Below are 60948 nucleotides of genomic sequence, written 5' to 3' on the forward strand. Positions count from 1 at the left end.
TACTACTAAGCAATAAAAGATAGATTAAACAAATAATTCACATCAAATCATAATAATAATAATAATATATTTTCCCCTTTTTTTTCTACGAAAGCACAAAAAATGTGTCCTATGAATATTGATGAGGTGTCACGGTCCTAGGACTTGTTCTTCGCTCTCATTTTCTCCCAAACAAAGCCGAAGAAACGCAACAACTACCACCAAAACGCACAGATAGCAATACAAGCACACTCTTTCTCTCTTCTTTCTTTCTCTCTGGTTTGGGACTTTTCACAAACACCTTTGGTCCCTTCCCTTTCACTCCCCATTCTTCTCTTTCTTTAATATACAAAAATCCCCTACCCTCTTTCTCACTCCATTCCTTTCTTCAACCCTCGTATTCTTCGCCACTCTTCAATCCCCAATCTTTTATTCTCTCTCTCTCTCTCTCTCTGTTCTGTTTTACAAAGAGGCTCGTTTTCAATGATGAGTTTCACCATGGATTCCGTTTCGGTCTTAAACCTTAAACTCGCCACTACTCATGTCTCCGTTCCGTTCCACAAGCTTCCCCATTGCTTAAGCTTCGACCCTTTGCTCAGAACTCGCGCTTGCAGAGTCTCACTCGCTGTTCCTCAACACGTTGGAGCTGGATTTCTTACCCTGAATGGACGGACCGTTCGGGGCCCTTTAACTGTTGTTTTCGCAGCTCCTCATGAGGAATCGGTGAGTTGACAAAAGAACGAGCTTTATTAGTTTTGTGAAAGTGGGGTGTTGTAGCTCAAATGCCATTGGTCAATGCGTATTTCAAATATGCAGTTTAGAATTTATTGTTGTTGTTGTTCTTGTTATGTTGCAATTACATTGCAGAATTTGAGGGAAATCGAAGTTTGCATAGAACTCCATAGATAGCAATGTTGCAGCTGCTGTTGCGGTTGCAAATAGCAATTTGAATTCTGCATATGGAAGTTAGTTGCAGCATTTTTTTCAACAAATTTTATCTATGAAGGCTTTTAATTATAACCTATTTCGAATTTAAAATAAGCTAAACTAAAAGGTACACTTAGTTTCCAAATTGTTGAATTTAGCGTGAGTATTCTATGTGCTAATATGGATTGAGAAATGTGTAGGAGCATCGCAAGATTGAAGTGGAGGAGGAAGATGGTGAGTTACCCAAGGTTGGTTCTGAGGAATCACAGGAAGCATGGAAGCAGGCTGTGGATACCTTCAAAGAACAAGCCTTGAAATTTCAAGGAATTTCACAAGAGGCATATGAACTGTATTCTAAGAAGGCGATTGTCGTTCTGAAAGATACTGCAGAACAGCTGAAGATACAGGCTGATAAGGCAAGGCATGACTTGAGTGTGGCAGCGAAGGAAATCACTGAGGAAGGCAAAGAGTATATCTCCACTGCCACTGAGAATTCGCCCGAGGTGAAGGAGATTGTGGAAACATTTACCTCCCCAAGTGATGATCTCAGCAGAATATCTGGAGTTAGAGATTTCTACCTTGGTGTACCTTATGGTATGTAATATATTGTGTGGTGGAATTTAAATGGTAAAATAATTTTTTCTGGAATTTTATGATTGTTCTGGAGAGTCTACTTCCTAAGACTAAGATAATGTTGAACCTATGATAAGAGGCATTTGAATGTTAGATGATGATCCCTTTTTCCCTGTTGTATATGTTGTTCTCGTAGCCAGTGGAGTCTTTAGGTAAGGGACATGCAAAAATAGGACAACGATCCTGATTGTCTAGGTAGTATGTGGCTAACTTGAGAAGAGTTGATCTGGTGGTATAGAGTATTATAGATTGAGGAGGAGAGATGAGTTGGTCATCCTCCACTTGTAGAGTTATTTGCACCTGATGAAGATTAGGATTGATACATGATAGAGATTATTAGCCTTTGTAGGACTTGCATGGTGATGAGGATTGGTATTGATGAGAATTATCCACTTGTACAGTGACTCATTTGGGTACGTCATTAAATGCTTTTAGATAAATGTCTTATGCGAAACAGGCATCGTGTCATTACATGGTTTGAAAGAGATGTCCAAAGTGAAATTGCATATTGCAATGATATGACTCCTATTATGCTGCCTGACAAGATTTTATTGCACTATTTTCCCTTCCCATTTTCCTAGTTTAATATTTTTATTATTTTCGCAATCTTTGCAGGTTTATTACTGTCTCTTGGTGGCTTCCTTAACTTTATGTTCACCGGAAGCCTTGCAGCCATAAGGTTTGGGGTGATTCTAGGTGGTGTGCTCTTGGCTTTTAGCATTTCAAGTCTTAGAGCATATAAAAGAGGACAGCTTTCTCCTCTAGCTTTGAAAGGCCAAGCAGGTAAAATTTTATGCATTATATAGAACGAAAATGCTGCATAAAAAACAATTGCAAAACTAAGTGGGCTATAAAAATATGAGTGTTAGATATTCATCCTTGTTATGTTTTGATAAGGAGGATATACAATTTTCATCAACAATCATAGGACATACCTTTTGAAGTTAAGCTATGATGTTTCAATCCATAATGTTTATGACAGTGTCATCCTTTTTATAATTTGTTCCCCATAAAAGAAGTTCTTTCTCAATTATGTGTGATGAGTTGTTCTCGATTTTGCTTCTTATTCTAAATTACCTGTTGGACTTGCAGCAATCGCAGTTATATTGTTTCTCAGAGAGATACGCACAATAGGCAGAGTAAGACATTCGATATTTTAAATATTCAATTTATCAGCACCATTATAACTTTTATACATCTTAATAACTTAAAGAAAGTTCTTACAGTATTTGTTCCTCTCTTTCTTTTCTTTAGGGATCAACGTTTTTCACTGCCTTGATCAGGTTAGTAAAACTTTAATGTTTAATTTACATGTGAACATACTTAGCTTCTTTATGGAGTTATTGATATGATAGCTTTTGCTGTTTTCCAATCCTTGCCTTTCCCATTGTGGTTTTTAACCATGAAATGGTTTCTAGGAGAAACATAAGCAGTGGTGAATTAATAAACAGAACTTTATTAATGCTACAAATGATGATATTATACATAAGCGGTGCTGGATCTGAACGATCATAGAACACACACACACACTGATAGAAAATAGGTTAACCTCTAGATATTCACTTCTCTGAGACTTAGAAAGTTGTGAGCAGTGATAGTTTGACATTACTGAATATGTAAATTTTGACTTTATACATGACTTCTAAACCTTTTTCCATCTTCCAAAATACATCATATTTTGTGTGACAATGATGTTTAACATCTGCATTTATGCAGTGGTGTGGCAGCAGCATTTTTCGTCTATAGGTGGATTCTGGATGGTAAGCAACAAAAGGACTCCAACTTGGGAAGTGAAGCAGAAAGCTAGATCCGTGATAAGGTTAGCCTATTAAAAGATCATATATATTACTAAGTTGCATAAATTTAATATCTGCAATTCTATATGGGGCATGGTCAGAAATCGGAAACTTTTTGTATGATTATTTATTTTGTGTTTGATAGTGATTTACAGCTACAGGCTGGATGATCAGATTCACTGCTGCTAATTGCTATGGGTTCATGCATGGAAATTGAGCTTGGAGAAATCTAGATGTAGTTTCAGGTTTACTTGCTTTTGTAACTGTGGTGATGTTTCAGGGAAATCAAATTTAGTAATATTTCACGTTGTCGTATACAACCTCTCCTCTGTGAGGTGGAATATCATGAAGCTACTGTTATTTTTTGGTATTTAATCCCTTGTAAGTTGTAACCTTGCATATATGGTAGCATGGGGAGAGCAACCTTGGTCTGCTAGGTTACAGTTTTTTCTACAATACAAGTCTGAGGGAATATACCTTTCATCTCACTGTTTAAAAAATTATGTTGTTTAGAGCTTTGTCTTCCAAACAGATAATAATTATAATGATCATGATTGATTTCTTTTAACAAAATATGCAAAGATTGTATAAATGCCAATAATTTGATGCAATGTTATTGTAGCCTACTACCCTAGCTGAGCATATACTTTATAAATTATCTTTTGAATTAAATCCAATTATTCAAACCCTAAGGCATAGCCTTCGGAATGATTCAGATCTTTGGCTGAAATTCCCTTGTTAAACGACGATGTATCCTTTGAATTGTATCGTTACCAAAAATAAGAACCATTTTTTCTTAGCAAACTTGATATGATTCAGAGTTTTACAAAAACTTGATTTTGATGAATGAAACATTTTTCAAAAAAATTAATGCATTTGAACTACATATGATATAAATATGTCCTTATACTGGTAACCTTTGAATAGACTAGTTTTATCAAAATGGCCTATATTAACTCATAAAGACAAGTTTAATTTGTTACTCAACAAAAATAGACCTGCAAATTTTACTTAAATTACATTTACTACTATGTTATTAGTAAAAATACTCGCATAAAGGAGACAAAAGAAGGGATGCCCATGAGAATGACATTAAGATACTAACTACACTAGAAAGAGAAGAATGCATAATGTCAACCATTTAGTATTCAAAATTTACAATACTCATAACAAAAAGCGGACACTATCCACTTAGAGAGAGAAAGGGAGAGAGGTTTTAAATACAAGGGGAAAATGACCAGAAAGGATGATCATACTAAACTCCCTGAGCATGCTACTAAGAGCCTCAAATATAGCATGAGCTTAATCATCTTCCTTAGTAAACAGCTCTAGTGTTTTCCAACGATTCATTTTAATCAACTCCATAAATGGAGGACACCAAGATGTTCTAGATATCATGATGGAGTTGACTGGGGACCTCAGGTTGATTGTCCAAGGGCATGTATTGAGCCATGATTTGCCTTATCTCAGAATCCATATATCTCTGCACAAAATCATAATATAATACAAAATCAAATCAAATTCAACCAACATTTTTAATATATTAGGCATCTTTGGTTATAACAAGACTCTTTTAGAAGACAATAGTAGGTAGAGCCACTTCAACTAAGGTTCTTAATTACTCCCCCTGATCTAATATATCTTAATGTGTTGATAAAACTCAGTTTCATTCTAAATAACTGTCAATTTTTTATATCTACTTCTACTGTTATAATGTGGATATGAGATATTTGGGGCATAATTTTTTTTTCCTTAAGATATTAATTATAAGACTTGGAACGCAAAACCTCTTAGATGTAATCTAAAATACTTATAATCTTGACTAACCTTATATTTATTATTAAATAATAAATACACTATTAATAGGCACAGACGTGACTATTAATACACTAGTCAAGATAACATTAATTAGTTTTTTTTTTTTTTTCGTAGCAACCTCAATTTATTCGTGATCATGTTTCTGAAAACCAGACCAAACAGGCTAGTTCAACCGAGAACCGGTCACCTCAACAGTTCGGTTTAGGCAAAAAAAAAAAACGGCTGCAAAAAATGAGTCAAAAAACAAGTAAAGGTGGTCAAAAGCCGGTGAATCAGTTGAATCGATGAGGGTTTTTATATGAAAACATCGGTTAAATTTTCTTTTTAATCAAATTTTTTTGGAATATATATATATATATATATATATATATATATATAAATGTAGTATTCTATTATATCTGGATTGAACCGCAGTTGAACCTTTAAACATTTAAACCTCTAACTTTCAAAACCTTGTTCGTGATTTAAATGATCATCTGTTTTTGACAGTTATATCAAAATGGAGAAAGTAGTCTGCTGTCTCGATCTGGCATTAACACCATTTTGAAAGGACTAAAGATCAAGCCTGCAAGAACCATACCTGGATTCTAATCTTGTAAAATGCATATCCAGCAATACCAGCAACAGCCGCAACGAGGATGATCATTCCGATAAAGTTCCCGCCCGACATTGAAGCAGTGTACTTACCTGCATTGATAGATAAGAAAATAATGAAAAATAATTCATTGAAAAACAAAATAATGAATAATAAATAAATTATTCTTGAATGCAAGTTTGGATCTGATCAATTTCTTCCTAGAGAAAAACTTGACACTTCCCAAATAGAAAAAGAAATTCTCAAAAGTAGATTGAAATAATAAAGAAATCTTACCCATGCAAACATCATTCTCTTGTGAGTAGAACAAACCGCTACCGCATTTACACTCATAACTTCCCCAAGTGTTCTTGCATTTGCATTGTGGGCATTGGCACTTCAATTTTTCTTCACACTCATCAATATCTGCAACATAATCAACAACACAAAAAGATACAACATGCCTTATCAGAATTTGACTAGACTAGTAACTCCTACAAAAATGCGTAGTTATTAACCGGATGCTAGAATAATTCACTGAATTTACAACAGCAAGTACCTTCACATTTGTTGATACCGTCGCCTTCGAACCCAGGTGGACACTTGCAACCTTTCGTGTGGTCATCCTGCATGATCAATCCCGAAAACCGATGACAGTTAATATCTCTAGCATATTGGCCTTTTGGGACTGCTCCTAACCAAGAACATGCACAAAAAGCTGCACATGATAACTTACAATGCAAGCTGAGTAAACCTTGCCCTCTTGGGTTCCCTTCCAGCAACCTCCATTGTTGATTGTGCACCTCAAGGCTCCTGAAGCTGTTAAAGAAGTTTGAAGTCAAGGATGGAAAAGAAATTAGGTAGCATGACAGTTAACAACTATTACTACTAAAGCCTTGTTCTAATTGGAGGAGTCAAAGAACCCAATCAAGATTCAACCACCATCTCTAAGAATTGTATTAGCCCATTGACCCCCAATAAAAGATTATGCGGAGTCTTTATAACATGGATCAAAGTAACAAGATGATGATTGCTTTTTATTTAAAGACTAAAACAATGAAAAGCTCATTAATCTTTGGAAACGCATTTATTTTCCGTTTGTATTCTTTTTGGTGACAATGGATTTTGAAATGCACCAAATGGAGCAATTTATCTACATTCAGAAACCAACTTACCTTCACAGTGTGTATATCCATCACCAACAAATTTCACATTTTGTACAATAGGGCATTCACATACTCTTCCTCGGAAAGTGTCCTGTAAGATATGCAGATATAGTTAGGCAATAACGACTCCATATTAAGCAATAACGTAAAAAACGATAAGTAACAATGTGCCTGACAAGGTTCAGTTAACCAAATACCCGGCATGCAGTAATGTTAGCAGATTTGTCTTGCCAGCAACCACCATTATTTTCCAAACATTCATTTGTTTCCATGTCTGCGAAGAATAATCAATAACATTTTTCATGGATGATTTTAATGTGCAAATTTAAATAAACAGAGAAATTACAAAGGAACGAAAGAAAAGACCTTGAGTTAAGCATATTGATGGTTCAGTAGTCTCTTGGAAACCAGCACAGATTGCCTTGAGAACTGCTGCTCTTGACAGCTTACCTAAAATCGAGTAAAACCGTAAAAGAAAAAATTATAAAATCGAACATGGTCAAATAGCCGTCAAGATGTTAATAGAGCTGCCTCATACCTCTATACTGTCTGTCATTTATAACAAGAGTAGGCAGTATAGTGACATCACCACGAGAGCCTTTTCCGATCTGAAACCAAAGTCAGAACAAAATGCAATATAAGCATGAATGAAAGAATGTCTTAATTGATAAAAACAAACACATAAGAACATTTAAAGAGTTTTGAGTTTAGAGTACCAACCTGTGCATCCTGTTCAGCCTTGAGAACAGGGTTTTCAACATCAGCATGAGGATCACCAACACACTCCTTAATCTTCTTCAGATTCGCACCTGTAAAGTAAATGGCAGACAAAGTAAATAAATAAATGAAGCAATTTTCTTCTAGAATGATGCCATAAACCATGTCGCCCAAATCATTTGATATCACTAAAGAAAAGTCAAAAACTTAACCAAAAAGAGTGAAAATGATTAACAGTACGGCAAAGGACAAAGGTACATAATTCTTTGGTCTCAAAATGGCAAAATGATATAAATTTGGTCTCAGCATATACATCAATACTTCGGGCATTTAAAGAAAAACGAAATTCCTGGATATAAAATCATTTAGAGAGAACTGAAACTAAGAAATTATATTAATGCTATGAGAAATGAAAAACACATTGATCCTCTTTTTGCTGACTTGGGAAAATTAATCACAAACACGACATCAAACACCAAAGCAAAAACACAAGCATGCCGCAACATGTATGTGAAGAAACATGGAATGTCAAACCTACCAAGAGATGTTATAACTTGATCTGAACACTCTTCAGTGAACTTATTGTCTTTCATCGGGCAACGGATTGCAAAGTCAGTCACATAGTCCCACCATTGCCAAGGGTTTCCACTTGCATTTGCCACTTTATAGAAGCAAGCCTGTCGTAAATTTTGAATAACAACATCTTTGCCATCATACCCTTTACTGAAATCTTGCTCGGGATCCGGAGCGCAGTACCTTCCATGGTTTATGCACTGTGACTTGCACTGCTTGGTTAAAAGAAATGCTTCGGGACAATACCAAGTTATATAGCGAGGGGTGAACTGAGTAAACCCTTTCCTCTCAAGTAGCTGTGCTGCGCCTTTAAAGTCCTTCAGAAACTCGATTAGATTGTCACATTTCGGCCCACACTCATCATTGCTATTTGTCCACAACTCATACTCGACTCTCTCATCAGGATGTGGAAGAGCCTCGGTCCAATCAAGATTAATGTTAACCATCTCACCATTTGAGAGAGCGTCCTTGATTTTATCTGCAAGTGATCTGCTGATGAGGGCAGACGGAATAGTAATCTTCTCGACATAATCGCCTTTTCCAGCATTCATTTCTTCAGGTGTGTCCATTGTGATCAATGTTTCTGACCTGTCATCAGCTACAAGAATAGCTGCGGCTCCAGCATTCTGTGCATTCCATGCCTTCAAAGTGAAGAAGCAATCTACAAAAGTTACCACAATAAAAATCATTGACCAGAGCCATTCTTGTGTTGAATGTGTAAGTAACCAATGCATGGATATCATCAATTTGACACAACATAATCCGAGAGATATAATAGTAAAAAAGGCACAGAAAAATAAATAAATAAATAAATAGATAGATAAATTTCATTCTGTTTATCATGGTTCTATTACTAAATCGCATTTGTGAAGAAACCAAATAAACTCAGCATCCTTGATCTGAACACTAAATGCAATTTTTCTTTTGATCCAAAGTTGGTATTAAAATGGAAAACCAATTAATTAATAAGTTACCCCCAACTTTCCATTTTCCATGCTACATAATGAAAAATCATAATAAGAGCAAAATAAAACAACAACACTTCACTACACACTAAAAAGTAATAACTACCATAAATCCTAAGACAGCATGTAACCCATCTTACGAAAGCAGCCAATAAAACAAAACCCAAAATATTTTTTTACAAAACTTCCACTAATCTTTCCTTTATAGACTCAAATCCAATGCAAAGTCCACACCTGATATAATATTACATATAGATGACTAAACTATCGAATTAGATTTTTTTTTTCCCCCTTCTGGAATAGTAACAAAATTCAATATAGTTAGAAAGTGGTACTCAAAATTTATAAGAATCTCTTACCACCACGATCAACAAGGACAAAGGTGGGGTAGCTTCCAGGCTTGGTTTGAAACGAAATATCAACATCACTGAAGCTCTTGCAACCCTTCTGATTCGCCTTTGGGTACACCACAGAACCAACCATTACTCCTCCATATTTTGGAACTCCAAAATTCCCAATTGCACACTCATAACTACCCTTCAACGATTTCGGATAAGTCACCTTCAAGCTGTTCTTCTCCACCACAAACCTACCATAACAAAACCCAAATACCAAAACCCAAACACACAGCAAAAAACTCAACTTTTTGGTACCCATCTTCACCATCTTCAGTTCCAAAACAGAATGATCCAAAAGAAGAAGAACCCGGATGGAAAAAAACCGATTTCTTTTATCAAAGTGCAGTGAGTGGAAGGAGAAGAGTCATTGAAGATTGTTCCAAAGAGGAAATTTGAAGGGAACCCAGATCAGGAAAATGAAAAAATTGAAAGGAAAAAGAGTTGCTTTTTAAGGTTGAAGCATCGGAAGAGAGAGGAAAAGAATGAGAAGAAACGTTAAGAGGAAGAAGAGGTTTAGACGTGTTAGTTACGATTGAACAGCAACTGTATCTGTAATCGTCGCCGTAGAGATTAGACAAGTTTTTAAGAACTGTGTTTAAAGAGTCAATGAACAATTTATACAAAGATTATTTCGTCTTTCAAAAATGTTGAAAGTCACCATCGTTTTAATTGTAGAATATATAGACTGATACATAGATTCTAACTACCCTAAAAAAGATTAGATTTTAATTACTAACAATAACAGCAGTTTAACTATTATCTTATCATACAATCTTTTTTTCCTTTTCTCGTCTTTTTTTCCTCTATGGATAATTGGATAATCAAATATTGGAGTTATGTAACAAAAATTTGACTAATTTAATTTGAATTGTTTGAAATTAAAAAAAAAACACTATTATCCAATTATTTATGGATAAATGATAATATTATTTCTATTTTTGATAATTTTTTTTCCAAATTTATATAAATTATAATGCAAAAAAATCATGTGAGGAGTAGCATTATAAAAATTAGAAATGACATTATCATTTCACTTATATATATATATATATATATATACACTAGTGTATTGACTAAATTTGTAAAATGGCTCTTTAATTTACAATTTTTATTGTTTTAGTACCTGAAATTTAAAATTTTTTATATGTCTATATTAGCTTTTGAGATCTAATTTTTGGTACCATATTAATTTTTAGATTTTTTTAGTACTAAATCAGAAAACTAAATACTAAACTAACTCTAGCTTATTACGTTAAACAATTTCGTTTCATTTTGATGTTTAAACAAGGAAAAAAATATGAAAAATAATTTATATAATGTATAAATCGTTTTATCTCTTTTCATTCTCTAAAATGACATTGTTTTTGTCTTATTTAATAGCTAAAACAAAACGATGTAGCATGGCAAGTCAGAGCCAATTCAGTATTTCATTCGTTGACTCAACAACCAAAAGAGTTTAAAGACCAATATAATGCCTAAAACTGGATCTCGAAAACCAGTATAATATATTTTGAATACGAATAACTAAAATGGTAAACGTCATGAGTCTTATAGATCAATATTGGAATTTGGTTCTAGTGTATTAATAGACACGTTAATACCTATTGATTCACTTTTTTATTTATTAAATATGTATAAAATTAAAAAATATTGAATTAGTTAAAATCATAATTGATTTAAAATTTAGCACTTACTCTAATAAAGATGTCAAAAAAAATTTTTTTTAAAATATTTGTTTAGTGGCACTTTTTAAAAACGTAACTTAAAAGATTTAAAAAAAAATAACAATGTTTTTAAATAAAAATAATATTTTTATAACATATCAACATCTAAAAAAGTCTTCGGTTTAAATCTTAGAAATAATATTTTTATAAATTATATATAATAAACAATATTTAAGAATAAAAGTGAACACCAATCTTTTTAATATGGCTTTTTATATTATATAAATTATCTTCAAAGTAAATATTTATATTTATACAATATTTAAAATTTAAAATAATAGAAAATTAAAATCTTTTATTAATTTGATAATATATGTATATAATTGTTTTTATAATTTTTATAAAAAAATATTTACTAAAATATTTATAAATTATTTTTAGGGTTTAGGCACATATTAAAATTATTAATAAAAATATTTTTATAGAAATTATACAAAACTTAAATTTTTAAGATATTTTTTTATATTTATTAAAATAAAAATTTAAAAAATTTGTATTTATAACAATGTTATTTTTATTATTATAATCAAATTCATGATAAGTTAGTGCTCTGATTTAGCTTGAGCTCTGTTGGTGTAGTATACGCGGATGATGATTGTCATATATACAAATTTGAAATTTCATCCCCCCAACTTGAAATTTTCTAAGAGAAGACTAATTAATTCTCATCGTATGTAGTAGTATATAGGGATTAATATTTTATGAATAATTGTGAATACTTTATACATCAATTCACTTAAGTTTTTTATGTGATATATATATATATATATATAACGGAAACATTGTTAACTTGTTTACATTATCTTTAAAATTGTACAAGATGTTTCTGGTACGGGTTGAGAGATGGATTGAGAACTTACGGGTTGAGGTAGATGCCGGATTATTTGACTGGAGCAAGGGGGTGGTACCTGCAAAGACACTCCGACGCTCAAGTCAGAATGGATCTAAGAGGTAGAAGGTGTGAGGAATGAATGAATACCTGGAGGGACCTGGGTCCTCTATTTATAGGTGATGGTGAATATCTTATCTTATCTTATTTGGTTAAGATAAGGGAGACGTTTGAATTCAAAAGTTGCTTAGGAGCTCTAGTGGGTCGGTTTCGGGCCTTCTGGAAGGGCGAAGCGGGTCGAACCCGGGTAATCGGGTTCGGTGACAGTTCCGGGTATAGGATCCGTGGGCCGGATCCGTAACAGTTGCCCCCGGAGCGAGAGAGTGAGGGTGCTCGGTCTCATCGTTGGAGGAACCTTTTCCTTGCCGTTGTAGTTTGGCAAGGAGATCGTTGTTTGGTTTTTCCGGTCGATGTCGACGATTTGGGGAGTTCCTGGCCGTTTCATGGTCAGGCGAGGAGCACGTTGTTTGGGCGTTTCATCACATGCCGGGTCTGATGACCGTAACAGTTGCCCCCAGAGCATGAGAATATGCTTTCTTGGTCTCAGTGCTAAGTTGTTGGAGAGTCCGATCCTCTGTAGTTTGGGAGACTGTGAGGGGCCTGAAAAAGATGTGACGTCATTCTGCACCAATTGGTAGGATGATGTTGGTCAGTCTGGCTTTCTGCAAGCTGGAAGACCTGTCCTCATGCTTGTTTTGTGTGACCTTTTTTTGGGCCGTTATTGTGAACTTATTTTAGACCTCTTCGTGGGCCGATTTCAAGACTTTGTTTATTTAGCTTATTTGGATTTCCGTTTTGCTGGCTTTGCGGGTGATCGATTCATGAGTCACTATTTTTGTTATTTGGATATCCGTTATGTTGGCCTCAGGGTGATCGATCCCCGGGCTGCCATTTTTTATTTGGATACCCGTTTTGTTATTTGGATATCCGTTTTGTTGGCCTAGGGGTGATCGATTCCCGAGTAGCCGTTTACTTATTTGGATATTCGTTCTGTTATTTGGATATCCGTTCTGTTGGCCTCGGGGTGATCGATCCCCGGGCCGCCATTTTTGTTATTTGGATACCCGTTTTGTTATTTGGATATCCGTTTTGTTGGCCTAGGGGTGATCGATCCCTGGGTAGCCGTTTACTTATTTGGATATCCGTTCTGTTATTTGGATATCCGTTCTGTTGGTCTCGGGGTGATCGATCCCCGGGCCGTCATTTTTTGTTATTTGGATACCCGTTTTGTTATTTGGATATCCGTTTTGTTGGCCTAGGGGTGATTGATCTCTGGGTAGCCGTTTACTTATTTGGATATCCGTTCTGTTGGCCTCGGGGTGATCGATCTCCGGGCCGCCATTTTTGTTATTTGGATACCCGTTTTGTTATTTGGATATCCGTTTTGTTGGCCTAGAGGTGATCGATCCCTGGGTAGCCGTTTACTTATTTGGATATCCGTTCTGTTATTTGGATATCCGTTCTGTTGGCCTCGGGGTGATCGATCCCCAGGCCGCCATTTTTTGTTATTTGGATACCCGTTTTGTTTTTTGGATATCCGTTTTGTTGGCCTAGGGGTGATCGATTCCCAGGTAGCCGTTTACTTATTTGGATATCCATTATGTTATTTGGATATCCGTTCTGTTGGCCTCGGGGTGATCGATCCCTGGGCCGCCATTTTTTGTTATTTGGATACCCGTTTTGTTATTTAGATATCCGTTTTGTTGGCCTAGGGGTGATCGATTCCCAGGTAGCCGTTTACTTATTTGGATATCCATTCTGTTATTTGGATATCCGTTCTGTTGGCATCGGGGTGATCGATCCCTGGGTGTAGCCGCGTTTAGTTCGTGTCGTCGAACGGGGCAATGCTTTTGAAATAATGAATTTCATTTGTGGTTTGGGCCTCGTTAAAACCTCGATCTTGTTGCTTTGGAAGGATGTTTCTACATATAGTAGCACCGTAAGTTGGTGGAATTTCAAGATCTTGGGAGCTTGGTCCCATCTAGTCTTTCGAGCCTGTAGGCTCCTTTTCCGATTACCGTCTTGATTTGGTAGGGGCCCTCCTAGTTGGGTGTGAGCTTCCCTTTTCCGGGAGTGGGTAGACCGATGTTGTTTTGTCGTAAGACGAGGTCTCCTGGTCCGAAGTATCATCGTATCGTGCTGCCATTGTACCTTAGGTTTATTCTCTATTTTAGGGCTAGCTCCTGTAGGTGTGCTATACTCCTGACCTTGTCTGCAAGGCCCTACTTTACTTCTTTGTCGTTTCCTCCCATGGTTCTGCGTGGACTTTGGTGTGCATCAAGGTCGGAAAGGAAGATGCCTGCCGCGTCTCGGGATCTCTTGGGTAGGGCTAGGCTGGTGTTGTCGTATTCTACTGTGGTTTCCCGGTCTCCGTGGATGGTTCTGACGGAGCCATCTTCTGCCGTGAATTTCATTAGAAGGTATTTGGTAAAGATGACGGTGGAGAGGTCGTTGATTGTTTTTCTTCCGAGGATGACGTTATAAGTGGTGGAGTTCTTGAGGACCACGAACTCGGACAGGATTGTCTTCCTCTGGCTTCCCGTCCCTATGGTAAGGGGAAGAATGATGGAGCCGTCTGGCTTTGAGGAAGTTGTCTCCGAGTCCGGTTACTTTGTTGCGATGTGTCTGGAGGTTGTCGTTGCGGAGTCCGAACTTGTCGAAAGCTCCTCTGAAGAGGATGTTGGAATCTGCTCCCGTGTCCACCAGTATTCTTCTTACTAGCCCGGTTCCAATCTTTGCCGAGATGACGAAGGGGGCGTCTTCTGCCGAGGTGCCATGCTGGCAATCCTCGGGGGAGATGTTATCGCTCTATTGGTGGTAGCGGTTGGGGTTTGGTCTCTAACTGCCAGGATCTTGAGATCCTTCTTCAGTGCTGATTTTGATTTTCCTGGGGTGTCTTTTCCTGTGATGACGTTCACGATAATGGTCGGATCTGTTTCAGGGCTTTCCCTAGAGGCTTGTCTCTGTGTCCTCGGGTTACGTCCTTCTTTTTCTGGTGATTTGTCTTTTTCCGCGCGTCTTGGTTCCCTGATGATTTTGGCAAACTCGGGGAGTTTGCCGTCTCGTATGGCTTGCTCGAGGGCGTCTTTTAGGTCGAAACAATCTTGTGTCCTGTGTCCGCATCCTCGGTGGTAGTCGCAGTACAAGGTCTTGTTGCCGACTGTTCTTTCCTTGAGTTGTCGGGCCCTCGGGAGAATACCTCGATCGGCTATTTGGTGGTATATGTCGGTGATCGGGGCCGTCAGAGGTGTGTAGTTAGAGAATTTTCCGATTCTGGGGGGTTGGTTTACGTTTTCTGGTTTGGGATGTTCTTTATGGTTTTCTCTTGGTGGGGGGTTATGTCGAGGTGCCGTGCTGCCGTGTCGTGTGCTGTCGTGCTGCCGTTTATTGGCGGCTACGACTTGGCTTACTTCCTCGTCATTTATGTACTCCTTTGCGACGCTCTGGATCTCGTGCATGGTCCACACCGGTCTGGTAGTGAGGTATTTTCAGAAGTCTTCATTCATGAGCCCGTTAGTTAGGCAAAGGCTTGCGACTAAGTCCGTGAGTCCCTCGACCGTTAAACATTCATCATTGAAGCGATCGAGGTATTTTCTCGTGGATTCGTCTTGTCTCTGGGTGACTCCCAATAAGCTAATGGGGTGTTTAGCTTTGGTGATTCTGGTGGTGAATTGGGCCATGAACTTCCGTGATATATCGTGGAAGCCAATTATGGATCCGTCGGGGAGGGCGTTGAACCATTTAATCGCTGGCCCGGCTAGGGTTACCGGGAAGGCCTTACCTCGAACCGCGTCAGCAGCTCCTTCCAGGTTCATCCTGGCCTTGAAGGCCGTTAGGTGTTCCTGGGGGTCCTTGGTTCCGTCGTACTTCATATCCGTAGGGTTGTCGAAGCCTTTAGGGAGTTTTTCTTTCAGGATTCTTTCAGTGAAGGGAGTGGCTCCCATTATCACGTGGTCACTTCTTGTGCGTTTGGTCTCTCGATGTCGTCAGTCGTTGTCCGTGTCATGTTGATGAGCCGGGTTGCGAGAGACGCTGCGATCATACCTTTTGCCGTGTCGTCGTTCGGGCATCTTGTCGTGTCCGTGGTCACGGGAGATGCTACGATTGTATCTCTTGGCATGTCGCCGTTCTGGCGATCCGCCGTGCCTGGTTTCATGGCGAGATCTTGATCTGGAGGTTACGTGACTTCTGTTTTTGGCGTTGTGCTTTTCTTTGGGTGTAACTCGGCCTTTGAGGTCTTGCACCCTGAGGCACAGCTCTTGGATTATCTGGACCGCCTTCTCTCCTAGGCCGTCGGGTGGCCGGGCTTCAGTGGGAGGACGGTTGTCCTCTCTTGGTTGTTGCTGGGTTGGGGTTGGTTGGCGATGTGCCGCACTTATTATCCTCCTGTGGGTGGGAGGAGTGTTATCTTGGAGTTCGGGAGTTGGGGTGTTGGGTGGAGGATTACTCCTCGAGGTTCTCTGTCATGCCGCCACGATTTGGCTGTCCCCCGCATTTGTGTAAGAACCTTAAGAACTTTCTTGATCTCTTGGCTCCTGAGAGGTCTGAGCTTGGCCACGGTGGTAGCGTTTAAGGAGGTCGTTCATGATGAGCTTCCTTATGAATTTTCAGTAAGGTCTGAAGGGGGATCATGGCGACATAGTTGTCATAGGTGAGGCGGCGGATGGCAGAGGTTTGGAACCTGGTGTTGAAGGAGGTGACCTCGTGGGTTTGGAGGAAGAGCTTGAAGAGTTCAAAAGAAGAAGCAACCACGGTGGGCATGGAGCCAAAATAGAGGGAGAAGATGGGGCCATGGCGCTTGGAGAGACGGATGAGGGAGTGGTGAATGAGAAGGTCCAAGAGGTGGAGGTGTCCCACTAAAGGGAGGCGAGACTTTGGACTCGGAGGATTTGGAATTTCACTGGGTGCATAAAGAGTGTTATCACTAAGAAGGTGATTGCAAGTCGAAGAAACATTGTTCCTTTGGGATTTTTCCGTTGGAGTAGGGCAAAGGTGTGTTATCCCTGCAAAGGTGATGCAAGTTAAGGAAACATTATTCCTTTGGGATTTCGCCGTTGGAGTAGGGTGAATGTGTGTTATCCCTGCAAAGGTGATGCAAGTTGAGAAAACATTATTGGGATTTCGCCGTTGGAGTAGGGCGGAGGTATGTTATCCCTGCAAAGGTGATGCAAGTTAAGAAAACATGATTCCTTTGGGATTTCGCCATTGGAGTAGGGCGAAGATGTGTTATCGCTGCAAAGGTGATGCAAGTTAAGGAAACATTATTCCTTTTTGCTCTCAGCTACACCCAAGAAATCTGAGTTTGATGATTGCTCTTCTGGGTTATCCGCCATGCCGCCACAACGTTGCAAAGTCCCCACAGACGGCGCCAATGTACAAGATGTCTCTGGTACGGGTTGAGAGATGGATCGAGAACTTGCGGGTTGAGGTAGATGCCGGATTATTTGACTGGAGTAAGGGGGTGGTACCTGCAAAGACACTCCGACGCTCAAGTCAGAATGGATCTAAGAGGTAGAAGGTGTGAGGAATGAATGAATACCTGGAGGGACCTGGGTCCTCTATTTATAGGTGATGGTGAATATCTTATCTTATCTTATTTGGCTAAGATAAGGGAGACGTTTGAATTATCTTATCTTATCTTACTTGACTAAGATAAGGGAGACGTTTGAATTCGAAAGTTGGTTAGGAGCTCTAGTGGGTCGGTTTCGGGCCTTCTGGAAGGGCGAAGCGGGTCAGACCCAGGTAATCGGGTTCGGTGACCGTTCCGGGTATAGGATCCGTGGGACGGATCCGTAACAAAAATATTTTATTATAAATATTTAAATAAACAAGTAAATAATACAAAATCAATTTATTATAATATATATATATATATATATATATATATATAGAGAGAGAGAGAGAGGCTGTTAGTAAAGTCACTCTCTAGAAACTACCTATGACAGCTCAGCTGGAATTAGTTACAGCTGTTAGACTCTCAACTAACTTGCTGTTACACTCTCACACACTCTACACCTCACTTAGCTTGTATAAATAACTAGCTCATATTGACTCTGTATTCATTCTTTTCAATTCTGTTACAATGCAACCCCTTTCTCCTATCCTTGCTTCTCTTGCTCTGTGATTTTCACTCAACAGTAAGCTACTGATACCTAACATGGTATCAGAGCTTTCTGGTTCAAGATCCATGGAACACTCAACATCTTCCGCTTCGCAAAACCAAGAAAATCAAGCTTCACGACTCCAATCAACAACGATGGCGTCCATTGCTAATTTTCCAGCAACAATCAAGCTGGATGAAGATAACTTCAAAGCATGGAAGCGTCAAGCATTAGCGTGCATCAAAGCCAACAGACTTCAGCGCCATGTGACTTCTCTATTGATTCCAAGAAAATTCAACTCCGATCAAGACAGAATTGAAGAAAAGATATCGCAAGAATTCGAAGAGTGGGAACAGCGTGATGAATGCTTAGTTGCTTGGATGCTCTCTGCTATGAATGAAACCTTTGTAAACAAAGTTGTGGAACACGAATATGCACATGAAATCTGGACAGCACTGGATGAATACTTCACAGCCAGGCTCAGATCTAAGATCAGGATGCTAAAGGCTCAGCTCAAGATGATCAAGAAATAAGGTACACCTGCAATCGAGTATATTTCCAAAATCAATAAAGTAACCAACTCCCTAGCTGCTCTCGGCACTCCACTGTCAAAAGAAGAACACATTGAAGCTGCTCTACAAGGTTTGGATGAAGAATTTAGTGCATTCATTACCATGGTTAACTCTAGGTTAGATCACATGACAATCAGTGAATTTGAGTCACAATTGCTCGCTCAAGAAGAAGTAAATGAAAGATTCCGAAAAACCAATCTAACGATGATCCATGCCAATCTTGCTAACAAAGACCAAGGGGCAAGCAAAGCCAAAGGTGATTACTCAACAGAAGAGCCCTATGAAAACTATAGAAGCTATGGCAGAGGGCAATCCGGCAGAAGAGGAAGAGGAAGAAGCTTTAGAGGGGGCAGGTCATGGTGGCAAGGAAATCGACCTCAGTGTCAACTGTGTGGCAGGGTTGGACACACAGTTTGGGAATGCTTCCACAGGTTCAATCCGAATTACCAAAATCCTCAATTGCAAACTTCCAACAATAGCCCCTCTCCACCCACTGTTGGCTTCCATCAACAACCAGGAAACTCCAGCCACACCAATCAAGGCCCACCTCAAGCACTGCTTGCTTCCAACAGCTCTGACCAGGGGTGGTATCCAGACTCAGGAGCTTCTCATCATATCACCTTTGACCAAATGAACCTGATCAACAGCTCAGCATATGAAGGACCTGAACAAGTATTCGGAGGTAATGGAAAATGTATGTGTATTGCTAATATTGGGAGTTCTATTATGCATGCATCTATATCCAAAAAGTTTTTCAAACTCCAGAATTTGCTTCATGTACCAGCTATCTCAAAGAACCTTGTAAGTGTCTCTAAATTTGCACTAGATAATGGCGTATTCTTTGAATTCTGGCCTTACCTATGTGCTGTCAAATGTCAGGAATCCAAGAAGATCCTGCTCCAAGGCAGACTTAGCAATGGTCTATATAGATTTGAGGATATACAAATCTCAAGACCAATCAAACAGCCCAATAAAGCTCAAGTATTAGTAGCTGAGCAGAAAAAGAATGTGTATACAAACCTTGCAAAAACAGAAAACAAAAGGCATAAAAAAGGAGTAACAATAAAGACTCCAAAGCAAGAAAAGCCAGAAAAAAATACATGCAAAGAAAAACCAGATAGCAATAAGTGTAGTAGCAGCATTAGGTGCACCAGAAGTGTGCCTAGAAAATTTGATTTTTTTAGTGATTCCTGTGTAAGTTCAATTGACAGCAATAAATATAATGCAATTAGTAATTGCTATAGCAGTCATTGTGTACCCTCTAGTAATACTGCTGTGATTTCTGATGACACTACTAATTCAAATTCTGATATAATTGTGCACCCTGATATTGACACTAAAAATAAGTTCTGTGCTTTACTTACCCAGCCTAATGTCCTCACCAGTGCTAATGTCCTTCCTTGTGTCAATAACAGCCCCAACATTATCCAAAAACACTCCCAAACCAGTGCCTCCAGTACACAAAATGTCAGCCAAACCAGCAATTTTGCCTGCCCAAAAGAAAGCCACATCACCAACCTTTCCTCGTCCATACCCCCAAACCACATCAACACAAAATGCACCAAAACTCACCCCTGCCCTATCATCCCTGGTGCAAAAGATACCAGCCAAACCAGCAACCCTGCCCTCTCACGTGACAGCCAATCCAGCAACCCATCCCCATCAGCCTCCACATCAAAATCCATTCCCCCAGCCACCCTTGACCTCTGGCACAAAAGACTTGGCCATCCCTCTAACCATGTCATCAAAGCCATCCTCAGCAGCCACCAAATTCCCTTTTGCACCACCAAAACCACTTCACCGTGCAACTCCTGCATCATCAGCAAAATTCACCAGCTCCCCTTCCCTCCTTCTCAAACCAAGTACACACAGCCCTTAGAATTAGTCTTCTCAGACCTATGGGGACCCTCTCCACAACTCAGCAGGTCTGGCTTCCGGTACTATTTGTGTTTCATTGATGCCTACAGCCGGTACACCTGCACCTACTTACTACACACCAAGAATCAAACCTTCACAGCCTTTCTCCAGTATAAGACCCTGATGGAAAACCAAACAGGCAACACTATCAAAGCCCTCCAAACTGACCATGGTGGAGAATACCTCTCCAACACCTTTTCCCAGTACCTAAGCAGTCATGGAATTCATCATAGACTTACCTGCCCTCACACACACACCAATAGAATGGCTGTGTTGAACGCAAGCACCGCCATCTCACTGAAACAGCTCTCACCCTTCTCTCCCAAGCCTCTCTGCCCCTTTCCTTCTGGGATGAAGCAATCCTAACCTCCACCTACCTAATCAACAGACTCCCTTCCCCTGCCCTGAACTTTAAATCCCCCTTAGAAGTCCTATTCAACATCATACCAACATATACCCTATTAAAACCATTTGGCTGCGCATGCTATCCCTGGCTACGACCTTATAACAAGAACAAATTTGACTACAGATCAACTAAATGCATATTCCTAGGCTACGCTCCTAACCATAGAGGCTACAAGTGTCTATCCCCTTCAGGTAAAATCTATACTGCCCGAAATGTTGTCTTCTGTGAACAAGAATTTCCCTACCAAGCCCTTTTCCCCAACCCTTCCCAGCTTAACCATACCCAACCCTCAAACCATACCTCCCCAGCTATCTATACCTTTCATCCTCCCTATCTAAACATGCATAATAGACCTCCCACTAATAGCAATAACATGTCTTTATCATTATCTTCTATACCTGTTGAAGTCCCTAATAATGCTGAAACAGCTGCTGGCAGTGCTAATAGTGTAGATTCCGTTGAGACTGTTCCAATGCAGGTGGTGATGCATCCGAATTCGCAGCCTTCCCATGCTGTATCTCAACCCACATCTTCGCAGCATCCCAACATTGCTCGTGCTGACACAGCTACTCAAAACAACCACCACATGCAAACCAAGAGCAAAAGTGAAATTTTCAAACCTAAAGCACTCAATACAGTGGTGGATTCACTTGATACCCTCCCCAAGTCAGTCTCCGAAGCACTTGCTACCCCACATTGGAGAAGGGCCATGGAGGAGGAATACTCAGCCCTGATCAAGAATGGCACTTGGCAGCTGGTTGACCTGCCCCAGCACTCTAAACCCATAGGATGCAAATGGGTTTTCAGAATAAAGAAACACCCTGATGGCACAATCCAGAAATACAAGGCACGGCTTGTCGCCAAGAGCTTCCACCAACGCCAATGAATTGATTATGACCAGATCTTCAGCCCCGTCGTGCGCCCTGCCACAGTTCGAGTCATGCTCAGTGTGGCTCTCGCCAAAGGGTGGAAAATTCACCAATTCGACTTCAATAATGCGTTTCTCAATGGGGATCTTCACGAGACGGTCTACATGCAGCAACCAGAAGGGTTCAAGGCCCCAAACTGCCTCCAAGTCTGTAAGCTCTAGAAATCTCTGTATGGACTCAAACAGGTACCTAGAGCCTAGTTCACAAAGCTCAGCACTGCACTTCGACAATTTGGCTTCACAAGCACTCAATATGATGTCTCCCTGTTCACCAAATTCACATCATCCTCAACCACATACATCCTGGTGTATGTAGATGATATCCTTATAACTGGCAACTCTGAGTCTGATATTAAGGCACTTGTGACTGAACTCCATAGAACCTTTGCCTTAAAAGAGTTGGGTGAAATGAACTACTTCCTTGGCATTGAGGTTGCAAAAACCCCTGGCGGCACAGTGACTCTCAAACAAACAAAGTACATTGAGGACCTGTTGAAACGGGCAGACATGATCCATGCAAAACCTGTACCTACCCCATGACCTCCTCCCTAAAGCTATCTGCCTTTGGAGATGGCTCCTTCAGCAATCCCACTCTGTTTCGGTCAATAGTTGGTGGTCTGCAGTATGCTACGATTACAAGACCTGAGATCTCCTTTTCAGTAAATAAAGTAGCCCAGTTCCTTCACAACCCTCTTGAGTCCCACTGGAAAGCTGTAAAACGAATCCTCAGGTACCTAGCAGGCACCACAGAATATGGCCTCAGGTTCAGCAAGTTCACAAACTTCAGGATCTATGGCTTTTGCGACTCTGATTGGGCCAGTGATGTTGATGATCGCAAGTCAACAAATGGGTATGGCATTTACCTTGGCTCAAACTTGGTCTCATGGGCTAGCAGAAAGCAAACTGCAGTGTCCAAAAGCAGCACTGAAGCTGAATTTCGAGGAATTGCAGATGCTGTGACCGAAATCATTTGGCTTCAAAACCTTCTCAGTGAAATGAGAATCGCATGCTCGACAAAACCTGTGGTATACTGCGACAATCAAAGTGCAGTCATGCTCTCTGCCAACCCAATTATACACAACAAGTCCAAGCACTTTGCTCTCAATCAGTCCTTTGTTCGAGATTATGTAACCAGAAAAAAAATATTTGTGCAACACATCCCAGCTCAAGATCAACTAGCAGACACCCTAACCAAACCTCTCTCAACTACAACCTTTGACAGATTCAGAAAGCTGCTAAGAGTTTTCAATACAGAGTCATCATAGGCCCTTGGTTTGAGGGGGCATGTTAGTAAAGTCACTCTCTAGAAACTACATGTGCCAGCTCAGCTGGAATTAGTTACAGCTGTTAGACTCTCAACTAACTTGCTGTTACACTCTCACACACTCTACACCTCACTCAACTTGTATAAATAACTAGCTCATATTGACTCTGTATTCATTCTTTTCAATTCTGTTACAATGCAACCCCTTTCTCCTATCCTTACTTCTCTTGCTCTGTGATTCTCACTCAACAGTAAACTACTGATACTTAACAGAGGCTTCATATGGTATTTGTTAAAATTTAATTCAATAATTATTTAATGCATATTATCTATGCGTACTGTTTATATAGTTGACATGTACTTGAAGTATATCTATCAAGATTATTATTGTTATTATGAATAGAATTTTTAAAATTTTTTACTTTAATAAATACATAAAAAATTTAAAACTTAAATTTTATATATCTTTTATAAGAAATTCAATTAGATTAGATCAAGTCATCAGACACCCAAAAAAATAAAAGACCAAGTCATCAATAGAAGCAAGCTGCTCAATTGGAGCTTTTGCGGTTTTGCCCCATTGTTTGGGTTTAATAATAACATAATAGGCTGCTTAATTGCTGGGCATTAATTTAAGAGATGGTTAAACAATTAGAGATAAATATTATTCTTTCGTGAATTGGAGAAAGACGTGCATGCACGTGTTTTGTGTGTAATGTTTGCAATTTGCATTGCATGATTGCCATCTAGTGCAGTGCAATGCAGTGCAGTGCAGTACATGGATACCACGACAGGGTATAAAATTTTAAAATATACATATAATGCCAAATTTTATAGCAATATATATGTAAAATAAAAAGTTAACTATTAGTTTATTCTCATATTTTTGTGCATGTTTTATTATAAATATAAATTTAATTTTATTATATTATTTATAAAATTTGATTATAAATATAAATTACTCATTGGTAGCTAATTTTTATTTATTTACTAACATAGTTGAATGAAAATAAAATAAAGACTGTGATAGACTAAGTTCAACGGCTTATATTTGAGGGCCCTTCCTAGGTGTTGTGCCTAAAATATATCGAAGGAAATTAATTAACATTGACATTGACATTGTTATTGTCGTATATAATCATTATCATCTGTCTTAGTTATAAAAAATATAAAAATATTATTTATATATTATAATTTTTAACTAAAATTAATTATTATATATTTGTGTATAAATATATTATTTAATTTATTTTTAATGTATTTTTTATATTTTAATATATATTTTATATAATTATATAAGACTTGATTTGACAAATAAATAATATTTTTATTATAGATTATGTATTTATTTTTATTTCATATATTAAACTAATATATAGTTTTTTGTTAAATAAAATATGATTATTATTATCTTGGTTAGAAGTTGGTATTGAAATAAGGAAACGATGAAAAACTATAAAAAAAAAAACATGAAAAATATAACCAATCAAAATTAATAAAATAATACAAAATAAACATATATAAGTAAATAATGAAATTATGAAAGGCTTGCAATCCACGATGCATCGAGTGATGAACGAACGCCAAACGTGAAGCACGTGGGGGATGCTGACTGTACATGAGATGATGTTGTTGAGCTTCCCAACGCACACGTTGCAACCCCTTTGTTTTGTTTATTTCTAGTTCTAAGATTCTCATATCTGTGACCTTAGGCTCCGTTTAGTTGATGTATATGATGAGATATAGACATAAAGATACAGATATTGAAAACATTGACATAAAATATTTATGTTTATATATTGTGTTTGGCAAAAAAGACATAAACATAAAAAAGATTAAATTACTCTTCATTCAACCATAAATTTTACCACTATCATTGTATACTCATTATTCCAAACATTGCATATCATCACCATTGAATTTTTATTTTTTCTAATATTTTTTATTTTTTCTAATATCATCTTAAATTATCATTCAAATATTAAATATATAATTTTTTTTAAAATAAAAAATTAAAGTTCAGAATTTATTAAAGATTAATCAAAATTTAAATAAATAAAAAAATTAAATGAACAATTTTTTTTTCTTGAAGAAAATAAAAGGATAAATTTGATTGTAGAATCTAAAAGAGGAAGAGAAAAAAAATTTTGGGGAGATAAGATAACAAATTTTAAGAATTCAATAAGGGTAAAAGAGTAAAAAATCAGTGTCTCACGAGTTGTGTTTCAGTGTCTCACCAAATTGGAGGTACACAAATTTAATGTCTCTGTGTCCATCTGTGTCTTCCCGTGTCCTTCAAAAATCTGTGTCTCACCAAACCAAACAGCAGACATGTGTCACCGTGTCCATGTCTCAATGAGACATGGACATCAACCAAACACTACCTTAGGCCGGTTTGTTTTTCAGTACATGTCCATTAATAAATAGATACAGTGGTAAATATTCGTTATTTACACTGTGTTTGGAACAAAAGAAAACTAAAGGAAAAAAAATAGAGAGAATGAAAATGAATGAAAACTTAGTTTTTTTTTTATTAGATGCGAAAAGAAATTGAATGGAAAGAAAAAAAATGGACGTGGAACCCAAGTTTAATTTTTCACTTTATTTATGCAAAGAAAATTGAGAAAAATTTGTAAGTAAGCATAATATTACAAATTTACTCTTTGTGTTATATTAATATATTATAATTTTTATGTAATATAAATAAGGATATTAATATAATTTTATTTAGGTATGATTTTTTTTCTTCCATCTAAATAAAAGAAATTATTTATTTATTTTTTTTCTTTCATTTTATCTTCATCCAAATAACATTAAAAAAATTAACTTTTTCTTCTATTTTTTTTATTTTCTTTTCATCTATTTTTTTTCCATCTATTTTCCATTTTGCATCCAAACAAAGTGTTAGCTCGTTAGACACAAATTTTGATAAAATAGTGATATATAAGAGCCATTAAAAAATATAGGTTTTTTTCTAAAATAAAATTAAAAAATAATTATTTTTTGAAATTCGATTTTTAAATTTTAATTTTTTAAATACGATTTTTTTTTGTATTAAAGACAAGTTTTTAAATTGTTCTATACGGACCCACTAAAAATATCAGGTCATGTATGACCGCGATAGACGCAAGTCTATATGATGGTAGATGTGGAGTTGATGGTCGGCAAGAGCATCCCACATCTCATGTCAGCCACCCAGGAGATGCGGGAACCACTCGCCTCGCCCGAACTGACCATCGTGCCTATACATCTCGTCGATAGTGAGGGGTCTGGTCGGAATGTGCTACAGGCCACCAAACTGACGTACAACCCGACCACCTAATGCCACTCGACGATCGCAAAGTAGAGGAGGAGACATACAACCACCGCCGAGGCTTCAGCCTCAGCTATCCCTGGTGGTACAAGACCATGCAGCTGTGGGTCAGCATACAGCATCCAGTCAACCTGTTCATGAATAACGTAATTAACATAAAATTTTAATTCTTAACTCGCAAGAAACATCATGTATAAGATAATAATTTAATTAACATGAAAATTTAATTCTTAAATCTTTATCACTTACGTTGAGGATGCCGATCCCATTCAGAGTGTATCTGTAGTGTCTAAACCTATGCTCGCCTCTGGCATTGTCTGGACGATACTCAACCCACCTACAATACCGCAAATGATTACACATTATTTCTCAATTTCATTAACTAACGAAGACATGTACAAAAACAAATAATACCTCTCAACAAGCGGAAATCGACGAGTATCAAATCCATCGGGCCGTAACAGCGAAATATGGTGATAGGCTCAAGAGAGTAGCAAACTAACGCATCCACCTAAATTGCGCTAACCATGCTCCGTGGTACGACACATCTGGCGGTACAGTCATACCAGCACAGCCGAGCCCCATGATAACCCGCCACATCTGTCGAGGTCCTCTAGGAGGGCGAGCCACCTAATGCGTACTCGAGAGTCAGATGCATTCAGGAATAAGATATCCCCGATCAACTGCATGATATACCTTCTCGTGTACCACAACAGGCACTCCCCAATGGCGTCCTGCTCTAGCTCTCCACAGACGGTCTGGTGAAACCATGTGAGCTTGACAGTCCACATAGTTTGTGACTGTCTATCCTCTGGGGCAGGAACAACACCCAGTAGCTGCTGACAGAAGTCCTAAATAGACCGTCCATCATGGTGCTGCTCCCACCCACTGATGCAGCCACCATCAGGATCACCATCGATCCTGAGTCCTAGCTGGTAGGCCATATCCTGCAGGGTGATAGTTATCTCTCTGTATGTTAGATGAAATATGTGGGACTCACGTCTCCACCTCTCTATCAACGCCGAAGCCAATGGCCAATCATGCTCGAACTCCACCATATAGCCACATGCTTAAACCCGGCTCGCCTAAGATATGGCCTAATCTGCTCAAGCGGGCGTCTCATCGAATTCCGTCTGGTGCGCAAGATCCGAGGCGCCTACCAAACGGAAAAAAAAAATTTAAAACGAGGGTCAACACATAAAATTACAAATTCACTGTTTATTACAACATAATAAACAAAAGTGATAAAAGTGTACCACTCGATCAAGTCTGCCAACAATGTGCTCAGCCTAATCCAATCTGTAAAACGTATGCTCGTAGACCAATAACTGCTGCTCCATCTAACCACACTCTAGTAAAATAAAATAACATATACTGAACTCAGTTCCTTTCACATTAACTAAATTTTTAAAAGACATATTTAAACCAACTACATGAGGCCATCAACTAACTCTATAAACATACTAATCAATAACTAACAGAAAACTAAATTTTACTAATTATGTTTTTTTTTAATCTAATGTAACTAATTATTTCACTAAGGGATAAGTATGATTTTGGTCCCCAATGTAGGGGCTGAAAATTTTTTTCGTCCCTCACCTTTTTTTCGCTCTAAAATGGTCCCCAAAGTTTCGGTTTGTTTTAAAATGGTCCCTCGGACCAAAATGCCCTTATCCCTTCTTCTCCAAAATCATGCCACCACCACCACCACCAGAACCAGAACCACCACCACCACCCCCCACCCACTGCCACTCCATCACACCAACCAAAACTCAGAAAATCAACATCATCATCGTCATCCTCATCAGAACTCAAATCCAAAACTCAGATCCAGAACTCAAACTCAAACAAACAAAAACTCAACTCAAAAAATCATCATAAAAAATCCAGAACTCAACTCAGATAAACAAAAACTCAGATATAGAATCAGCAACAACAATACTCCAAATTCAAATTTCAGCAACAACAATATTCCACAACAAATTTCACAAAAAAATCCAGAAATTTCACAAAAAAATTCAATTCACAGAATTCACAGAAGAAGAAGAAGAAGCGGCGGGCGGCGGTGGGTGCGGCGGCGGGAAGAAGAAGAAGAAGAAGAAGAAGAAGAAGAAGTGGGGGGCGGCGGTGGGCGTGGCAGCGGGAAAAAGAAGAAGAAGAACTGGGGGGCGGCGGTGGGGGCGGCGGCGGGAAGAAGAAGAAGAAGAAGAAGAAGAAGAAGAAGAAGAAGAAGAAGAAGAAGTGGGGGGCGGCGGTGGGTGTGGCAGCGGGAAAAAGAAGAAGAAGAAGAAGAAGAAGAAGAAGAAGAAGAAGAAGAACTGGGGTGCGGCGGTGGGGGCAGCGGCGGGAAGAAGAAGAAGAAGAAGAAGCGGCGGGCGGAGGCGGCGGTGCAGCGGCGGGCGGGGGCGACGGTGCAGCGGCGGGCGGGGGCGACGGTGCAGCGGCGGTGCGGCGGCATGGGTCCCCTTTCTCTCTCCCTCCCCCCTTTCTCCCCACCCACCCCGCTTCTGTATCCCCCTTTCTTTCTTTTTTTCTTTATTTATTTTATATTTATTTTATTTTATAATTTTTTTAATAAAGGGTAATTTGGTAATAAAAAAAATATAATTGGTAAAAAGGACGATTTTAAAACAAACCGAAACTTTGGGGACCATTTTGGAGCGAAAAAAAGGCAAGGGACGAAAAAAATTTTCAGCCCCTACCTTGGGGACCAAAATCATACTTATCCCTTTCACTAATTACCATCTAACTCACAACGTAAAATAACTATTTTGACTAAACTAATTAACAGTAACTAATAACTTATACTAATTAACATGTTATAAACAGCAAACAGTAACTGTACTTAAAAACAATAACATGAAAAATCTAACTAACATGTAAACAGTAAACAATAACTCTAACTAACATGTAAACAGTAAACAGTAACTCTAACTAACATGTAAATAATAACTCTGTAACTCTAACTAACATGTAAACATTAAACAGTAACTCTAACTAATATATAAACAGTAACTTTAACAAACATGAAAGCAGTAACTCTAACTAACATATTATATACTGACCTGAAGCTGACGATATAGTGGATAATGAACTTCACGGACATTGAAAAACAGAAAATCTCGTACAGAAGATTCTGAATATCACAAGCGAAGGAGGAACAAAGTGAATTTGAAGGAGAGATTTGGAAAGAAAGCGACAAAGTGAAATGGCCCCACGTTTATATAGTGTGTCGAACTCTGCTTGAAGTTCGCCGGGAGGTGCAGCAAACTTGCCCTAAATACCAAAAAAAAAAATTCGTATTTGAGAAATTAAAGTTCAAAAATCGGGTTTCAGAAAATAATTATTTTTTATTTTATTTCAGAAAAAAAACCATAAAATATATGTCTCTAATTTTTTTAATTTAAGATACTAAGACCCAATTTATAAGATAATTTTTTTCAATTTTATTCTTTTATTTTTTTTAATTTTAAATTTATCTTTTATTCTTTATCTTTCTATCTTCCTTTTTCTTAGATCAAATTCCTTCCAGCATCCCTTCTTCTCTTTTTCTTCTTTTTTTTTTCCTTCTTTCATCTACTACCATCTCGGTCCTTGAGACGTCATCACTGGTACCACCACCCTATTTTCTTCCTTCTTCCTTCTCCTTTCCTTCTTTCAGGCACTATTTGTAAAGATGGCACTATTTGTAAGGGAACTTTGGAATATTTGCACGCGATTTTGTTAGATTTCAGGTATTGTCTATTGTGTCGTTTCAGTACTTTAGGGATTCAACAATTTTTATTTTTTATAAAGTTCTAATTTACTATCTAGATGATCCATTTGTAAATTCTCAAACTTTGAGCTGAAGTTAGCATTAGCAACAAAAATAACAGGCCTAGATTCATCCAAAGAAGTTGCTGATAGATATTTGAAGCGTGAAATCCTTGGTAAAGGTACCTATGGAGTTGTATACAAAATTATTGATACTTGTGTAATTTTTTCTACTATCTTTTACTATCTGATTCAGCTTTTGGACAAATTTATTGAAATTTTTTAATGAAAAAAACGATTTATTATATGTTCAATTATTTGGGTTGTGAAAATTGGATTTTTTAAAAGTTTATGCAAAGAAATTCACTGAAATCAAGAAAAAATACATATATAAATTTTGATTAATGTTTATTAGATTGATCAATTATATTATAAAGAGTCTGTTAGATATTATGTTATCTTGTTTGATTGAATTTTTTAATTAGTTGAATGGCTGTAGAGAAGTAGTGGTGGTTGCAGAGAAGGAAGGGGCCATGGTGGTTTTTTTATAGGGATAATATTGATATTTGTAATTTTTCTGTCTAGTATATAACTACCAAACAAAGTAAAAATTTTGTGTCTCATTATGTCTATGTTATTAATGTTTATATTTTTGTGTATCTGTCTCAACCTATACATAAACCAAAATGATAAGACATGAATTGAATTTTCTCAATTTTTTTCATTTGAGGAGGTAAAGTATGATTTTTTTTTATTATACATTTTATTGGTGAGACTAAGAAAAAATATGAGAGAAAAAATATTGAAGAGTTAGAGATTACACTTTATTCTCTCAATTAAAAAAAATTTGAGAAGATCCATTTTTGATAAGAGACTGAGAACAAGACATAAAAGATAAAGACAAAAAAATTAGTGCTTTTTGTATTTTATTTGGTGATAAATTAAAAAAATAATGAAAATCTAATTTATTCTTATTTTTTTCATTCAAAATATTTTGGGAAGAAAAAATATAATATTAAAAGATATAATTATAAAAAATTAACAAGAATAATAAAAAAATAAAAAATAAGTTGTGTCTCTTATTAGTATTTGTGTATTTTTTGTCAAAATAGATACACAATACACTAATTCAATGTCTCTAGACACAATGTTTATGTCTATGTCTCATCTGTTAAACACGATTTTGTGTCTCAATGTCTGGTTCTTGTAAACAAATGCATCCTTAAGTAGCATTTGTTTTGAGGTACTGATCTGATAAGGAGAGTAGGGGACTAAGATTCAATATCATATTTGTTGGATTAAGATTAGAATTAAAATTTCAATCCAAAAACTCAAAATTTCAATCTCTTTAGTACTTCCAAAAAGTAGAGATACGGAAAATTGAAATTTTCGGGGACGAAAACTAAAATTTAAATAACAATTTCTACCCAAAATATCTTCTGTCCAAATTGTTAATTACAAATTTACCCATTTTGTAAAATCAGGCACGTATCATCTTCTCAGACCACCTCCTTCTTTCAAGCATCGAAGATTCTCAGGTCAAGCTATCGTTCCATCGTCGCTGTCAGACCACCACTTCCTCCTCCCATGATTGTTGCAACATCTTTGTCACGAGTGAACACCAAAACAGAGGCACCTTATCTACAATGAAAAATAAATTTTAATTGATCTCATTTGTCTTCATCTAATCCGAACTCTAATTGTTGGTTTTTAATCAACACATCATTTAAAATCAACAAGAACTTTTTACTCTAAAGCAATTCTTTCACTTTTCCTTCCATCACACACACACACTCCTAATCCGAACTCTAATTGTATTTTTAATCAACACATCATTTAAAACCAACAAAAACTTTTTACTTTAAAGCAATTCTTTCACTTTTCCTTCCATCACAAAAGAGCATCACACACACACACCCACCCACCCCTAATTCGAACTTTAACTGTTGGTTTTTAATTAATACATCATTTAAAACCAACAAGAACTTTTTACTTTAAAGAAATTCTTTCACTTTTCCTTCCATCACAAAAGAGCATATTCAAGAAATAAAATATATGATAATAATAGTAAGACACACGCACGCACGCACGCACGCACGCCCCCCTAATCCAAACTCTAATTGTTGGTTTTTAATCAACACATCATTTAAAACCAACAAGAATTTTTTACTCTAAAGCAATTCTTTCACTTTTCCTTCCATCACAAAAGAGCATATTCAAAAAATAAAATATATGATAATAATAGTAAAAGGACTTTTTTTCTGTATTCATTTTAATTTAATAACCAAGGGTAATTTGGTCATTTTATTTATTTTAGTCTTTGTATTTATTTTGAACCAAACAAAATACTGAGACATAATTCAGTCATGTACATCTTATACTAAATACAATACAGAGACTTAAATTAAATCTCTGTCTCTCAGTATCTGTCCCTCAGTTTCAGTCTCTCTTCCAAACGCTATCTTATAGTATGTAGACCTTTTTATGCATTATCCTTTGTTTTAGGAAAAAGAGTAAACACCCAATCTGATCTCTGTTCATTCTAAAATAGGACAAGACAATCTCTACCGAAAAAATATACCCATCCCAATTTTTGTCTGTGTCTTCTGTAAGGCATGATGGCCCCTCCATCATCTCCCCTCATTAAACTTAACGGAATAGACCTACGTGACACCTAACGTTGTTGATGTGGATGTTAAGTCATCGTTAAGTGACATGTTGGCGAATGAGGAATGATCAATGGTCGATTTGTCCTTTTATGGGCAATGGTCAGAGGTCGATTTGTCCCTCTTTATGCATAAAAAATAATGTCGTTTTCACGTACTACACTGAATCAAAACTTATGTTATTTGGAGGTGATTATTCATCTCAGTTGAAACCTTTCACTTCTCTCTCAAATTAAATATGAATTGTATGACACTATAAGAAAATTGTTCAAAATCGTCGGATTTACCAACAGAATTACCAAAAATATCCGTCGATAAATTTATTACCGTCAGATTTAGTGGAAAAAATTTCTGGAGGTCATTATCGTCTTTTCAACGATAACTTTGGCCCTATAAATTTATTTTTTCGCGCGTTCTTTACCGTCAAATTTATTTTCGGATAAATCCAAAGATAATATTATTTATTAATAATTAAATTAATTAATACCAACGAATTTAACCGACGTTAAAATCTTGAGGGTCATAGTCATGTGGTGGATAATAAAGTGAAAGAGTTAGAAAAAAGGCTAATTGGATTCGAGAATAAGTAGAAGAAGTGTATATTCAAAATTAGTAAAAATAGATATTTTAGTTTTGGATATAGTGTTTTTGTATTTTTTTTTGTGGGATTGTAATTGCAAACTTATTCAGAGTATCTGTATAAAACATTTATATTGATTTGTGTTATTTGGGAGTTGTTTTTGTTATGGAATGACATTGAGTTTTTGACACTTTTAAAAATAAATAAAAATAGATTATTATGATTAATGTTTAAAATTTCTTTCATGAAATAAAATAATTATTTGTGCAAAACAACAAAGCAGCACATTAATATATCTGTAACATGTATTTTGCCAACTTCAAAAAAAGCATAAATATTTATATATATTATATTGATAAGGATAATAAAAAAGTAATATATTTTTGATAAGTTAACACCTAATAATAACATAATATGGATAGCAACATGGTCCTAAGACAAAAAATAAATAAATAAATAAATAAATAAATAAATAAATAAATAAAACATTTGTCCTTAAATCAAAAGCATTGTATGGTTGACAGGTTTTAAACAAGCAAAATAAATAGCCGAAACAATAAAATATATGACTCTAAGTCCTATAACTAATATCCATACTAACAAGTCTAAGTTATCCAATATCAATCTATTTAGGTGGCAAAAATCTTGGAGGCTTTAAATTTGGAATGGACATAAATTAGAGAAGTTTTGATAATAGTCCCTAAATTTGCAATAACTATTGTCTCTGTTGATTTGGAAAAAAAATGAAAGGTCTCAACTGAGATGAATCATCTCCAAATAACATAAATTTTGATTCAGTGAACATGTAAAATGACATCATTTTTTGTGGATAAAGAAAGACAAATTAACCTCTGACCATTATTGTCTATAGAGAAACAAATCAACCTCTGACCATTGTCCATTCATCAGCATAGTACTTAACGACGACTCAGCATCCACATCATCAACATTAAGTAGCACATAGGTTTCTTCTATTAAGTTTGATGAGGAGAGATGATGGAGGAGCCGCCATGACTCACAGCAGACAAGGACAGAGACTGAGAAGGGTCTATTTTTTTCGATAAAGATTGTCTTGTCCTATTTTAAAATGGACAGAAAACGAATTGAGTGTTTACTCAAGGAAAAAATATAGAACAGATATCTGGTTAATTAAATCCGTCTCAAAAACATTCCTAGTTCCTTAAATTGATCTCTAAAAATATTATATTTGTTATATTAGTCTTTAAAAAATAAAAAATAAATTAAATTGATATTTTTGTTAATTAGATGATGATGTGACACATTAAATATGATGACATAGTATATTAACATTACGTGTTACAAGATGATTGATTTACGTGTCATGTCGATGACTCCTCGTATATCACGTGTCAACTCACATATTATAAATTTATTTAAAGTTAAATTAATCCTTAAAAGTATAAATATAAATTATTTTCATTCTTAACATATAAAAAAGATAGATCAAAATAATCCTTATATAAATCTCTCTTACTTTTTTTAATATTATATTTTTAATCTTACTAATTTTAATATAATTTTTTATACCTTAATAAATAAAATTCTCTTCACATAAGATAATAAAAATAATTAAATTACTACAAAATTATTTTTTATTTGTATTTTTTAATTTTATATTTTCAAATTTTTGTTTTTTTAGCAAAATATTTTACTTAAATGATTTTATCAAACTATTATTAATTATATAATAAAAATTTTAATTTTTTGGATCTCATTAATAAATATAATAGTTATTTTAAATTTTTTTAAAATTCTTTAGTTTTGTTATTTTTTAATTTATGTGGTAGAACTCAATGATTAAAAAATCGATTTTCATAATCACTCATTCAACCTTAATATCCTAATATAGTCTTTTTTTTAATATTATTACTAGGATTAATTACGATTTTGGTCTCGAAGGTATATGCCGAAATTTTTTTCGTCTTCAATTTTTTTTATACAAAATCATCCCTAAAGTTTAAAACTAAGTTTTAAAATCATTCTTTTCACTTAAATCTTAAAATTTTAGACCAAATTACCTATAACAAAAAATTATAAAATAAAAAAAAGAAAAATAAGAGAAGGAGAGTGTTTCTGTTACTGCGAAGGGGGAAGGGAAGAAGAAGAAGAAGCTATCACAATTCACTTCTGCCTCCGCTTCTGCCGCCAAAAATTTAAAATCAAGTTAAACCTTAGGGATGATTTTAAAACCAAGTTAAACCTTATGGATCATTTTGTATGGAAAAAAAAAGTTATGGATGAAAAAAATTTTCGACCAATACCTTAAGGACCAAAATCATACTTAACCCTTTTACTATTTTGTTAGTACTATTTCTCTTCATCTTCTTTTAATGGTCATATTTTTTCTTTTTCTTTTTTAAAACATTTTAAAAAATTCAATACAAAACTAAAATTTAAAAATATAAAATTTAAAAATCAAAATAATATTTTTTTTTAAATTTGATTATGTTTACTATTTTATGTGAAAAAAATTTTATTTATTAAGGTATAAAAAATGAGATTAAAATTAGTATGATTAAAAAATATTAAAAATTTAATATTATAAAAAAATAAAAAATTTATATTAGGACTAATTTAATTAATTTTTAAAATTTTAAGAATAAAAATAACCTATATATATATATTCAAAAATTAATTTAATTTTAAATAAGGTTATGACATGTCAAATAACACTTAGCATGTCACGTATCACTCACATGACACGTCAATTAATCATTTTGTGACATATAACACTTAACATAATAAATCATTATCTGATTAATAAAGAATCATTTTGACTTACATTCTATTTTTGAGGGACTAATATAATTAATTTAATCTTTCTAAGACTAATTTAAAAAATATGACAAATTTAAATATTAACCTAGCAAAAATATTCCACTAGAAATCACATCCATATGATCATATTTGTAGCTAGCAATATTTGGAACTAATTAGTCATTATTCCTGATGAAACTGAATAAAAACATTCATTTGAAATATGCACAGAATGTCCAAAAATATAATCTACAACAATGAGTTTTTTATTATATTTTTTATAATTTAATTTTAATACATTCTTAATATAAAATAATTTTATCTAAATATCTAATTACGTAATATTATATTAATAAAATAATTATTTTTTATTTTAATTATATAAATAATTATTTAAAAAATAAATATGATTAAACTATTGTATAATATATTTTACACCATTAATATATCAGAATTAAACTCATTATATAAGAATATGCGTAAATTCTCATATATTTATAATATGAAGCACAAACATACAACCTGCTGAGTCAACAAAAAAAAAAAATCATACAACCTGCTGCATAACTCTTAAAAAACCCAAAAGCTTATGCTAGCCTTTGCTTAAATTTTCTATTATATCTATGTACACAGATAAATGTTTTTTCAACATTTGTTTACCTACTTTATTATCACTGAATTTTGATGTAATTTCTTAAATAATAAACACTATATTTAACTGACACAACTTGTATGCATAACAAGAACATTATTGTTGCCAAAACACTTGAAGAAAGGGTCACAAATCAAAAGGAACCATCTCTGAATGCAACTGAAAATGGAAGAGATGCCCCAAAAACAATGGCAGCAGCAACATCCCTTCAAAAAAGGATCATCATAGGGGCTCTCTCCTACATCATAGTTATCATGCCCCATTCTTTGTAATCTCTGCAGATAGCCACATATGTTTGGTGAAATCAATAAAAGAGCATATGTAGCAACAATCAGTATTCAAATTACAAAAGTTGTTGAAATTTGAAAAAAGTAAAAAGGAACTCACAGAATTGATGGCCTTTTCTTCCTTTCACTTGCCCAAGAAAAATTGGAGAGAGTTCATACTGGAAGGAAGAGGGAGATAGATTAGGATACGAGGATTTTGATTTGTCAATCAGGCATACAAATGGAAAATCACGTGTGGATGTGTCATGTTTGACTAGATATGCTTTGCTCTAAGATGTATCTAGAAGTAGTGCCCCTAGAAGTAGAGCAATCATTTTTTTTTTCTCTTTTCTCATTTGTTGAAAAGAAGGATCCATTCTTTTTTGTGAAAGATTGTAATTGTGTAGGTTCCTTATTGTTGTTCTTTCATTTTTAAAAGTCTTTTGAACCAATTGTTCTTTTTCTTTTCCCTTTAAAATGTGGTGAATGCGGATATGTCAAAGCTTTTTTTCTTTTATATTGGAGGATCTGTAATGTTTTTTATCAAATGAATTAGAGAGCCCCGTCAATTCTAAACATCACTGGACCTGGCATGTGATATGTAAAAATCTAAAAATGTGAAGAGATGTTTGCCTTTTATTTTTGGTCATAGAACCTGACTAGAAAGAAAAGCCCATCATCATCAACACTCGCAGTCCCACCCTTCTCTCCATCGATACCCATATAAGGCCATAATCCCACTAGGATTTCCCCTTTCCACCCCACTCGATACGAGCATACGACGTCGTTTCTCTTCAGCCCTGAACGTCTCCTTCCTCTCGTCACTCGCTCACTGAAGCTAGAGCTCTCTCATCTCTCTCCCTGTGGCTCACTGGCTCTCGCACTCAAGCTCTCTTCCACTCTCGTCTCCGGTCTCTCTCACCGTCTCCAGTCTCGTACTCAGTCGCGCTCGCGCCTTCCCTGCGCTCGTTGTCGCCGGCGGCAGCAGGTCCCTACTGGTCCTCATCGTCGCGCTCTGTCTCGTCACCGTCTCGCACTCAGTCGCGCGCCTTCCTTGCGCTCATCGTCTCCGGCGGCAGAACCAGCAGGTCCCCGGGCTGGTCTTCTTGCTTCGAGTCTCGCCGTCAGCTTCCTCCCCGCCGCCGTCAGCTTCTTTCGCGCAACCATAAGCTGGTCCCCGATTTGGTGAGTTCCAACAAATTCTTATGATCTTTCTTTTTCAGTTTTGTTGCTGTAATTCATGACTGCACTCTGATTTTGTTGCTGACAGTTGAATTTGTTGCTGAAAATATCACTGAACAAGTTTTTTTTTTTTTTTTTTTTGCTGAAAATCATCACTGACATGATTTGTTACTGATTATCATCACCGAACCTTGAATATTTTGTCGCTGAAAATATTAGCTAGTTTTTTTATTGCTAAAAATCATCACGGAGATGAATTTGTTAATGATTATCATCATTTGTTGCTGTCTTGCTGAGTAATCACTTAGTTAAGTTTTCTTGTTGCTAAAAATGATTAGAGTTGAATTTGTTACCGATTATCAATTTATCATAGAAAATAACTTGTGAATTGGAAAGAGAGAATCTCAATTCTCAAGAGTGCAGGATCTTCACCGAAGGTACTCCAAAACTATCCACACCAAACGAGAATCTGAAGAAGAAATCCGAACTCACTGAAGGTTCATTCCTTCTTCTTCTTGTGCGGAAGAATGAGCAGTTCCGGTGGTGGAAGCTCGTCGAAACCAAGAAGTGCTTCTTTTCAACCTTCCGAAACTTCTTCAAAGCGCAAAAGAGGAGTCTTCCAAAAAGAACGTTAGTAATCACTCCTATCCAACCTCCTGTTTTTTTTTTTTTTTCCGTTGCAATTTTCTGTTTTCCTTTTTCTTTTTAAGATGAAAAAGAAAAACGTTTCTTTTATGCATGTAACTGTCACTAATAATTTTCCTTATGCTTGCTAAAACAGTGCAGCACATGATGTACGGCTTTGGAGATGATCCAAATGTAAGTGCCCTAACCTTTTATTACATCCTTAATTACTTTTTGGGATGTGAATGTTAATGGATACTAAACTTTGATCTCTTTTATGCTTCGCACAATTAGCCTCTTCCTGAAAGTGTGGCGCTTATGGAGGATATTGTTGTGGAATATGTCACGGAATTGGTAACCTAATTTATTTATTTTTTAAAACTAACTTTTTCATTGTTCTTGTTCAACTGAATTACAGTGTTGTGGATTAATTTGGACCTTTTATTTTTGTGCTTTGAATTTTTTTCCTTCGGAAGGTACATAAAGCTCAAGATATTGGATCACAGAGAGGGAAGCTATCTGTTGAGGATTTCCTTTATTTGATTCGCAAGGTACTTCTTTGTTCATAAAAGAATTTCAAATAAGGTGAAGAGTGAAGACTCACATAGAGTTGTCTTAATAGGAAGTTGATAATTGAGAGTAGTTAGATAACAATTTAGTAAAACATGTCAAATCATGTAACGGTGCTCAATACCAAATCCACGGCTTTTACTACCAAGAAAATGCACTTATGATTTGCCTTTAACACCATTTTGTCTTCAATTGCTTTGAGGCATGATATAAAGAGCTGTACTGTCATAGATTAAGAGGCTAATACTTCAGAATTTGTTGCAACTTTGCAACTTTCAAGTAGCCATAAACATTAATCCAATTCATGATTGAACATTTTTGTTCATGATTAATCCCAATTTCTTATACTGCTACAGGATTTGCCAAAACTTAATCGAAGTACAGAATTGTTGTCAATGAATGAAGAGCTGAAACAGGCAAGGAAAGTCTTTGAATCAGATGAAGAGAAACTGAGGAACGTTTTTGAGGTAGATGAACCAGTTGAATGATGAATGAGGAAAAGGGTATTGAATTGCTTCGTTACTGAATTCAGGATTACTGCTTTTCCTGTTCTAACATGTCTCTATCAAATTTTTGGAATTTTGGAGTATGTCCTACATTTGAAAATAGCCAATGTGGATACTTGAACAGTTGAATTGTAACTTCCTAATATATTTGTTCTCCAATTTATTGTGTCAATGATCTTGTGATTAGAAGTTTGAGTATTATTAGAAAACAATTTTTGACACATTAGGGTAACGTACCGAAATATAGGAGAAATTATTTGGTCTCTACCTTCTACAGTTATTATTTATTTCTTTGAGAGTTATTTGGTCTCAGCAGGATAGTTTTTATCCTCCTCCTGTTGTACTTTTAATGTAGTAGTAGAATTGGGAATTGACCAGGGAATTTAAAAGGTTATCCAACATTAATCAAATTCAAATGAAGCTTTAAATAAAGTTAGTTTTCTGGTTGTGGCGAAGTAGTATTTCATTGTTTTCTCTTGGCAGTTGGTATGACCATTGCTTCCATTTAAGCAAGCCCCTAGAAACTGAATGTTAATACTTGATCTTTAGTAGTAGGATCTAGATATTTTTCCTTTTCTTTTTCTAAATTGGATTATCACTTAGAATTTGGCTAGACTTGTATAAGCTTAGTGATTTTGAGCTTGGTGCAAATTTTAGAGTACTAGATAAATTAGTTATGTAATTCATTAGTATCGGTGACTATAGTTGATTCGATTATAATAAAAATTCCACGATAGTTTATAACGAAGATTAGATATAAATCTCATTATACTCAAAGGCTGAATCAAGATTTATAGTTGTTTGTTTTTTCCTTTCTGTGTTCTGTCCAAATTGGAATGAGAAAATGAAAAATCACCTACATAAGCCAATTCTACTACACTTAGGTCCAGTTTGGGTAACCAACTTAATTAAGCTTTTTTTGATAAAATAACTTAAACAATAAATGACTCTGTTAAAAGTAACTTATAAATAAGTTATTTTGTGTTTGGATTTTTAACTCTAAAAGTGCTTATTTTATAGAAATGTAATGAAAAGTATAAATATTATGAGAGAAGTCATTTTTTTTAACTTCTCTATAAGTTCCAAAATAGCTTCTTAGAAAGTTGCAATTTGATTTTGAAAATTGCACCAGACATTAATACTGTTACTTTTCATAAGTCAAAAGCTACTTCTAGAGTTTTTCAAACGGCCCTTATAACAAAAATGTAAAAAAAAAAAAAGATGAAACAACCTTGATTCAATTTTTCTTCTCAAGGACTAGTAAACTCATATTGTGTGTTAGTGGATATTTTATTCAATTCCCTTGATTTAATGGATATTTTATTGGTCAACAACATCACTTTTTATATTATGGTTTTAAAAATTAGACCGGATCGGTTTAACCGAGAACTAAATGTCTCTGTAGTTCGGTCTAAATTGAAAAATCGCAATTACAAAAACTGCATGCGGACTATTGAACTAGGACCTGGCCGGTTTAATAAAAACGACGCCATTTTGAAATTTAAAGAATCACGCGTGCCTCTCTTCACCCTTCAGTTCAAGCCTTAAGGTAGCGTTTGTTTTGAGGTATTGAGATAGAAACTGGAAGACTGAAACTCAGTATCATGTTTGTTGGTTCAGAGACTGGTACTAAAATTTCTGTCTCTGTCTTCAAAATTTCAGTATTTCAGTACCTCTAAAAAGTGAGGACACATGAGACTAAGACTTTTAGAGATGGAGACTGGAACTTTAATAACATTTTATACCTAAAATACCTTCATTTCAATTAATTAATTCCAATTTTACCTTTTGTACAAATTAAATTAGAATTTCATTCTTGTTTCAATTTCTGTCTCCCACTTTGTACCAAACAGAATACTGAGATTTATTTCAATCTTTGTCTCTTAGGTAGCGTTTGGTGGAGAGACAGAGACGGAAAGACTGAGACTGAGAGACAGATACTAAGAGACGGAGATTGAAATAAATCTCAGTATTCTGTTTGGTGCAAAATGGGAGACAGGAATTGAAAGAATAAAAATCTAATTTAATTTGCACAAAGAGTAAAATTGGAATTAATTAATTGAAATGAGAGTATTTTAGGTATAAAATGTCATTAAAGTTTTAGTCTCCATCTCTAAAAATTTTAGTCCCCTGTGTCCCTACTTTTTGGAGGTACTGAAATACTGAAATTTTGGAGACAGAGACAGAAATTTTAGTACCAGTCTCTGAACCAACAAACACGATACTGAGTCTCAGTCTCTCAGTCTCTGTCTCAGTACCTCAAAACAAACGCTTTAGTCTCTGTCTCTCAGTCTCTATCTTTCCGTTTTTGTCTCTCCACCAAACGCTACCTAAGGTTTAGTGAATTGAACAAAGCTTCTCCCCCGAACCAATAGGAAACTGAAAGAAACCTTAGCTTCTCCACCACTGCCGCAAGGAGTGCCACCGTCTGCCGCGCTCGTCTTCGTCTTGTTGTCCGCGCTTCTTCCTCATTCAACAATTGCAGCTTATTCCTCAAACTCAGCGTCAGTCCTGGTGTCATGGCCCAAAACGAGTCATGACCAGCGCTTAGAAAAATAATCCCTAGCAAGCCTAACCGACTCAAAGATAAATTGAATAAGAAAATTACAAATATCTTAAATAAATTTACAGTTTCGAAAATGAATAATTACATATTCTTAACAAAAGGTAAAATAAATAAATATGGATGTATTATGCCTATGACATATGGAGCATATATATCTAGGAACTCGACAAAAATAAATACTCATTGCAGATCGTGGCTCTTGATTAGAAAGTCACATAGTCAAGTATTTGTTCCTGAAAAATATTTTTAGAAAAAGGGGTGAGTTTTGCAACTCATTGACTAGACAATACATCTATAATCCACATGAGACCATATAAACATTATTATCAAAGTAATTTAAATTAGAAAATAGCAGTTGATAATAATAAGTGAATCAATAAGGGAGTTCTCATATAGAAAGTAAATCAAAAGTCCACACATGGGCGGCTCCACCCCTATGGGTAGCCCTTTCCTCTAGTGTGTCTGTACAGAATAACAGATCCAACGTGTGGCCTACACGTTAGGCTAGCAACGCCCCTGCTAACTGAGGTCTGAGCTAGATGCATCTAGATTAATGTCATAACCGCCGTTAACTACGGTTTTCTAATACGAGCCTTCCAAACCAATTCAAAACATATAATTTCAAATACAACTAATCTTTGATCTTTCAAATATATACAGTATCAAATCAAATAATACTTTCTCATCAAAATCATTTCCAATCATATGAATGTCGAATATACTTTACAAATTCAGAGTATATAAGTGAGTATCAACAATATTTCAATGTTCCAGAAATATATTCAAATAAAATCGAATATTCTAAAATAATACAAAACTTCACCAAACATGTATACAATCTCATGTGCAGATTGAAAATTTGAATTTCACAAAAATAAATATTTAGTACTAATAAATCCATTATTAAAATCAAATTCAAATCCTTTGTTGGTAACTTGTAAGTATAGCCACAAATTCAAGTAGCATATATCAAAATAATTATCTGTAAAGCCAGATAATTATAAATGTAAAACTTACTCACAACTTGATTCTAAAGAACCGAAAAGACCAAACCCGGAGTGCCAAATTAAAGAGTGAGGATGATTGGAATAGAATGGATTGAAAGAACGGGCAGTGGCAACAACTCCAACTAATCCAGCAGCAACAACATTGTAATAATCACAGTTATGGCGGCTGAAACAGAATAAAACGGAAACAAGGTAGCATCAATAGTAGCAGAGAAAAAGTGGAAACGAGGCAAGTTAAAGGAAATGGCCTAGACCAGAACAGAGGCACTTTGATGGCGTTTTATTTTTCCAGAAATCGCAACAACGACAGAAAATCCAGTAAGATGCTTAAACCGGAAGCAGAGGCAACTACCAGCAGCGGCGCCAACAAGGAACGACTCTGATGGTGGCGCGTAGCTCGACAATGACCTCCTTCCCCAGCAACGGCAACAGCAGCGATAGCTCACACAACCGGTACCCCTCTTCCCGACGACGATCTCTGTCACACTCTTCTTCCCCTTTCGTGAAGTCTCCCTCTCTCTCTCTTCAGCCTCCTCCGCGGCACAGTAGTTCGACGGCGGTGAGGTTGGCTTCAACGGCCGCGGCTAGGGCTCCAGCAGTGACGGCGATGGAACCTCCTCTGTTCATCATGCCTCTCTTTTGCGCGTTCTCTTCTCTCTCCTCGGGCTCCCCTTAACGACGCGATGGTCCTCCACGCGCAACCACCGCTTGCAGCCACCATGACGACAGCGAGGCCCTAACCAGCGTCGTCCTCCTTCCCCACCCTTTATTTCTTTCTTCTCCCTCTACATTTTCCTCTTTCTTTTTCCTCCTTTCATTTTCAGCCGTGGTTTGGGATAAAGGAGAGTAAGGGTATTGTAGGGATTTTACACCTGGTCTTTATCTGCTTCGTTGCAATCTTGCCACTGTCCATCGTCATATTCGTTAAGTGACGAGAGAGAGAAAAAGAGAGAATGCACTGCAAATGGAAAAGAAAGGGTGGAGGTCGCAGGAGGAGGCAACGCGAAGGATGAAGTCACTGCTGCCGCCGTGTTTGACTTCGAAGAGGGCCGCCAGAGCTTCTGCCTCTATCATGCCTTTCCATCATACTGCCACTGATTTCATCTTCCCTCACTCTTGTTCTACTTCAAAATGATGCTAAATTTGTGAGTATCCATTTTTTTAAATGTGTTTATAAATAATAAGATTAGACATTGATTTTTATGATTATGGTTTTGATATGAACAGGGACGGATCCAGAAATAATATTATGGAGGGGGGGGCAATAACACATATAATATTAAAAATTATGTAAAAAAATTATATAATATAAGATGTATTATAAAAATATACGGATAGAGAATATATTTTAAAGTAAAAAAATATGTGTATACTTTTTACTTAAAATTCACTGATAATAGAATTCGTGTCAAAATTTTCAATAATTTTCTTTTCAATATAATTAAAAGACAATTAGCAAAAAATTCATCTTTTATTTTGTTTCTAAGTTATTTTTCACGATATTTATAGTTGACAAAGATCTCTTAATTGTAGCAGTTGAAACAGAGAGAATTAATACCAAACGAATAAAAAAAAGGCCACAAAAAGAAAAAGAATTCACTTTATGAGATTTAAAAAATTTTATTTAATTAAAAAATATTAGTAATAATATCTTTTTCAGATTTTTTTAATATTGTTACTTATTTTTTAGATACTAAAAATTATTAATATTTAAATTAGACTGAACTTTTATTTATATTATACTAAATACTAAATATTTTTTAAAAAAATTAAATTATACATAATAACTTATTACTATTAAAAAAAGTTGGGGGGGGGGCCGAGGCCGCCACTCGCCCCCCCTTATGTCCGTCCCTGGGTATGAATATTTAGTAATATTGAGCATTGATTTTGCTTATTATAGTTTTGGTATGAATATTTGATTTTGTTCAAATTTCATGATTTTGTTATTGGCTCGTCAAAGTTGTTTTTTTTTTTCCTAATATGCTTAACTTCATAATAATTTGGACTCTTTAATAAAATACAAGGCAGAATGCTTGGTGAATGTTGCAACAGGCACACTACGTAACAGTTTGGCATCATTTATGTTAGTGCTATTCAAATTGAATTGTTGAATGATTAGTTCTGTTGTACTGTACTCTGTTTTGTTGTTTTGTTTTGTGCTACGTTAAAAAAATTTATGCAAAAATTGTGCTGAAGTCTTGATAATTCTTGTTAATCTTTAGAATAGTTTGTTACTCTTTGTTAAAAATCATGACATTTTGAAACTTGGTAGAAAATAATTGACCTATATGGGTTCTATCTATGATTGTTGGAAATTGTTGAAAATAACTGCAATTGAACTTTGTGTTGAAATGATTTTAGGGTAAAGTATTATTTTGATCCCAACGTTTGGGTCAAATCCTAATTTGGTCCCCTAACTTTTCAAATGTTCTATTTTTCAGTTTTAAAAACTTTCAAATGTCCTATTTATATTCCAAAAAAGTTTTAAGTGGGTTCAATATTGTCCGACCATTAAATTTTAACACCAATAATTCACATAATGAAGAGTCAATAGTATTCGATTTCTGTATTTAAGTAAAATTAATCCACCGACAATCACTAATATAAAAGTTTTTCCTTTGATTTTGAAGTATTGATAATTGATTGTTAGGATTTGAAGTTTTGTACAAAAAGAAAATTAAGGAGAAATGTTACAAGAAGGTTTTAGTTTTGTTCTTCCAACACATGAAAGAAGATATGACTTAACTAGTAACGATATTAACGTCCATATAATTCATTCCATTAGCTATTAGTGTCAAATTTAACGATAGGATCACATTGAACCTGTTTAAAATTTTTTAGGTCAGAAATAGCACGTTTGAAACGTTAGAGACTAAATTAAGATTTGAGAGAACCAAAATAGTACTTTACCCATGATTATATTATATTGTTTTAAGGTTATCTATCAAGTGTGGCGATGGTTAACCTTTATGTTTGTGAATTTGATCTTGATGGATGATTATATAATGTACTTCTTGGTAGTAACACTTGTTTTATCTAAAGAAATGTTACTGTCTTTTGAACAAAATTGAATTGATCATTGATTATCTATATTTCACTCATTTAATATATATTAGTTGAATGAGTCACTTCATTAAAAAATTTGAGGGAGCTGAAATTTGATAATGATATATCACAAAATAGAATTCATTTGAGAATCTGAGATATAACAATAGCAAAAATTTTGTAGTAGTATCTTGTCATGAGTTTCATAGAGAAGTTGTTGTTGTATATTGTGCTTTGTAAGAATTGTTAGGTTTGCTACATGGATACTCATGGATATCGTAGCTAGCTACCCAGAGATTTAATAATTGCTTCATCATTATCATCATCATCATGTTCTAATTCTCCCTCCTATAAATATGTGTATGGTTGCTTTCATAAACAGGAACAGAAAGGTCCCCAAATTTGATATATAAATTTATTATAAAATAATTTTATTGGTTAGATCGTAATTGAACCAATTGGACTAGTGAATCAATGAATCGATAACTAAAGCAGTTCGATAACCAATTCGATTTTCAAAACCTTGCTTTTTATGCATAATTTTGGTAACTAACTCCTATATTGTTTTATTGTTTAGTTGTCTGCTATTTAAGCCTATGTAACTTATTGGAACATCCTAATTACTTGTTAATGGTTAATTTAATCAATTTTTTTTATAATAAAACTCAAGTGTGAGTTTAGTCAAATTTACTATAATAAAAATCAAATGTCATTAATTAATCAAGGCAAACTGATTATCATTTCATAAACTACTACTTTTCTATGCAAATAGCAGAAATATTTCACTAGAATCACATCCATATGACCATATCTATAGCTAGCAATATTTGGAACTAATTAGTCATTACTAATGAAACTGAATAAGAGCACTCATTTGAAATATGCACAAAATGTCCAAAAATGTAATCTATAACAATGAGTTCTTCATTATAATTTTTATAAATTTAATTTTGATCTATTGTTAGTATAAAAAAATTTTATATGTGCATTCAATCACATAATATTATGTTAGTAAATAACTATTTTTTACTTAGATCGCATGAATAATTATTCAAAAAAACGAATGCGATTGTTAAGGGTAGAGAGCTGATAAGCAGATATTTTATACGCTTTTTGACATCATTTTTATATAATTTTCATTATGTTTTGTTTAAATTTTATTATGTTTTCATAGGTTTTAGTGCTAAATTCACATTTTTGGATTCTACTTTGAGTTTGTGTGTTTTATGGTGATTTCAGGTATTTTCTGGCTGAAATTGAGGAGTTTGAGCAAAAGTCTGATTCAGAGACAGAAAAAGCACTGCAGATGCTGTCAGGATCTGACCTCCGTTCACTCAAAGGATCATTTCTGGAGCTACAAAAGTCCAAATGGTGCTCTCTTAACGGCTATAGAAAGCTAACATCCAGAGCTTTCCAGGAATATATAATAGTTCATACCTTGCTTTAGAAATAAAGGTCCAAAACTGGCGTTCAACGCCAGCTACCTGCCCCATTCTTGGCGTCCAACACCCACAGGGGAGCAGCTGGCGTCTGATGCTCAAAAGGGAGTCCCAAGCCAGCGTTCAACGCCCCTAAGGAGTCCTAGCATGTAGAGACACCATTGGCTCAGCCCAAACACTCACCAAGTGGGCCCGGAAAGTGAATTTTTGCACTACAAGACTAGTTTATCTTATTTCAGTAATTCTTAGTTAGTAGATTAATATATATATAGGAGAAGATCACCCTTGTTTAGGATCTTCTTCCTCCCCCATTCAAACCTTTTCATTACTATTTTTTGTACAGTATGAGTCACTAACCTCCTAAGGTTAAGGTTAGGAGCTCTGTTGAGTTTCATGGAATAATAATATTACTGTTCTATCTCAATATGTCTGATTCTATTCTCTTATGCAACCTCGTTCTTCATCTTATGAATTGAGGGTGACTCGTGACAATCACCCTTGTTCTACCTGGGTCCCGTACGAGCCCTGTCCCGGATAGCGTTGAACCAAAGCTAGAGATTGCATTGCGGATTCCAATAGAGTACTTGGACAAATTTGGATACGTGACATGAAATTCTGTTGACTGTGGGTAAGTGAGGACTCTGTGGCGTAAGGCAAGTGTCAGAGAAGCAACACTTTCTAATTCGGAAGATCTGCCTTGTCTGTGGCACCTTGAGTAGGTTCGTGAAGGGAGTAGGTTCGTGAAGGGGAGTGGATTGCTTAGAGTTTCATCTTCTGCTACAGTGAGAAACCTAGAGGTGGCTTGATGAGAGGACATGAGTCACTTCAACATGGTGGATTGTTGCAATAGAGGAAGTTAACTTGATGAGAGGACATGAGTCAATCAATTACGGCTGCCATTGAAGGAATCAAAAAGTTATTGAAGAAGACAGTAAGAAAAGTTAATCCAGAAAGACAAAACATTTTCGAAGCCTCAACTGTTCTCATACCATTGATTTCACACCTATCTAGTAACGTTTTATTTATTTATCTGCTTTATGCGTTTTCTCGTGACAACTATATTTTCTATCCACCTAACTAAGATCTGCATGGTAACCACTGCTTGCTCAAACCAACAATCTCTGTGGGATCGACCCTCACTTACCTGAGGTATTACTTGGACGACTCGGTATACTTGCCGGTCTATCTGTGTGAAACGTGCGGAGTCAGTTTCGTGCACCAAGTTTTTGGCGCCGTTGCCGGGGATTATTCGATTTGACAAACTATCGGATTATCTTGTTGATTAGATTAGGTACTTTTTACTATTTTGTTTGAGTCTTTTGTTTTCTTTTTCAAAAAAATAAAAATTTTTTTTAAAAATCTTTGCTTTTCGTTATTGATCTTTATCTTTTGTTTGAGTCTTTTGTTCTTGTTCTTGTTAAAGTTTCAAACTTTCTTGTTTTCTTTTCCAAAAATTTTTAAAAATAGTGTCTTTTGTTTGAGTCTAGTGTCAATTCTTAAGTTTGGTGTCCTTTGTATGTTCTTTGTTTCCTTTGAATTTTCGAATTGGTTCTTTAGTGTTCTTCTTGGTATTCAAGTTGTTCTTATTTCTTTTCTTGTTTTGACCTTAAAATTTTTAAGTTTGGTGTCTTTCTGTGTTTGTCTTTGCAAATTTTTGAAAATTAATGCTTTGATTTAAAAAATTTTTAAGTTTGGTGTCAGTTTGGTTCGTATTGTTCTGTCTTTTGGGCTTTAGTGGGTCTGTGTTTTCTTGAGTTTTTGAAAATTTGTTCTTGTTTTTATTTCTTGGTATTCGAATTGTTTTTAGTGTTTTTCTTTGTTTGATTCCAAAATTTTTAAATTTAGTGACTTCTAGTGTTTTTCCTTCTTCAATTTTTGAAAAAAGCTAGTGTCTTTGATCTAAAAATTCTAAGTTTGGTGTCTTTTAGTTATTTTTTTGTTTCTTCATTAATTTAAAAAATAAAAAAATATCTTTTCTATCTTTATTCAAAATTTTTGAAATTTTCATCTTCTTTTCTTATCTTGATTTAAAAATTTTAAAGTTTGGTGTTTTCTTGTTAGTAAAGTCAAATTTCAAATCTTATCTTTTTAAATCTTTTCAAATCTTTCCTTTTAATTTGATTCTTTCCTATCTTATCTTTCTTTTAAATTCAAAATTCAAATCTTTTTTTAATCATTATCTTATCTTATCTTAATTTCAAATTTCAAATTCAAATCTTTTTCAAAAATCAAATTTCAAAATCTTATCTCATCCTAATTCAAATTCAATTTTCAAAATTTTAAAAATTCAAATTTCAAATTTCAAACTTCAAATCTTTTCAAATGTTTTTCAAATCCTTATCATATCTTGTCTTTTTCAAAATCTTTTAAAATCTTATCTTATCTTGTTTGACTTATTCTTTCAAATTTTAATTTTCAAGATCTTTCTTTGGCTTTCTTTTTTTAAAAAAAAATTCAAAATAAAATCTTTTCATTTTTGTTTTCAAATCTTGTTAGTTAATTGGTTACTTGTTTTATCTTATTTGAATTTTAAAAGTTTGGTGTATCTTTAATTCTCTTTTTCTCTTTTATCTTTTTCAAAATTTCCTAACTACTTCTTCTTTTTTCTTTTTCGAAATTCTTATCTCTCCTTCCCTCTTTATTTTCGAAAATCAACATTTAAATTCCAAATCTTTTTAGTTAATTAGTTGTCTTAGCTTTTAATTGTCTTTAATTCTTCTTTATTTTCTTTTCTTTTTTGAGTTACATGAATAAAATAAAACAAAAAACAAAAAACAATTTAATTTTTAAAACCTCTTTCTTCTTAATTTTTGAAGTTTTCCTATCCCCTCTGTTTCGAATTCTATCTCACTTCTTTACCTCCATTCTTTTTATCTTCTCTAGATATCTCACTGGGAGTTTCTTATACTCTGACATAGAGACTCCCATTTTTCTTTGCTTCTTTTCTATGTATGCAGGAACAAGAAGAGTTCACTATGGACTCAAATGGGAGTGAACAGTTCAAAAGAACTTTGGGGTCCTATACAGCCCGCACTCCTGACTTTTATGGAAGGAATATTAGTAGACCTCCTATTGATCCAGATGACTTTAAGGTCAACTTCGGCCTGATCATGCTGATGCAGCAACATTACCAGTTTTATAGACTTCCACAGGAAGATCCAAACAAATTCCTCTCTGACTTCCTGCAGTTCTGTGACACTGTAGAGACTAATGGAATAGAGCCTAAAGTCTGCAGGCGAATACTCTTCCCATTTGCTCTGAATGATCAAGCAAAGCTATGGTGGATTTATGAGCCAAAAGGAAGTGTGAACACTTGGGATAAGGCTGTTAGAAAATTCCTGAACAGGTTCTCCTCCTTGCAGAGATGGACTAAGCTAATGACAGACGTTCAGACCTTCAGACAGAAAGAGGGAGAATCCCTCCACGATGCTTGGAAAAAGGTACAAGCGGATGATCAGAAAATGTCCCCCTGCCATGTTCGCATGTTGGCGCAGGATAAAGATCTTCTATGAAGGTCTCTCTGAGATTGCCAAGAGGTTCTTGGATCACTCTACAGGTGACTCTCTACACCCTTGAAAAATGACATTCAAAGAGGCAGATGAGCTCATTGAGAGAGTTGTCAATATCCAGTACTTATACTCATCTGAGGAGACTATAGCTGCAAAGATTGTTGGGAATGAACTTATGTTGGAACAAATATACAGTAGCATGCAGAATCAAGTTGCTGAGGTTCATAGTGATCCTCCAGATACTCATTGTGATATGAGTGGTAACCTCCCTCAAGGTGATATTCACAACTATAGCAGAGTTGAAGTTGAACTCCCAGAAGAGAGCAACACTGGCGTTGAACGCCAAGAAGGTATCACCAAAGGCGTTCAACGCCCAGAGAGGGGGGGGTAATGGAAATCAATTCAGGAGATACTTCTCTCAAGCATCCAGACACCCCAGAGAAATACATGAGCATTAATATCATCAATTCCCTGGTATAAGAGGTGAATATAGTTGAGAGACTCAAAGAAGAGCTGAACGACATCTTTTATGATGCCAAGCCTGATTTGGAGGCACCAGAAGAAATGGAGGAGACTGAGCCTAAGGTGGTACATACTGTTGAGGAACTAAATGAAGAAGAGACTCAAGGAGAGTCTGGAAGCACAATGTTACATGCCCCTCTTTTGGGAAGAAAGCCTAAAGTACCACACCCTCAGAAGCCCCAAAAGGAGACCAAGAACGAGCATTGCTCACAGTCCTTGAAGGCTCTAAGAAGTTGCAATTTAATATTCCTTTTGCTGAGGTTTTGGAACAATAGTCTCTATCTACTGGAAAAACCTCTCTGATGCTAAGAGAGGCGAATTAGTGATGAGGTTATAGAAGAATTACATGATTATCAAGGTCCTTAAACCTCCACTACCCCCTGACAAAGGAGGTACTTCCATGCAGAGTACAATACTGAAGCCTTTTCCCTTGGTAAAAACTCATATAGTTTCCCCAAATATCAAACTTAAGTTTGGTGTTGGGCAGACACCACCCACCAAGAAAGAAGGTCTAGGAGATGGAGAAACAATACAACCCATATCCTAACAAGTAAGGAGAATCAAGCTGATCACACTAAAAGAAAGCTTGTTAGGAGGAATTCAAATCTGAGGGCACTAGTCTCCTCCTCTTTTCCCATGGAGTCATTTCTGTTAACCAACTGGAAGAAGAAGAAGAAAGTCAACAATCAACTGTCAAGCTAATGACATTAAATAAGCGCTTGTTGGGAGGCAACCCAACCATGAAGTAGAGTATTACTGTTTCTTCTTTAGTTTATCTCTATTTGAGTTATTTCAGTTTATTTTTATAGTTGTTTCCTTTACTTTTTAATGTTTGTGATCATGTGTAACATTTAGAATAGAAACAAGGACATTGAAAGATGAAAAACAGAACACCCTGGGGAGATCCCCTTGCTGGCATTGAATGCCAGACAAGGAGGAAGACCTGGCATTGAACGCCACACAGGGAGAAGTGTGGGTGTTCAACGCCCAAGATGGAGTGAAGACCTGGCGTTGAACCCCAGGAAGGGCGTCCCTCCTGGGCATTCAACGCCTTATATGGGGCAAGAAGCTGGCGTTGAACGCCAGCCAGAGAGTGCCTAGTGGGCGTTCAACACCCTATAGAGGGCAGTAACCTGGCGTTGAACGCCAGAGAAGAGGACCTCATGGGCATCCAATGCCCTGAATGGGGGGCAAGAAGCTGGCGTTAAATGCTGAAAGAGCAAAATCGTCGGTTAAGAATTTTCTTCTCGGTAACAAAGGAAATAACTTCGTTGCAAGTATAATTCCAAACTGACAAGTAATGGTCAATCAAAGTTTAATTTTTTGTTTGTCACGAGTGCAAACCAATAAAAATACCGAGAGTATTAGGTCGTCTCTCAAAGAAATTGCAGTGAGGTATGCGTATTATTGGTTATAAGGTCCAAGGAGTGGTTTGCATATAAGCAAACTATAATCTAAATGACAATAAAAGAAATCAACCAAGCAAAGATAACAAATACTAAAAAGGGACATTCATGGCAAGGATTGAGAATCAAGGCTTTCTATCCTAGTCATTAATTATCATACAATAGTTAACAAGAGCTAATCCTATTAAGTCATCTCCAACATAGGAAGAAGGTATAATGTTATCTTCATATTGAGAGAAAGTCAAATAGGACTAGTTAATCTCAATCCAAATTGGATATTAATGACTCAAGATTGCCCAATTTCTCTTTACAAGCCAAGAATGCTCAAAAGGCTACTCTAACATCCAACCAATCATTTTGTCAAACACTTGGAAGGCATAAAAAGAAAGCATGGTAAATTGCAAGAAATAATAAATTCTACCACTATCCAATGCAAGAAATTAACACTAACAACTCTACTAAACATCAAAATAACATAAAACATGAAATTGTATTAAAGAAAAATCTAAATCCAACAATAGTTCATAAACATAAAAGAGGCCCAAAAGAGAAATTAACAAGAGGAACTAAGGAAATTAAAGCAAATCAACAAGGAAAAGTAAAGGAAACTAAATCAAAACGAGTAATTAAACCTAAATCTAAGATGAAAATAAACTAAGAACCCTAATTTCTAGAGAGAAGAGGGAGCTTCTCTCTCTAGAACTAACCTAAGGCATGCTTACTACACTATCTAATTGCTCCCCCCTTCATCTCTCTTGAAATCTGCATCAAATAGTCTCAGGAATGAGTTGGATTTAGGATTGGGCAGCTCAGAAATTGCCTCTAGCGTATTCACTTTAATGAGGTCACGTGCTGGCTGTGATGCGTATGCATGGGTTACGCGTACACGTCGCCTTCGACGATGCACCTCTTCACGCGTGCGCGTCTGTCACGCGTGCGCGTCTGTCACGCGTGCGCGTCGCTCTGAATACTCCAAATTCTTTTTTTTTTTCATGAATCCTCATTTTTGCATGCTTTTCTCTTCACTCCTTTGATCCATTCCTTGCCCTTTTCAATCCTAAATTTACTAACAAACACATCAAGGCATCTAGTGGAATCAAAGGTGAATTAAAATTGCCAATTTAAAGCTTAAAAAGCATGTTTTTAACCATTAAGCATAATTAGGAGAAATTCATGAAACCATGCTATTTCATTGAATAAATGTGGGATAAGTTAATAAAATCCCCTAAAATCAACACAAGATAAACCACAAAATTAGGGTTTATCAAACCTCCCCACACTTAAACTAAGCATGTCCTCATGATAAAATCAAGAAAGACAAGAAAGGGGTATGAACATTTATTCAATGTAACTATCTAAATGCAAACTACCTACATGCATCTAGCTATTCTAGTTATGGTCAAAGTGAATCAAATTGACTAAATCAAGGACTAAATCAATCATAGAAAAATCCAATTCACAATTGAATTGAGCTATTCAAAAGAGTTCACAAACTTGCAAGATAAGCAATGATTAAAGATGGAAATATGGAATTGAGCAATTGAACCCTCATCAGATGTGTATGTATGCACTCTGATCGCTCAAGTGTTTAGGGTTAATCCGCTCAAATCTTCTCTAATCATACTTTCTAAAGTTTGTTCTTCATCTAACCAATCAACAAGTATTTAATGTACATATGCAAATATCATGAGGGCTTTTAAGGGTTGTAATGGAGTTAAGGTAAGGGTGAGGTTATGTATGGCCAAGTGAGCTATCATTTGAATCCTTGACTAACCTAAGTTCTCACCTAACACACACACACACACACTTTATACAATTCAAAAATCAAACCTAGCTACCCAAAATATCACTTTTACATATATACATACTCATGTTTCAATTCAACTTCAACACATATGCATTGAACTTTATTGAGCTTCACATTGGGCCATTTTTGTCCCCTATACATTTATTTCTTTTTCTTTCAATTTTCAATTTTTTTTTTATTTACATAGGCATCATATATACAAGGATTATCAATGCACATGGTTCCTATACTTTTGCATGAGTATACACCTAAATTCTCAATATTTCTCAATAAAAACAAAACACATTTTTATCACCAAAGGTTCCCACCCTTCCCTAAACTTACTTAACATACACACTCACTATCTTAAGCTATCCAAAGATTTAAATAGGACAATAAATTATTTTTCCGCTTAAGGCTAGTAATGTGGTAGCATAAAGAACAAAAGGGATTAAAAGGCTCAAAGTGGTAAACAAAAGTGAATGAAATGGTAGGCTCTTTGGGTTAAGTGAGCTATAGCAAATGATGGCCTCAATCACACAAATGCATGAATATACACTAAATAATGGACATATAGAATGGAACAAACCAAAGATTTCAATCATAGAGAAGGAAACACACAAGAATCAAAATCATGGTTAAATAGTGTAACCATACCATTAGGCTTAAAACTCACGAGTTGTGTGTTCTTAGCTTAAAAATCATATCCCAAACTATATATATACATCATGCAAGTTTCAAAAATTTCAAACTCAAATCAATTTGAATTTCAATGCCCTTTTTAATAAAAAGAAAAATTCCTTGAAAATTTTGAAAATTTCATCAAATTGACCAACATTTATTATATATATCCTAATTGAGATGTGATTGTGAAAAGTTAAAATTTTAGTTTACTCCCTATTTTCAACCAAATCAATTTTTCATATGCAATAGGGTAAACTAAGCTCAATTATGCGCATTTTTTTCAATCACAACTAATAAACTAAAATAACTATATATATATATATATATACTATCAAACTAAAAGTGCAAATCAAACTAAAAATCTAAAATATATGCAAACAAAAGTGCCAAATGCAATAAGATAAAAAGTATCCAAAACAACTAATATATACAAGAATCCAAAAGTGCAATTTAGTAAAAATGCAAGTACTGAAAATAAAACAAAATAAAAGCACAAGTGTCTGAAATGGAATTGGTTCACCAAAATAATTTTGCCGATGACGGCGACCTCACCACACTTAAATGTTAGCATCGTCCTCGATGCTTCCTCAATCAAGTCGGGTGAGAGGGGTCAACGTCTGCATCTCTACCATCGCCGGTGGGTAGATATGGCTCTGTGTCTGTCGGCTGTGACTGTGTAGGGATCTCATGCTGAGTCTCCTTCTACTGGGCCTCCTCCTCCTCCTTAGACTGGTCGGATATTTTAGACGCTTTTTGGCATCATTTTCATATAGTTTTTATTATGTTTTCATAGGTTTTAGTGCTAAATTCACATTTTTGGATTCTACTTTGAGTTTGTGTGTTTTATGGTGATTTCAGGTATTTTCTTACTGAAATTGAGGAGATTGAGCAAAAGTCTGATTCAGGGATAGAGAAAGCACTACAGATGCTGTCAGGATCTGACCTCTGTGAACTCAAAGGAGCATTTCTGGAGTTACAGAAGTTCAAATGGCACTCTCTTAACGGCTTTGGAAAGCTAACATTCATATCTTTCCAAAAATATATAATAGTTTATATCTTGCATTGAAAATGAAGGTCCAAAACTGGCGTTCCACGCCAGCCACCTGCCCCATTCCTGGCGTCCAATGCCCATAGGGGAGCAGCTGGCGTCCAACGCCCAAAAGGGAGTCCCAAGCCAGCGTTCAATGCCCCTAAGGAGTGCTATCACGTGGAGACACCCTTGGCTCAGCCCAAACACTCACCAAGTGGGTCCGGAAAGTGAATTTTCGCAATACAAGACTAGTTTATCTTATTTCTGTAATTCTTAGTTAGTAGATTAGTACATATAGGAGAAGATCACCCTTGTTTAGGATCTTCTTCCTCCCCCATTCGAACCTTTCATTACTATTTTCTGTACAGTATGAGTCACTAACCTCTTAAGGTTAAGGTTAGGAGCTCTGCTGAGTTTCATGGAATAATAATATTACTATTCTATCTCAATATGTCTGATTCTATTATTTTATGTAACCTCGTTCTTCATCTTATGAATTGAGGGTGACTCGTGACAACCACCCTTGTTCTACCTGGGTTCCGTGCGAGTCTTGACTCGGATAGCATTGAACCAAAGTTAGAGATTGCATTGCGGATTCCAATAGAGTACCTGGGCAAATCCCGTTGACCGTGGGTAAGTGAGGTCTCTGTGGCATAAGGCTAGAGTCTGAGAAACAGCACTTTCTGATCTGGAAGATTTGCCTTATCTGTGGCACCTTGAGTAGGATCGTGAAGGGGAGTGGATTGTTTAGAGCTTCATCTTCTGCTATAGTGAGAAACCTAGAGGTGGCTTGATGAGAGGACATGGGTCACTTTGACATGGTGGATTGCTGCAGTAGAGGAGGTTAACTTGATGAGAGGACATGAGTTAATCAATTACGGTTGCCATTAAAGGAATCAGAAAGTTATTGAAGAAGACAGTAAGAAAAGTTAATCCGGAAAGACAAAGCATCTTCGAAGCCTCAACCGTTCTCATACCATTGATTTCACACCTATCTAGTAACGTTTTATTTATTTATCTGCTTTATGCGTTTTCTCGTGACAATTATATTTTCTATCTACCAAACTAAGATCTGCAAGGTAACCACTGCTTGCTCAAACCAACAATCTCTATAGGATCGATCCTCACTCACCTGAGGAATTACTTGGATGACCCGGTATACTTGCCGGTCTATCTGTGCAAAACGTGTGGAGTCAGTTTCGTGCACTAAGAGCATCATCACTGTATAGATTAAGGAAGGATGTTAGGAGTTGTTAGTGAGTCTATTAGCTAAGTTGACAAGGTAGTTTGGACTTTTTGAGCTGGCCTTTAGTTTGTTATATGTTGCTACAGTACAAATAACCACTCTCACCTCACTATTGTAATGATTCACCACTTCTAATAATCCATCATTACTTTCTCTTCTCAATACTCTCTGGTACTCTCTTTATGGTTCTTGATATATCCTGATCAATTTGCTTCATACACTTTCACACCAGTCTCTGATACCTTTCATGGTATCAGTGTATCAGGTTTTGATCTATGGACGATCTGTTGTCACCAATCCTTACGCAATAAGCACTATGACCTCAAAGGCACGAACCACCATCAACACTGTAGCACTCAAGCTTGATGAAAATAACTTCATTCCCTGCAAGAGGCAAGTGCTCGCATTCATCACATCCAATGGTTCGAAAGATCACATGAATCCGAAGAAAATTCCACAGAGGTACGTGTGAGAAGAGGATAGAAGTGATGAAATTGAATCGCAAATCTTCCTTGCTTGGAAACAAGATGATTAGTTAGTTTTTTGGTTCTTTGCCTCAATTGACTCTTTCTTCACGAGTCAACTAACCAACTGTGAGTTTCCATGTGAGATCTGGAACAAATTAGAGGAATACTTTGCAAAATGCCTAAAATCGAAGGTAAAGTAGCTGAAATCACATATCAAGATAATAAAGCTTCAAAACTCAGTGATTGAATACATTACTAAGCTAAAGAAAATCACCAATGCACTTTTCGCACTTGGATCCCTGCTCACAAATGAGGAATTCGTCAACATAATTATGTAAGGGCTCAAAAAAGATTACAGTGTGTTCATCACTATGATTATAGCTAAAGCTAAAATTGTCACCGAAAGTGAGTTAGAAGCACAACTACTTTGTCAAGAGAAACTGATTAAACGGTTCAAACCAATAGAATTAGGGATGATTCAAGTTAACCTAGCTCATGGAGAAACTAATCACGCACAGAAGTAGTCTCAGCATCCTCAAGGCAGGGCCAACAATCAAGCCCCTTTGATGCCCAATCGTACTTCAGAAATTACCAATCACAAGGCTATCAAGGTAGAGGTGCACTATTTCAGTCATTTCGAGGAAGATCTAAAGGCAAAGGAGGCTATCACGGTGGTCGATTTGGCTATCAAGGAGCTCGCGTTCAGTGTCAACTGTGTGGCAGGTTTGGTCACATAGTATGGGAGTGCCATCATCGCTTCAACGAGAACAACCAAAATCCAAACAACACCGCCTCGCATCCGCCACCACCATCAAGCAATTTTCATCAACCTCAGTCAACTGCACAAGCCATTACCCTCCTTGTAGCAATTCCACCAGCAACTCCACTCACTAACAAAGCATGGTATCTAGACACAAGAGCCTCGCACCACCTAATCTTTGATGCAAACAAGTTGCTTACAGGCCCAGAGTATGCTGGCACAGATCATGTATTCATAGGTAATGGCTAAGGTATGAACATTACTAGTATTGGCAAGATTGCTCTAGTTCGAACCTCAAACCTAGCCTCTTACTTTAAATTATTAAATCTGTTACATGTCCCTTCAATTACCAAAAACCTCATTAGTGTAGCTAAGTTTTTCCTTGACTACCATGTCTATTTTGAATTTTGGTCATTTGACTGTTTTGTAAAATCTCAGAAGAATCGGGAAATACTCCTCAAAGGCTCTCTTAGAAAATGACTATACCAATTTGATGACATTGGCATGTTAGCTAAAGTTGCTTCACCTTGTAGCACAACAAACTCAAAGATCTCTTTCTACACCGATAGTACTACTGAAAATAAGTTTAGTCATCTAGTCAATCAAAGTAGTAACAATAGTGATGAAAGTAAATGTGATGAAGTATGTAATAAAGTCACAAATAATGCACCAACTAGGATAGTTGATAAGCTCTCAATAGCTGATACTTATAGTCTTGGTAATGTTGCCAATGGCAATGATATTGCCAATACTGCCAAAAGATTGGGAAGTGAATTTACCAGCATTATCAAGGCGAATTCCTTTAATTGGATTTTCTAAAAAATGTGTTTTTAATCGAATAATTTGAGCAAGTAATCTCATAAACGATAGGTTGTGAGAAGATAATAAGCATACGTGACCATCTCGAGACTGCGTCTATTAGGACCATAAAGTATTTAAAGGATCCACATGGTGGATAAATTAGTTCACATATATCTCTTTGAATTTTTTCTAGAAATTAAGGGGACTTAAATATAATTTTTACTGGTGATGGCCTTACAATTAATTTTTTCTGAGAACATGCGACACAGCAGAATTCACTAGATTGAAGAACTCTCTGACTCTTTAGTGAATTTTCATGAAAGTTTTCAATAATTCTCCGCATCATGATTGTTCTAGGATGTCCCAATCGATCATGCCAAATTATAGATTCATTTGGGCTAGTAAACTTCTAGTTTACAATGGCATGTGATTCAATTACA

General features: G+C 35.8%; 4 protein-coding genes and 1 long non-coding RNA gene across 7 annotated transcripts; 2 read left to right on the forward strand and 3 right to left on the reverse strand.

The window, feature by feature from the left end:
- The first annotated feature begins 117 nt into the window (after positions 1-117).
- Positions 118-3908, forward strand: LOC112743851 (protein FATTY ACID EXPORT 3, chloroplastic). Of its 2 annotated transcripts, none has more exons than XM_025793228.3 (7): positions 118-702; positions 1107-1500; positions 2155-2322; positions 2632-2678; positions 2794-2822; positions 3256-3358; positions 3481-3908. In XM_025793228.3, the coding sequence occupies exons 1-6, from the start codon at positions 463-465 to the stop codon at positions 3344-3346; spliced, it is 969 nt and encodes a 322-aa protein (XP_025649013.1). In that variant the 5' UTR covers positions 118-462; the 3' UTR covers positions 3347-3358; positions 3481-3908. The 2 variants fall into 2 exon arrangements, with proteins under 2 accessions (XP_025649013.1, XP_025649014.1); XM_025793229.3 differs by having other exon boundaries at positions 3491-3908.
- Positions 3909-4422: 514 nt separating this feature from the next.
- On the reverse strand, positions 4423-10357 carry LOC112743853 (vacuolar-sorting receptor 1). Its single transcript, XM_025793230.3, has 12 exons — positions 9508-10357; positions 8149-8844; positions 7614-7702; positions 7432-7501; positions 7260-7343; positions 7091-7167; positions 6903-6984; positions 6464-6546; positions 6287-6353; positions 6025-6153; positions 5734-5840; positions 4423-4818 (listed from the first exon to the last, which is right to left on the reverse strand). The coding sequence occupies exons 1-12, from the start codon at positions 9812-9814 to the stop codon at positions 4723-4725; spliced, it is 1887 nt and encodes a 628-aa protein (XP_025649015.1). The 5' UTR covers positions 9815-10357; the 3' UTR covers positions 4423-4722.
- Positions 10358-15647: 5290 nt separating this feature from the next.
- Positions 15648-16103, reverse strand: LOC112743033 (uncharacterized). Its single transcript, XM_025792262.1, has one exon. The coding sequence runs from the start codon at positions 16101-16103 to the stop codon at positions 15648-15650; it is 456 nt and encodes a 151-aa protein (XP_025648047.1).
- A 20810-nt stretch (positions 16104-36913) lies between these two features.
- Positions 36914-37616, reverse strand: LOC112743855 (uncharacterized). The gene is made up of 2 exons (XR_003172484.3): positions 37477-37616; positions 36914-37364 (listed from the first exon to the last, which is right to left on the reverse strand). It is a non-coding gene; the product is annotated as an uncharacterized lncRNA (long non-coding RNA).
- On the forward strand, positions 37521-40409 carry LOC112743854 (transcription initiation factor TFIID subunit 13). 2 transcript variants are annotated; one of them, XM_025793231.3, is made up of 6 exons: positions 37521-38540; positions 38961-39167; positions 39319-39356; positions 39456-39515; positions 39638-39712; positions 40088-40409. In XM_025793231.3, the coding sequence occupies exons 2-6, from the start codon at positions 39065-39067 to the stop codon at positions 40217-40219; spliced, it is 408 nt and encodes a 135-aa protein (XP_025649016.1). In that variant the 5' UTR covers positions 37521-38540; positions 38961-39064; the 3' UTR covers positions 40220-40409. The 2 variants fall into 2 exon arrangements, with proteins under 2 accessions (XP_025649016.1, XP_025649018.1); XM_025793233.3 differs by having other exon boundaries at positions 37622-38540; positions 38934-39167.
- The last annotated feature ends 20539 nt before the right edge of the window (positions 40410-60948 follow it).

The sequence above is a fragment of the Arachis hypogaea genome, chromosome 14, assembly GCF_003086295.3.
Source record: "Arachis hypogaea cultivar Tifrunner chromosome 14, arahy.Tifrunner.gnm2.J5K5, whole genome shotgun sequence".
Classification (NCBI taxonomy): domain Eukaryota; kingdom Viridiplantae; phylum Streptophyta; class Magnoliopsida; order Fabales; family Fabaceae; genus Arachis; species Arachis hypogaea.

Excerpts from the sequence above, each read along its gene's own strand:
- LOC112743854 (XM_025793231.3), top strand. The coding sequence starts at position 39,065 with ATGAGCAGTTCCGGTGGTGGAAGCTCGTCGAAACCAAGAAGTGCTTCT. Across the intron at positions 39,168-39,318 it reads AGGAGTCTTCCAAAAAGAAC|TGCAGCACATGATGTACGGC; the intron begins GTTAGTAATCAC and ends TTGCTAAAACAG. Across the intron at positions 39,516-39,637 it reads TGGAATATGTCACGGAATTG|GTACATAAAGCTCAAGATAT; the intron begins GTAACCTAATTT and ends TTCCTTCGGAAG.
- LOC112743033 (XM_025792262.1), bottom strand. The coding sequence starts at position 16,103 with ATGGGAGCCACTCCCTTCACTGAAAGAATCCTGAAAGAAAAACTCCCT.
- LOC112743853 (XM_025793230.3), bottom strand. The coding sequence starts at position 9,814 with ATGGTGAAGATGGGTACCAAAAAGTTGAGTTTTTTGCTGTGTGTTTGG. Across the intron at positions 6,154-6,286 it reads CGGTATCAACAAATGTGAAG|ATATTGATGAGTGTGAAGAA; the intron begins GTACTTGCTGTT and ends ATTATGTTGCAG. Across the intron at positions 5,841-6,024 it reads AGAGAATGATGTTTGCATGG|GTAAGTACACTGCTTCAATG; the intron begins GTAAGATTTCTT and ends CTATCAATGCAG.
- LOC112743851 (XM_025793228.3), top strand. The coding sequence starts at position 463 with ATGATGAGTTTCACCATGGATTCCGTTTCGGTCTTAAACCTTAAACTC. Across the intron at positions 1,501-2,154 it reads CTACCTTGGTGTACCTTATG|GTTTATTACTGTCTCTTGGT; the intron begins GTATGTAATATA and ends CAATCTTTGCAG. Across the intron at positions 2,323-2,631 it reads AGCTTTGAAAGGCCAAGCAG|CAATCGCAGTTATATTGTTT; the intron begins GTAAAATTTTAT and ends TTGGACTTGCAG.